Source organism: Chelon labrosus, assembly GCF_963514085.1.
Source record: "Chelon labrosus genome assembly, chromosome: 5".
In the NCBI taxonomy this organism is placed as follows: domain Eukaryota; kingdom Metazoa; phylum Chordata; class Actinopteri; order Mugiliformes; family Mugilidae; genus Chelon; species Chelon labrosus.
The window spans coordinates 4,133,501-4,205,589 of record NC_140341.1 but is presented as its reverse complement, the minus strand read 5'-3'; the positions used below and the strand labels follow the sequence as shown (position 1 = coordinate 4,205,589).

The following is a 72,089-nucleotide window of genomic DNA, read 5'->3' as shown; positions in this document are numbered from 1 at the left end:
TGGACATGCCGCTCTGCCTACTGAGCCACGGCTGCAATCAGCTGCCCCCTTGATCCAGACGGCACGGTTTCATAATGAGGAGATGAAATCATAGTAAACAAGACGGAGAGGTCTGAGCATGCCCAAGCATACACACAGACGGTTCCAGGAAGTAGCAGGGACCTGTTAGAAGAGCCGGTGTTCATTGGTGTGCAGCCTCTTCATCGTCTCTCCTTCATCATTATTCCAGAGAGGACACCTGCAGGAGCACCACCTCCTCTTCTCTCTCAATAAATGCACACACACACTCTCACACACACACACACACTGTTGTTTCTCTGTGTGTGATGGAGTCCTCTCGTGACCGTGTGTGTTCCCTGAAGCCTGATTCATTTCCAGGGATGTCATTACCAGGAGTAAACAAACCTGATTCACCCTCCACTCCTTTTCTCTTGTACTGTAGGAGACTGTTATCTTCATGAGAGCCCAGATGAGACATCAACCCATACTCATATCTGCAATAACTAAAATTATTTTCAGTAAATCCTGTCTATATTTATAAAGTTTAAGCAGTGCTGCGTTTCTGGTGCATTTTACCCATAAGTCCTCTGGTTTGCTGAGAGACTTTTATAAATTATGACGTAATATCTTGATATTTTTCTAAAATATATTTTCCAGAAGTCGCCGCCTGGATTTAATGAAGCAAATAGGTAGGAGCCTCCTATTGGATAATTACTGCATGGGTGATTATCTTTCAGCTGGTAACAAGTTATTTAACCCCAACTGATGCAATGAGTAGCTTCTCATGTCTTAAACAACCAAAGACGCATCCTGTGGTCGTGGAAAAGATGTTAGTCTGTTTGAGAAGGGTCAAATCATTGGAATGCATCAAGGTGAGAAAACATCTAAGGAGATTGTAGAAACTACTGAAACTGGGTTAAGAACTGTCCAACGTGTTATTAAAAACTGGAAGGATAGTGGAGAACCATCGTCTTCCAGAAAGAAATGTGGTTGGAAAAAAATCCTGATTGATCGTGATTGGTGATCACTTAAACATTTGGTGAAATCAAATGGAAGAAAACCAACAGTAGAACTCAGGGCTATGTTTAATAGTGAAAGTAAGAGCATCTCCACACGTACAATGTGAAGGGAACTCGAGGGATTGGGACTGAACAGCTGTGTAGCCTTAAGAAAACCACTAATCAGTGAGGCTAACTGGACAAAAAAGGCTTCAGTTTGCTAGGGAGCATAAAGATTGGACTCTGGAGCAATGGAAGAAGGTCATGTGGTCTGATGAGTCCAGATTTACCCTGTTCCAGAGCGATGGGGGCATCAGGGTAAGAAGAGAGGCAGATGAAGGGATGCACCCATCATGCCTAGTGTCTACTGTACAAGCCTGTGGGGGCAGTGCTATGATCTGGGGTTGCTGCAGTTGCTCAGGTCTAGGTTCAGCAACATTATGTGTCCAAAGAATGAGGTCAGCTGACTACCTGAATATACTGAATGACCAGGTTATTCCATCAATGGATTTTTTTCTTCCCTGATGTTCACGGGCATATTCCAAGATGACAATGTCAGGATTCATGGGGCTCAGATTGTGAAAGAGTGGTTCAGGAGCATGAGATGTTCACACATGGATTGGCCACCACAGAGTCCAGACCTTAACCCCATTGAGAATCTTTGGGATGTGCTGGAGAAGGCTTTGTGCAGTGGTCAGACTCTCCCATCATCAATACAAGATCTTGGTGAAAAATGAATGCAACACTGAGGTTTTATTTAAGTAGTTTGATATTTTGTTGTTCTTTTTTTGACCGGTTTGATTATTTATACATCACTTGACATTTTAAAAGTTTCCTTTCTTTGATTCTTTTATTTAATTCTATATATTGTTTTGGTCATTTGCTTCTTTTTGGATACCTGGGAGACTCTTTTTGTATTTTACTGATATTTTCTGAAACATAACTAACTGGTTGTTTTCTAACAAGGCTGCCGCAACAAGACTAAATCCCTCGTGTTCACATGAAGCTGCCTGAGGCGCCAACTGGATTCTCCAAGGACTGGACTAAAGCTCTCTGAGCCTCTTTCTGTTCTCTCTGCACAGGATTCCTTCTGCATTTTGTTCTCATTACTATAGGTCAACCTGTCCCATTCAGAAAGCTTCAGATAGCAGTTTGTTGTTTTCTGTTTTTGTGGTGAATGCTGCAGGATCACTGTTGTTTTAGACAGACGGTGAAATATTTGTTCCCTTTCCTCCTCCTTCTTCTGTCAGTTTAGACTAAATGCTGAGCCAAATTCAGCTAAGATGAGCTAAATGCTAATGTGGATTATTTATTAGATATGCTAACATTAGCGTGTTGGCAGAGGGCCGCTGTGATGGTGAGTGATTTGCACGAAGAGGAGCCAGAAAAGCATCAGGACCAAGTATTTCAAACCATGATTTATTCACACTTTCGTGCATGTTTTCCAGGAGCGGCCTCATGTTCCATGTGGGAGTTTTCCCATCTGTAGATGTTGGTTTATCTTTTAGTGAAGTTGCATCGGCCGTCTTCTGCAGACCGGATACAGTTTCTGTGAAGCTTTATGTAAAAACGTGATGCTCCCGTTTCTGTTGTGCGTCATTTATAGGAACCTGAGGGCGTGAAACTTTCACACGTGAAGCTCAAAGTGTGTCGCAGAGGGTGAACGTTTCCAAATGTCACACTGTGCAGCTGCTTCAAATCTCCCACAGTGAAATGTCACTTTGCAAATAAAAGTCTAGCCAGGAACTTCTGAATGAATAATGGGGAAGGGTGGAATGAATCTTCTGAATCTCTTTCAGAAAGATGAAGATGAATCGGCGTCTGCGGAGAAACCGGTTAAATTGGGACGTCTGATCAGATGCCGTCTGAGCCCTTCTTGTCTAATCGTCTAGACGCCGCATCCAGACAATCCCAATCACTCCGAACTTTGACGTGTTTTTATTTTTTTCCAGTTTTGAAAGAACAGCTCCGAGAAGCTGGAGCACGGCGGCCGCGAGCGATGGCTGATGCAACCGAGGTCTGCGGCTGTGAAATCCTGCTAAATGATCGCATTCAAAACTCTGCTGCTGAAACACGTCAGGAAATGTTGTCCCTAATCTTTCCCAGAATGCACCGAGAAGGGAAAAAAAGTAAAGCAAAGTAACGGGATGAAGTCAGCTGCCTCTGTCGGGACTAAAACGAGACGGATGGGTTCAGTTTAAAGAACATATTTGATGAGCTGCAGCGTTTGATGCTTACGTCTTCTTGCAGTTTTAAAGCCTCCAAGACATAAACAGGAAACTTTTATTTTTTATTTTTTTGCATGAAAGCAGAAACGTGGTGCAGACCTAGATGTTGTTTTCCAGCCTCAGCTGAATGGAAACATCTCTGAGCCGCCTGCAGGAGGCCGTCGATGGAGGTCCGCAGTGAGATAGCTCCGTCTTAATGGCTCCTTCTACCTGCTTCGCGGAGATAAAAGCATCACTCTCGGTGTCATGTCCACCTCCAGCAGCGAGTGCTGAGGTGTAATGGAGGCTGACAGGACTAGACCACCTCCCCTGAACAGAGCATTCTGAAAAAACAAAAAGAAGAAGAGGCTGGATTCTACTTTCATGCTTCACATTTCAACTCAAGTGCTTTTGTTAGAAGTGGAAGGTTGTTGTTTTTATCCATGGTTCTGTCTGAGATAGTTTGTCCATAAAGATGCAAAACTACCGTATCTAGTGGGTCATAAGAGCCCCGTTAGAAGCATAAATATCAACCTCATGGTGGCACAGGAAGTCTGGGATCAAGATGTATCTTCTGGGGACAATTATAATTAAAAAAAAAAGGTGCTGAAACTGAATAGTATTTTCTTTTTTCTTATTACTGAAGGAATCCTGGTTGTAAGTGATGAAGGCATTGTTCTTGTTCCGATGTCATGGTGTCAGTTAGGGTTAGGGTTAGGATTTGCTACTGTCAACCTCGTGGTGGCGCTGTCAGAAAACAGTGGATTGCCCGCTGTGGGTCGGGGTGGAGGTCCTGCCTCAGATCGACGAGTTCAAGTATCTCGGGATCTTGTTCACGAGTGAGGGTAGGACGGAGCGGGGACAGCATCTGCAGTGATGTGGACGCTTAACTGGTCCGTTGTGGTAAAGAGAGAGCTAAGCCGAAAAGCGAAGGTCTGTCTTTACCGATCGATCTACGTTCCAACCCTCACCTATGGTCATGAACTTTGAGTAGTGACCAAAAGAACGAAATCGTGAATACAAGCGGCCGAAATGAGTTTACTTCGCAGGGTGGCTGGGCTCAGCCTTAGAGATAGGGTAAGGAGCTTGGACATACGGGAGGAGCTCAGAGTAGAACTGAGGTGGCTAGGGCATCAGGTAAGGATGCCTCCCCGAAGCCTCCCGGGAGAGGTGTTTCCACTGGAAGGAGACCTCAGGGCCGACCCAGGACATGATGGAGGGATTATATCTCTCGTCTGGCCTGGGAACCGCTGGGGATTCCTCTGAAGGAGCTGGTCGAAGTGGCTGGGGAGAGGGCTGTCTGGACTTCCCTGCTGAGGCTGCTGCCCCCCGCGACCTGGACCCGGATAAGCAGGAGAAGACAAGACAAATTGTTATGCCAGTCAAGTAATTAGCTTCAGACATGTTACTGGATGATTGGAAACTTTGACCTGCAGTCAAGGCTACATGGAGGAGTCACCAAGGTTGTTGGAATTTATCCTCAGTAGTCGATGAATGAAGGTTCTGTGTTTGAATCCCTCGGCCTCCCACTGTCCAGAGACATGGTGGTTAGGTTCATTGGTGATTCTAAATTGACCGTAGGTGTGAGTGTCTCTCTGTGTTAGCCCTGAGATAGACTGGAGACCTGTCCAGGGTGGACCCCGCCTCTCGCCTGATGACGGCTGGGATAGGCTCCAGCTGAATGAATGAATGAATGAATGAATGAATGAATGGTCTATGAATGTCTGAATAAAACATAATGGCAGTCCATCCTATAGTTTTTGAGATATTTTGGTGTGGGCCATGGTGGAGGACCAACAGACCAAAAATCCAATGAAACCGAAAGTCCTTTCTGACCCTGATTTAGCTTGCGGCCCGCCATAGGGCTCACAACCATGAAGGTTGGAAAGGTAGAAGTTAAATGTGACATTTAATCAGGAAATTTGGTTTACTACTTTCAAAGTAGAGCAACAAACATCATACTGAAGATGCTGGCTGCTTTTAGGGATATGTTGGCTTTCTGACTGGGATACATCGTCAACAGTCACCTTGTCTTTCACAATGTTTGAGATTCAACATTTTAAATTATTTTTCTTCCTTAGTGAATGCTTTGCGTCGGTAGCGTATAGTCATAAAAAGAAGATAAAGAAGCCTGTTTCATTGGCTGAGTGTCCGACCCGAGGGTCAGGTTTTACTACACAACAGCATCTTCTTTGGCCCAGTTCAGACCATCAACATCCGTCCCGGGCAATTTGATCACAGAGTGCGTCTCCAGACAGCTTTTAAGATCCGATCTCAGATTCATGCTCCGTATGTAAACACCAACATAGCAGAATATTGTAACAGCTGCTGCCTCTACTAGATCTCTCCTGTTGTTTCAGAACCAAGAATAAAGATACAGTGTATTTCCAGGTGATTGAGGAACTACACTTAACTTATAATTGTATAAGGTGCTGCATCAAGTTATCTCAGCTGCTTTAAATGTGTCCAGGACACATTTCCAGCTTGTGAAGACAGATCTCAAAAATTAGCGTGACAATTTTATGATCGTCAGAACGAAACTGTGAGCCTCAGTGAACTCACCTGCCTCTTTAAAATAGTCCTACACAGGCTGCACGGTAATTAAAGCAAAAAACCCCACAGTGATGAAGAAACTGCCGCAGACAAGTAATTATCATCAATCAGCCGAAAAAAAAGACGTCTCGTAACTTATATTTTTATCTCGACAGCACACGCTTGTCTCCTTAGTTAATTTTTAACGGCGAGAGGCGACCGACAGTGAGCCGGTTTGTCTAGGGAAGGGATCTTTGTTCTGAGTTTTTCGTCTGTGATAAGAGCACAATGTATTGGGGGGGAGACAAATAAGTTTTCTCTGAGCTTTAGAAGAAGATCAAATCTGAGCCTTTTCTTTGAAAACAGACGCTTTTGAGAGCGGTGTGGAGAAGTACATTAGCAGCTTGATCAGCTAATCTAAGAGCTGAGACTTATCACAGAGATCTCTTAAGCTTAGAGGAGCTGCAGATTCAGCTGGGACCGGTTGCAGTAGATAGAGAAACTTCTCGGTTAGTGTTCATTTGTAGATTTTAACTCTTTATGGAGCGAGGAACCATATCTGGTAACTTGAGCACACATTTTAAATTGCGTCCCGGTGCCTCTCAGCGAGGTTTAGAAGCATGTGGTTTTCACTCAGCCAATCAGAGAAGGCCAAGGAAACATTTTCAGGTCAAATGTGGTCTGCAAGGTCCACCTTTGCTTGAACGCTGAACATAACTGCTTTATTGGGTACCATGAAGAAGAAGTGTCCTATTGTTGTCTAACGTGATAAGCAGTATTAGTATTTCAGTGAGTGTCCCTCAAAGGACAAAGGGTTAAAACAAATTTACTACAGAAAACAAAAAATTCCAGAGAAGAGTAAAATCTCTGTGTTGCCGTTTATGAACTTGTCTGACAGACATCTGCATTACCCACCACAGGGATCCATTCATCACCCGGGCCAGGAAGGAAACCCCCCCCCCCCCCCCCTCCTTTGGAGTCGGATCCAGTCGAGCGGTTTAAAGGATGCGTCGCGGCCGTCACCGAGTCGAGCGACTGCTTCAGTTTTCCGTGATGGTTTTTGCCCGCGGCGGTGGAAACCCGGGGAGCTCTGTTCATTCATTGACGCCTCCTGACGCTAACGAGAAACACAAATTACAAGCTGCAAAGGTCTGCAGGGAGGCAGGGACGTCCCGTATGTTCAGTGAGATGGAGAATACATGATTTTACATTGGCAGATTTGTCAGATCTTATTGGGAATTTATATTTATTTTTTTGCTCGAAGGGAGCTCAGCACAGGAGCCTGACTTCAAGTGGCAAGTCTCGAAAAATTTCATTTAAATACAAGAGACCATGGACCACTTGAGAGATTAAATGAAAGTCCTTGCACCGATCAGCCACAACATTATGACCGGAGAAGTGAATTACATTGACCATCTTGTGACAGTTCAATGTTCTGCTGGGAAACTTCTGGACCTGGCATTCATTGGTGTGGATGTTACTTAGACATGTAGCACCCACCTAGACCAGACCAGGCACCCCCACCCCATAGCAATGACACTCCTTGATGGCAGCAGACATCCCCAGCAGGATGCAGCCAAAAAAACGCTTTAGGAACAACTAAAAAAACATTAAGAACATCTCAAGGTGTTGACCTGGCCTCCAAATTCACTAGATCCCAAACTGATCAAGTATCTGTGGGATGATCCACAGAGGCCCCTCCCCTCAAAGGCCCCCCCACTAACAACATTCTGTTGCCAGACACCACAGGACACCCTCAGAAGGCCCATGTCCATTCTCTGATGGATCACCACAAGGGAGACCTGCATAATATTACGAAGGTGGTCATAATGTTATGCCTGATCTGTGTGTATATATATATACACTATATTACCAAAAGTATTCGCTCACCTGCCTTTACTCATTCTATGAACTGAAGTGCCATCCCATTCCTAACTCATAGAATTCAATATGATGTCGGTCCACCTTTTGCAGCTATTACAGCTTCAACTCTTCTGGGAAGACTGTCCACAAGGTTGAGGAGAGTGTTTATAGGAATTTTTGACCATTCTTCCAAAAGCGCATTGGTGAGGTCACACACTGATGTTGGTCGAGAAGGCCTGGCTCTCAGTCTCCGCTCTAATTCATCCCAAAGGTGTTCTATCGGGTTCAGGTCAGGACTCTGTACAGGCCAGTCAAGTTCATCCACACCAGACTCTGTCATCCACGTCTTTATGGACCTTGCTTTGTGCACTGGTGCACAGTCATGTTGGAAGAGGAAGGGGCCCGCTCCAAACTGTTCCCACAAGGTTGGGAGCATGGAATTGTCCAAAATGTTTTGGTATCCTGAAGCATTCAATGTTCCTTTCACTGGAACTAAGGGGCCAAGCCCAGCTCCTGAAAAACAACCCCATACCATAATTCCTCCTCCACCAAATTTCACAGTTGGCACAATGCAATCTGAAATGTACCGTTCTCCTGGCAACCTCCAAACCCAGACTCGTCCATCAGATTGCCAGATGGTAAAGCGTGATTCATCACTCCAGAGAACGCGTCTCCACTGCTCTAGAGGCCAGTGGCGGCGTGCTTTACACCATTGCATCCGACGCCTTGCATTGCACTTGGTGATGTGTGGCTTGGCTGCAGCTGCTCGGCCATGGAAACCCATTCCATGAAGCTCTCTGCGTACTGTACTTGGGCTAATCTGAAGGTCACATGAAGTTTGTAGCTCTGTAGCAATTGACTGTGCAGAAAGTCGGCGACCTCTTTGCACTATGCGCTTCAGCATCCGCTGACCCCTCTCCGTCACTTTACGTGGCCTACCACTTCGTGGCTGAGTTGCTGTTTTTCCCAAACGCTTCCATTTTGTTATAATAGAGCTGACAGTTGACTGTGGAATATTTAGGAGCGAGGAAATTTCACGACTGGATTTGTTGCACAAGTGGCATCCTATGACAGTTCCACGCTGGAATTCACTGAGCTCCTAAGAGCGGCCCATTCTTTCACAAATGTCTTGTTTCACAGTCTGCATGCCTGAGTGCTTGAATTTATACACCTGGGGCCAGGCCAAGTGATTAGAACACCTGATTCTGATCATTTGAATGGGTGAGCGAATACTTTTGGTAATATAGTGTATATATATATATATATATAAAATTTGGGAAAGCTTCTCCTTTATTACCTCATAAAAAAGTGCATAAATATTGAAGTGGGACCATGAGAGACGTCTGCTATCTGGATGTAGTGTTGTTGTCCATTATTCTCCAGGAAGCTGCTGCAGTCTGAGCTAAAGTGTGACTCATGAACATATTTTCTCTTTGCTGACAATCATTTGTCTTGATGTCTTTCAATCATTATCTCCCTCTTTTCACACCCACACACAGACGAAAAAAAAAAAAAAAAAAAGAAAAACAATCGTGCGGGGGTTGCCATGGAAATTTGCATGCTGTGCACTGGAGGTTGCCATGGCGCCAGTGTTTACGAGGAGCGAGGTTGTTTTGATGGCGCAGCGTTCGCTCTGCTCTTCCTCCAGCGGCTCGGGCCGTTGTGAATGCGGCGTTTGGATGAGGAAGAGGAGGAGGACGTGGGCGAGACACTAAGTCAAAGGGAAGAAGGGCGTCGTGATGATCCCATGACTGAGAGGAAGCGTGACTGACGAGTGGAGGACTCGGGGTCGAGGTCAAGGAAGGAGATGTGTGCACGTGGAGGGAAATAGGACATCTCATTTCTATTCCTTCCTCTTAAATCAGTCCATGCATTGAAAGCCTGAAAACTAAAATAATGTCAGAGGAGGCTGCAGAAGAGACAAACGCACTACTCATCTGAATCCTGCACCACTGTCAGAGCCGGCGGGACATTACTTCTACATGATGGCATCAAAGGACTCCTCTCTGCTCGGTGTAACTCTTAGACTTTGGAAGATTTTACTCCATTTCCTCCTTAGCTCAGCCTCTTCCTCCTGCAGTAAGGAAATCAGTTTTTAAAAAAAATAAATAAATAAATAAATAAAAAGACTGAATCACCGTAGGGAGAAATGCGTTTGATTTAAGGAGTCTCATTGTGAAATGCTCAGTTCTGTTGCTCTCTGGAGATTTATAAAAAAAAAAAAAAAAAAAAAAAGCAGGAGTTTCTTTAACCTGGTCTCCAGTGCAACGCTGATGAAATGTCCTTATCTGAGGTAAACCCGTCCTCCTTGAAACCGAGCAGGCTTTAAGCCGACAACGTTTCCTAGGAGACAAACGGCTAACGTCACTCAGCTTTTTTATGTTGTGGCAAAGAGAGAAATATATAGATGGGAAGAAAGGAAACCTTCACAGAGCTGCTGCTGCTGCTGCTGCTGCAGACGCTTGGCCTCTGACACAGAGGTGTCTGCACTACAAAGTCATATATATTCATATATATCGTGACTGTTGTGTTGGCCCTTTGCTTCCTATTTTTCTGGGCTGTTGAGAACAAGGTTGTGAAGGTAAAACAGGAAAGGTCCAAACCTCTCGTCTCGGTCTAGAGCCTCCGTGCAGAACATGCAGCTAATCAATGCTCTCCAGCTCTGTGAACTCTTTCTCTCTTTCTTTCTATAGACTTCCTATTCACAGACTTAATTATGATGCCGATGTCCCTCAATTAAAATTCTGAAGGCATAAATCTGCCTCACAAAGACACCTCGACTGTCCTTCCACACCCTGCTGAACGCGTGCACAGCTGCAGCTGCAGACACGAGAATATGATGAATCGATGACGGCTGGCTGGTTTGTAGTATAGGCATCGCTATGGCAACGTTTGCATCAGCAACGTGTCTTCAACGTGATTGAAATCATTCTGATCAGAGATTACGGTTTACCTCTTTACATGAACAATGATCTTATGGGATATATATACGTGTTTACATGACCCAAACCATCGATCATTGTATCAGGACAGGGAAATACAAACAGAAGAAGAAGCTTTTTTCGCAACTTTAGTGACAACTCTGAAGATTCAACGGAAGAAGATGCTTCCACGTTTTTAGAATCTTTTAATATTGTTTTGCAGATGCATAGACTGTATGTAAATATGGACAATGCATCCCCACTTCCTTGCATTGGCTAAACTTTTGGTGTCAAAGAACTAGCTAAAACTTATCAGAACCGTCATCCACCATTCCACAGTCCCTCCAGCACAACTTGGATTACTATATTTTGACTCATTTCTACCTTCCAGGGACGTCTCCGTGTTAATGAATCACTCTGAGAGGTAATATCATTTTAATTTACGTCTTAATCTTCCTCATAAATGAGCAGAGGTGTGTTACAGTTTCACGAAAAAACAACCCAGTTCCCAGTTTCATCTCAGGCTTAACATGTTTTCCATTCCAGAGATATGAAGAGGAGTTTTCTGCACATGTGTGTCATGTCAACACGGAGCTCCATCCATCAGATCTCTGAATGTGTCAGCGTTACTCTCCTTATCTCCCCACCAGCCCTCATACCTGAGTGGTTAGTGCACACACACACACACACACACACACACACAGAGAGAGAGAGAGAGAGGGTTTAGAGAGAGGAGAGGAGGAGGAGGATTTGGTTCACGGGAGGGGGCTGACGGGTGCCGAGTAAACAGAGAGCCTCGGCCTCCGTGCCAGGTTTCGATCTCGCTCACCTTTTCTCATCGGAGAGCTGCTCAGAGAACAAACAGGCTTCTGTTCTGCTCACGTCAGCAGAGACAAACTCCTGCAGCAGCAGCAGCAACAACCACGCTGCTAGAAAGAGGCTCAGCTCTCAGCATTCACCAAACTGAAACCACCAGAAGACCAGGATTAAAGCAGGCGAAGTAAACGGAAAAGACATGAATAATACATGTGACTTTCATCTGGATGCGAGCATTCCTGGACAACAAACATTTCTGGTGGTGCACAAAGATCTTTGACTGAGAAGACATCACAAGAGCTGCTGAGAGGCTTCAAAAAAGAAAAACATCTGAGACTTGAAATACTGGTTGTTTTTCCTTCTGATTTTTACAATAGAATTACTTTAAAATAATTTTTTTAAGTGGCAACTTGTTTAATTTTATTGTCTTGAAACCCAAAACACATAAAATAAAATAAGTTCTGACTCCAGAACTCCACAAACAATTTTCTTCAAAGATTTTTTATGTGTCAGTGATATTCTGGGGCTTTGAAAGAATGAATGAATCTTTTAATACTGTTTTTAATATTTAGAGCATAGACTGTATATAAATATGGACACCGTGCCCCCACTTCCTTGCATTGGCTAAACTGAAGCTAGTTTTCCAGGGCAGCGCCATCTTGCGAGTTCGGATCCAGAGTCTGATCAGTACGGTCCCAGAGTGGAGCCACGTGGACCCATGATATTGATGCCCCGCCCACACTTCCTTTAGACCCACTCGCGTTTCCGTTTAATTAATACTACGCTCTGCTCTACCTCCACCAGTTACAAGGAAATGTTGGATTATACACTGTACTAATTTATTTTTTCCAACTCTCATGATCCTACGGACCTCTTTACGGAGCGGTTAGCATGGCAATTCATAGTCACCATGATGTTACATCCTGTTTCTATAGCATCCAGTAACTAAAACTTATCAGAAAAATACACTTGAATATTAACTACCTGAAATGACATAAACCATCCTTGAAAAAAAAAAATAAAATGTTTGGCGGGTATTTTAGTGTTTTAATTTGGCCCAAGTCCCATCTGCAAACATGGAGGGGGTGGAGCTTATGCATTCAGACACCAGGGGGAGCTCTACTTGCTTTGGCTTCACTTTTGAGGAGCTGTTCCATCTTTATACTGTCTATGGTTTAAATCTCAAAATATGCGTGGAGTCTCCAAACCGACACTTGCACACAGCAGTGCAGCGACCAGACTGCTCATATTATTATATTACGAAATTTGGGGACATTTCCCAGCCCCTCTCTTGGGGCAGGGTCTTAAATATTGTCGACTACTACCACCGTGTTGAATCACTTCCTCTCTGGTCGATGTTAAAGAACAACTCACACAACAAGACTAAAAAAACAGCTTCTTCCACCAAGCTGTAAATGAGCATAGCTTGATCAACAGTCTTCTTAACTTGTGTACCTTTAAAACAGTTTATGCTGATTTAAGTATTGCTGCTGTTTTATATATTTGCATCCTTTTATATTGTAATTTATATGTCTAAATAGTTTCATACTTTTGTCTAACGCTCAGTATAATGACAATAAAGTTCCTCTCGATTTTGATCTTGATATACAGAATGGACATTGTCGAGAAATGTGTAATTTGGCGAACATTAAACTTTACAAACATGAAATCTGTTCCATTTGTTTAGCTATATTCTGCACATATTTCACATTAAAAAAAAAAAAAAAATTGACAGTAAAAATCAAGGGGAATCTAGAGCACCTGTCTGAAAGACACAAGCTTCTTCTACAGCCCAGTTTAAATTTCTCTTATTTTTTTGATTATGATTTTTGAATTTAACATGTCTTGTAAGATGATTCTAGCAATTTTCATTAATATTAAAAATAAACTTTGAGCCTGTGTTTTGATTATTAGGATAATAAGAGACCCCTTTTCCATTAAGAGAAATATGTATCCAGTCCTATTGGTAGACAGGTTTAGTATTAATACTACAGTATTAGTAGAAAAATGATATTTCGCTGAGTAGAAGAAGATCTGTGCCAAGCTGTAGTGCAACGTGTTTGTATGGACAGTAAACCCTGACTGGAGCCTTCTCACGTCATATGCTGGTATTTTATCAGTGCAGCCTTAAATGCAAACTGTCACATTTGTTCCTAAGTTCCTGTTGAGGCCGATTATACTCGACAGCTTCATAATTTCTTTAGGCACGTAGAGATCATCCACGACTCCACAGCTGTTGGCAACAATTTTTCTGATTGATCATTTATTTAAAAATGTCAAAAGCTCACTGGCGGCAGCTTCTCACGTGTAAATATTTTACGGTTTCTTGTTTTTCTGTGATAGTACGCTAAACATTTTGGGTTTTTGATGAAAAATCTGTGTAAATAAAGCAATCTGAATACGATGACTTGGGCTTCAGGATAAAAGAAAGGGCCCATTTCACTTTTCTAACACTTTTATACAGAATTAAGAAAATAATCATCAAACCTAATGACTATTGGTTACAACATCGAAGTTTGAAGTGTCAGTATCTTAAAAAAAAAAAAGAAGGTAACAGATGGTGGTCTTTTACTTTGCCTTATATAAAGATTCTTACAGTCAAGATAAAAACTGAAGCAGTGGTTTTGTTTGTGTTAACTTTAACGTACACAGAATTTACTAGACATTAAAGCTGGATTTGTTGCATTTAGGCCACCAGGGGGCAGCATTTTGACCATATGATCTCCTAGTTTTGTTCTGGCTAGTGAGTCAGCTAATGTTTGTTATAGATAATGGATTAATCTTTTAGGTCCATAAAAATTATTGTATTTTACTTTGCCTCATATAGAGATTCACCAGTCACAGCAACATTAACAGGTTTAAAGTAGTCTCAAATGAGAACGGATGTTGTTTTTCTTTGTGACGATAGTCTCTTCAACACTGTTCACACATGTTATATTTCAGCTAATATAAAAGGGATTTATCCTCTGGGAAGCGGCAGTTTTGCTCAGTAAATGTGATAGAAATCTTCAGTTGACGTTTTTCTTGTGTAATAGATATTGGCTGATGGTGGCGCTAGAGAGAAGAGTCAAGATAAAAGTCGATATTTAACCCAAATACTCAGAAGTGAGGCTTTGTGGTTAAATAAATAAATAAATTGGATTGCTAACACACTTGTGTTAGCTTTAACTGTAAACCAAACATTAAAGCTGCATTTATTGAATTTTAAGCCACCAGGGGGCAGCGTTCTGACATTATGACCTTTTCGTTTTCAAATTTTTGGGTTCCTTTTATAAAAATGACAGATGCCTTTTATTTTGCCTCACATGAAGTTTTGCCAGTCACGCCGGATTGTTGCCTAAACCCGTTAAAGTCACTCCCATATCACGACAGGTTTTATTAGCAGCAGAAAATGAAAGCCAAACTTTGTTCCCGGTTTTAGAAACACAACAAAAATGGATCCATTAAGTCTCGGGCTGAGCAGTTCATTCAGACGTTGACCTTTTCTTGGCACTGTTGATAGCTGCCACACTGAAATGATAGAAAAATGAGTCACATTACAAGAGGCCCCTCTTCAGCTGGCACAGATGTCAAAGCCTTGGCCGCGGTCTCGGCTGCAGCTAAACTGACATTTGGCTGCTGCTGTTGACAGAACCAACCATCACTCTTCGCGGAAAAACAAAAACCCTGGGATCCTGGTGTCAGAGACGGCCAGCTTTCACTCTGTCGCCTCTTTGTTTACGTTCAGCTGGGAAGAAAATTATGGAACAAAAGTGACAAAAATAAAATGCAAATATGTTTCTGAAGGCTGGGAGATAAACTCAGCTGAGAAATGTCAAGTGTGCCAAGAATCAATTAGTTTCCAGTAAGCTGTCTTGTTGTGTCAGAGGCATTTCATGCTGTCTGAACTGAGTATTTCTATGTGCAATAGAAAGCCAAAAGTATACAGACAAACAAAGACATGTCTTTGTGGTTTTGCATGTCTTTTTACTTGGGTTGGGTCTTTTTGGTTGTTTTGTGTCTCCTTGTGGTTCCTCTGCATGTTTTTGCATTGTTTTGTGTCTCTTTATAATCGTATTGCATCTATTTGAGGTCATTCAAGGGGTCTCTGTGATTGTTTGGCATCTCTTTGTGATCATTCAAAGATTCTGCACGTGGCCATCCATGTTTAGTGTCTCTTTGCGGATGTTTTGAGTTTTCTCTGCAGTTTCGGTGACACTTTTTGTAGTCATTTAGCAACCATTTGTGGTTGTTTTGGGTCTGCGCTGTCATTTCTTTGCATCTCTTGTTGTTTTGTGTTTTGCGTTTTGTTTCCTTTTGTGGTTGTTTTGTGTCTCATTGCAGTCGTTTTGAGTCCGTTCCATGTTTTGCAACTTTCTGTGGTGTTGTTTTGTGTGTGTTCCTTGGCAATTTGCATCTATTTGTTGTCGCTTCGCATCTCTTACTTTTCTGGATTTGTATCTGTTCGCTTTGGGTGTCCTTCTAATTGTTTTGCAAGTGTTTTCTGACAACATGGGTCAGTTTGGGGTGGTTGTTTTCCGTCTCTTTGTGGTCGTCCTGCCTCAGTTTGTGTATGTTGTGTCTCATTGTCGACATTTTGCAGCTCACTGCTGCGGTTTTGATGCAGGGTTTGCACCTCTTTGTGGTTGTTTTGGAGCTTTTTGTAGTCATTGCATCTCTTTGTCATAGTTCTTCATACCATTGTGTTTGATTTCCACCACTTTGTAGACGTTTTGTCTCTTTTTTCATTTCATTGTGATGTTTTTGCAAGTTTTTTTCAAATAGTTTTGCGTCTATTTGCATAAAAATAATAATAATCTTTGTAATGTTCTGCAAAGTGGCGTACAAATGAAGTTCTTAACAGCAACATAAATCTGCAAAAACAGACAAAATAAAGTTAATAAAACCAAAACACACAAAAATACAGTTCTCAATTAAAACGCTGATCAAGTTTTAGGTAGTGATTCTAAAAGAGATCACAGTCAGCTGACCCTGATTTCCACTGGCGGATTATTCCACAGTCGTGGGGCCCTGCCTGCAAATGCCCTGTCACACTGCCCTGTTTTCAGGCGGGGCCCCTGGGACAGACAGAAGACCTCTGCCCGGGGATAACATTTTGCATCTAATTGTCATCGTTTTGTGTCTGCGTTTCGCTTCTGTTATTACTCTGTATCCATTTCTGCTTGTTTTATGTCTCTTTGGGACCATTTAGCATCTCTTTGCGGCTGTTTTGCAGCTTTTTGTACCCGTTCTCTCTCTTCGCCAATGTTCTGCCTCTACTTTCCAAAAAGAAAAGTCGCCTCGGAGAGAAGCTCTGGCACAAGGGCCGTGACAGTGTCCCTGTCAGGAGGTTGGTGCTATGTTTTTCTGAAATTAAGGTTACGTCCACGGCATAAACCTGTCTTTTCTTGACCTTTCTGACAGCTTTATCTCTGTTGTGTGGGTTTCAGGCTGTTGTATACGTGTCCTTTGAGAAGTTTCATTTCAGTCTTGATCCTGTTTGCTGGGATCTGATTCATTAACAACATTCCCACATTCCCAACTCATCCCCAGCATATTTAACAAGTAGAGACGTTTTTCCAATGTTATCTCAGTAAAACAGTGAGAAGCAAAAAATAGAAAATTTTAAAAAGGAAAAGCTGGAATGCCTGATATCAGGGAGACTAAGGTTTGCAGACGATGGCCTCTCTGCATTTCTGGAGACCTTTAATTCCCTGCTTCACCCTCGGTCACTACAGACGGCCACATTTAGCAGCAGCAGCTTTACAGAAATGGAAACGTATCCTTCAGTGAGCAGGGGCAGACAGACTTTATCCTCCTTATAAAAAAAAAAGTACAGTATGTGCAAGAACCGGTAGGATTACTGATTTTAACATTTCCATTCTGATGTGACACCTGCAGGCATTTATGAGGCTTTAACTGTAATCCACTCCTTCACACACAGCATCACTTGCGAGTACATTTTTCATCCTTCAGCCTAATAAGCGTCCCGATGAAAGCGAACACGGCGGACCCGACAATGAAAAGTCAACATGTTGAACGAGCGGCCCCCGTGTCCCCTCTTTGTGCAGATTATCCCTGGATTTTGGAGCCAAGTGGCCTTCTGTGAGCCCCGTCGCCCTGGGGGAGCTCATTACCGGCACTCCAGGCCGGGATTTGAAGCCTGTCAGACCGGGCTCGGCTGTAATTAATTCCACTCCTTTTGGCTCTTTTTTTCTCCTCCATTAATCTGTGTATTTAATTAAGGTCTGTTTGCTGTAACGCCACAGAGAGCGAGAGGCAGGGGAGAAAAAAAATAAATTAGCTTCAAAGTTGGAGAAATCCTTTCAGTTATCTGAGCAAAGAGGAAGATGTGTTCATGTTTACTCTCTTAGGACGTAGCATCTCTGTAGCCTAGCGTAGCCAGACACAAATTTTATCAGAACCAGAGTCTGGATTTCATTAGGGGGCGTGTTTCAACTACGCAACCAATCAGAGCGCAGGTGGCAAGTAACGTAGTACAAATACTTCATTACTGTACTTAAGTAGATTTTTCAGGTATCTGTATTACTTGAGTATTTCTTTTTCTGACGACTTTTTACTTTTACTCCCTACATTTGTACACAAATATCTGTACTTTCTGCTCCTTACATTTGAAAAACAGGTTCGTTACTTTTTTAACCTCCATGGATGACAAGACGTAAAAGATGTGACATGATCGGACATGACTAGATCATCGGACTAGAGAGGGAAAGTCTACGATGCGCTTCCTGTGTTGTTCTTCTACTGTTTTGAACAGGCAGCTTGTTGAGTTCAGTTTGAGCTCTGCTGCCACCTAGTGACTGGAGGCTGTTTATTGTTCAAGCATCAATAAAGACACTAATACTGAAAGTCCACCTGACCTCACTATTTGAGAACTACTGGTCTAATGTGGAAACAAAACAAAACAAATTCATGTATGGTGTGGTTTCTGTTGCTATCATTAGCTTTTTGAGGATTTTTTGGAAGCTAGTTTACAACGTTAGCAATGCTATGGGAACACACCGTTTTGATAGTTTATAGCTAACACTAGCTAGCGGTTAGGGTTACATTTCAGAGCCTGTACTTTCTTACTTTTACTTGAGTAAAGGAGTTGAATCAGTACTTTTACCAGAGTATTGTTTTACACAAGTATCCATACTTTTACTTAAGTACAGAATGTGAATACTTTTGCCACCTCTGAATCAGAGCCATTTAGCTGTCAACTAATCCAACTCCACGTCGCTCACGTGATGTGTACGATTAGTGTTTCTCCTCTGTCCAGCACCACGTAAAGCCCCGCCCCCAAACGATCTGATTGGCCCTGATTGGCCCGGCGGATCCCAACGGTGAGACTCCAGACCAGATTTCTAGTCGCTGTCAAGATATTGTGTTTTATCACCTCAGCTGCGTTTCCTGTTTGGTTTTCCTGTTTCTGTTCTCAAAGTTTATTCTTTGTTTGTTTCTAAAAAGTAAAAACCTTTCAACTCTGACCTTTTGTCTAGCATCTGCACGTAAACAACATTCTATCAATGTGCTAGCATGCTACAAGATGTACTGTAGCTGGTGTTAAGGCGCAAACTCCACACACAAAGACCCCATTCTGCCTTGATTAGAACCCAGAACCTTCTTTTTATGCAACTCACATTTTAAATTGTCATTTTATTGTTTTTGTATTTTACTCTGCTCTCTCGCTTATCTTTGGCAATTAAAGAGCTCTCTTGCTCTTTAATTGCCAAAGTTAAAGCCGTATTTTGAGCCCCAGCCTGTCACCCAGGGATGCTGCTGCTCTCGTCTTACATCTTTGTTTATCTCCTTGGACTCGCTAGCCTCCACGTCCAGGGCTCTGCGTGACACCTTCATATATCAGCGCACCTCTACGCTCTTACGTCCTCCAGGAGGACTCTCAGGTTATTGGATCAGGGCTGCCTCCTGTCTGTTGGTTTTCAATCCAGACTATAAACTAAAAGGTGACTGTCGGTCTTAAAATGATGGAACAGGGTGAATCTGGACTCATCAGACCACATGACCTTCTTCCATTGCTCCAGAGTCCAATCTTTATGCTACCTAGCAAATTGAAGCCTTTTATTCCAGTTAGCCTCACTGATTAGTGGTAGAAGAAGAATTAGTAGAAGGCTACACAGCTGTTCAGTCCCAATCCCTTGAGTTCCCTTCACATTGTACGTGTGGAAATGTTCTTACTTTCACTATTAAACATAGCCCTGAGTTCTACTGTTGTTTTTCTTCCATCTGATTTCACCAAACGTTTAAGTGATCACCGATCACCATCAATCAGAGGAAGAAATGTGGTCGGAAAAAAATCCTAAGACGATGGTTCTCCACTATCCTTCCAGTTTTTAATAATGCGTTGGACAGTTCTTAACCCAGTTTTAGTAGTTTCTTCAATCTCCTTAGTCTGTTTGAGAAGGGTCAAATCATTGGCATGCATCAAGCAGAGAAAACATCTAACATCTTTTCCACGACCACAGGATGTGTCTTTAGACATGGTTGTTTAAGTAATGAGAAGCTACTCATTGCATCAGTTGGGGTTAAATAACTTGTTGCCAGCTGAAAGATAATCACCCATGCAGTAATTATCCAATAGGAGGCTCAGACCTATTTGCTTAGTTAAATCCAGGTGGTGACTTTTGTTTTGGTCAGGCAGACACACACTTTTCTCTTCCTCTATGGCAGCCCCAGTCTCTGATGTATTTGTGCGGGCCACAGAGGTTAACATCAGTTTCTCCAAAAGTTAATTAACTGGTGGTGTTTGAAAAGGTTATAGAAACAAAGTCAAAGAAAAAGGCAGACTTTGATTCTATCTGATCCCAGAGAAAACTTCGGAAACAAGCTGTTGTGTTTTCAAATGACTCGGTAAGGACCTCTGCTAAATTGAGGCTAAAAGCTCAGATGTATTTTGATTGCAGGACTCTTGATTCCACGTATTAGCCCCCACACATGAGATGTATGTATGTTTTTCTGTGAATGTAGTTGGCTGTATCAGTGCAGCTCAGGCAGTCTTCATCCCTTCATCTCTCCTTTAATCAGCTGACTGGGGCCGTTTTCTAGCCTTTCTGTTCACATTCCTCCCGTCACGTCTTCGCTGGTTTTAAAACACGTTCTTCTCCGCTGCTATCAGACATCGTTCTCCAGTCATTTCATTCAGAACCATCGGAGCTGATTCCTCTTCGCCTCTAAAGCTCCAGGCGTCTCGTCCTCTCACCACCACCATCGTCACTATCGGGGGGTTTGCTCCTGTTCTAAGCCAAGCCTTATCTACACCCCCCTCAGGTATTTGATGACATCACAGATGGGTCTAATCACCAAAGACTTTATCAGTTCATTGTGCGCATCATGGAATTAATCTGTTCACTCAGACTGAAGTCTTTCCTGATTTAACCTTTTAAAACCGAATGTTGCAGACGGTTCGTTTGCACACTTTTTATTGCCGTAACTACGTCACGGTTTGAGCTATCTGAAAAATTCCAACGGTTTTTGAAAACAGAAACATCGTGCTTTACAGCCACTATAGTGTCATTATGGTAATTTCACATGCACCGCTCCCTGAAAGGTTATCACACTCTGATAACATGGATTATGTTGTAAATAACTGCAGGATATTTAAAGCTCCACATAATCTGTCTTACTCACTGGACATTTTCTGACTTTTTTAAGGTCAATATAAGCAAAAAAAGTCCAGGCGTGCATTTTGAGGGTTAGATGTAAAAGGGTTAACCCCTTGACAACGTACTGCTTCCGCTCAGACTGCAGCCAAAATAACGCATGTAATACTCCAATGTCGGTTTTTACACACTCAATACATACCTAAGAACCTTTTGCAAGCACTAGTTTCTCGTAGCATCAGTCGGAGTTCAAAGCACAAACACAAATAATTAATTTCTTTATATAATTGTAAATCAAATCAGGCGTCGAGGGGTTAATTAGTACACTGTTAAATCTAAAGCTGTAGAAGCTGTAAAAACCTATGGTACAAGACAGCATTCCCTCATTACAGTAAAATACCAGAGTTTGTCGTGAATTCTGGGCTGATCACAAATCACCCAACTGCCTTTCAAACACCTTTGATTTCTGGGAGTCTTTGGTTTATTTTAAAACAGGATATTTTAGGATTTCACACTCTTAAGCTCCCAGATTTCCTCGCTAACCTTGTGACGTGACTGCAAATGTCGATTTTCATAAGTGTCCTTGAGCAAGACACTGAACGCCCAGTTGCTCCCAGTGCGATGCGTCCGTGAATGTAACGCGCTTTGAGTACCAATAGGTAGAAAAGCGCCATTTACCATTTATGAAATAAATATAAGGAAGCACTGCTTATGCATGGTCCAGTTATCTTTTCGACCTGAGGAGAGCATCCCTGCACTGATGTGATTCATAAAGTTTGCTGTCAGTACTTTGGTGTAGTACTACAGGATGGTTTATATACTGCATTACAGTACAATTACAGTAGATCTCTGAGTCACAATACAGTAACTTACTATAAAATCTTTTACAGTGTATCTTAAAATAGTTAACATGATTCTACATCACTGGAAGGTACAAATGTTCTTTAGTCAGTTTGTGTGAGTTTGGAGAAACTGATCTTGTTATGGGACCCGAGGAGAGCCGTGCTTTTGGGGAATATCTCAAAAAGTTCAACTCAGTTCAATTTAAGGCTGTTTCCTTCCTTCTGTTTTTTTGAGGTTGTTGAAGTTTGATGCTTTAAACTAAAACCCCCCAAAAGACGGGGGGGACGGCGTGAAGATAAGCAGCCAGCCTGCTGGAGGTCAGCGTCAACATTTAGAAACGCTGCAGCATCCTTCTTTCTCTCTTATCGCCCTCATTTCTTCCGACCTTGCTGCTTTTACCCAGAAGACGACCCCAAGTCTCCTCCTCTCTCTCTCTCTCTTTCTAAGCTGATGTATTTTCGGGCTGTTTTCCACAAACAGAGCGCTGATAACGCCCGAAACACGACGGCCTGTCGCTCCGGCCCTCTGATAAGAAGCCGTGCTCTGTGTCGGCAGCAGGTACGCTCTCACAAAGAAGTGTGTACAAATATTTACATTTTATTTAGAGTCTTTTCCACAAAAAAGTATGCAGTCACAGAAAAAAAAAATTAAAAAAAAAGTTTTCAGACTCACCACTGGCTGTGTTACTATCACATTATACAGTATGCAGCACTGAGACGAATCCTAACCAGAAGCTTTGACAGACAGTGTCGTTACAACAGTGGTCTCAACATTGTACATCTGTGAGGAGCTCTATTCCTTTTTGGCAAGCTTTGGTACAAAGTACTTATATTTTTTTATAGGAATACAGACAGAAGACAGGAAAGGAATGAGACGTTATGTTAGGGGTGTCAAACATATGGCCCTAGGGCCAATACCAGCCCACCAGAGGGTCTAACCTGGCCTGCAGCATGGATTTGCAAAGTGTGAAAATGAAATGCAAACTTTTTCTAATGTAGTTATAGTTCTTTCCACTAAAACAAAGGAAAAACCTTACTGATCCGGCCCGCTTCAGATCAAGTTGGGCTGTATGTGGCCCCTGAACTACAACGACTTTGACACCCCTGCGTTATTTGGAGGGTTTGGCTGAAAGTTCTCCAAAGAGTTGCTATCTCTAATCAATGGGTTAGTCTATGACGGGACAATCCAAACTCACGGTCACCTTACTCACTCGTTCAACTCAGTGGACTGAGTCTAGAGTGGTGGACAAACGGGAAGAGACGAGCCATGATGTGGAGACAAGAGGACCCAGGCTGTTTCTTAATATGCGTTATTGTCAGTACTTGTGATCTTTTGAAACATCTTAACTCCCTGACCAAGTACAGTCCAGAGTCAAAGTATGCATCTGATCAATTACAGGGCAGGGTTCTTGCCCAGCCCATTTTATTGAGGACGCATCTAGGACAGCCAGGTAGCCCAGAATGCATCTCACAAGCACTACTGAATTACCAGAAAAATGTCGTCCATCTGCACTTTAGAGTAAAAGTTGTCAAGTCCGAAGTTCGCGTACTGGTCTCAACATGTGAGGGGACAACCAACGCTAATGTGTGACATGTTTAATTGACGTATGATGCAAAGACAGAGTTCCCCAAACCTTTACTGCGAGGAAACACGGCCCAAAGTCACCATGCTGATGGCGGGCTTCGAACATATTGGGTGAACCCAGATAGAGAGTGGTGATGGAAATTTGGAGTGGGAAATATAGGAGAGGGTTACCGAGGGTGAACCAAAGCCTGGAATGCGTACAGTAAGTCCTAGGTTTGTGTCCTTGGTATTGATTTGTTGCCCGTGCTAAACTAGTCTCAACATGTCAAGTGACGACCTTAAAGGGTTGGAACGCTAACGACTACTGTAGACCAAGGGCGTTTATTAATATACATTCTTGTCTTGTCTGGACTTGTGAAACGTCATGAGTTGCTGCTCAAGTACTGTTCTGTCAAAATCTGAACAAACACCTCGACGTGTTCTTGCCCCCCGAGGTAACTTGTGTGGTGTGGACTTGATGAAGTCAGTAAAATGCATTCTGGGATACCTCGCTCTAGCAAGTACACCGCTGTTCCAAATACCAGACTGACAGTCCTGCGTCCTCCAGAGTCCGTACTTCAGGACTAAACTTGTAAAGTCCGAACTCCTGATGAACGTCGGCTACAAAGACACTGGCAACGACTGAATGTGGACTTTAGAATCTGCAGCTGCTGATGAAGAAGAGTGAGTAAGAAAACCTTGAGCTGAAAATAAAAAAGGTCCAATTTTCGGAAATGACGAGAATGAGTGTTTGAAAGAATTAATCAGCTTAAATCTACTAATTCTGCTGATTAATAAAATGATTAACGGCTTTAGCGCTAATGGGGAGCTTGATCGAAACACGGCGTGCATGATTAATTAATTACTCTGACATCAATGTATTTGGATGTGTGAAATGAGATGGACTTCTCTGAGACGGACGCTACAGACAAAGAGGAAACGTTTCTTTGATGAATAAATAAATAGAACAAATTCGACGAGGCTACGGGAACAAGGACACGTCGACATCTGACCGCTTTAGACGTCTACAAATGTCTTTTTCGTGTAAAAGTGTCTTTCTTGGCATTCGATCCACAGTTCTTAACCAAAGTGTTGCTGTAAAAATTGCTGTGCCATAATAAGGAGTACAAAAATACATAACTGTGCAAGACGGGAGCTATTAAAAGAGTCTCTGTGAATACTGCCAGCTCCGTACAGCACTGTGTGGCGGGGGCGGTCTGGTGATGTTCCCCCTGGGCACGAAAGAGCTGAAGGCAACGCCGCAGGAACAAAAACAACAACATACGACAGACAGCAGTAGTGGCATTCAGAGTGAGCATACGGCTGATGTGCAGCATTTTCAAAGTCCGTAACTTCCGGCGGGAGTGACGCGGAGCTCAGATGGCGTAGTCGTCCTGAGCGGCGGGGCTGAAGGCCGAGCTCCGCAGGGCGTCCAGGCAGTTGACCAGGATGAGCGTGCCGGTCAGGTGCTTCCAGCGTTTGGTGATGGGGTTCTTCATCTTGTCCAGGCCCATGTGCAGCTCCTGGATCACGTCCCTGTAGCTGTCGCCGATCTGAGCGGCCCACGTGACCAGGAAGTCGTACGCCGGCTTCCACATGGCCTGGAGACACGAGAGAGAGAGAGAGAAAAAAAAACGGACGATGCATGATCTGCTGACAGCTCGGCTTTTCTTTCTGAAGTCTGGCACCAAGGAAATCAAAGTGCTACGTAAGTGATGGACACACATCAAGAAGTGACAACCTCAGAGTCTCCCGTGACTGCTGCTGCTGCTGCTGTTGTAGGTGTTACTGACATATTCTAGTGAGTTTTCAGTTTGTGCAATAAAATCCTGAGATAAAAAAAAACATAAAAATAGATGAGGTGGAAACATTTCTGCACCGATAGAAGCAAAATGCCACGAAGTGTAATGGAAACCGCGTCCAAGAGAAAAACAGGAGAATAAATTTAGTGCGTGACCTCAGCCTCTGCTCCGCTGGAGATGCAGAAAATAGATGAAAACATCAGATCGGCGCGGAGCAGAAAACGCACAAACATGTCATTTCCATCGTGTTTTTCTACATTGTCATTAACTCGTCCTCGTTGCGACATGATCTCGTTTTGTCCTTTTCTTCGGCAGTGTGGTTGTAAAAAACAATAGCTGGAGGAAACAGGCGTTAATTAGCTTTTATTGTTTTGCTTTTGAAACTTAAATCATTGGATTATTTTGGTAGCCTTGGATAAATTGTCATGTCTAGCTTTCTGTTCAATATTTCAGTAAATCTCTGCCCAACACAATTAGAACTGAGGTAAATTAGGTTTCGTTTTTTTTATTTTAGGTGTTTAATTGCTCGTGCAAAATCCTTTCTCGAAGGCAGCACACGTCGCTACCTTGTGTTGGAACATATAAACCACAACCATTGCTTTCTGCGTAAGATCCTACACCAACAATGAGAAGATGTTCGTATAACTGAGCATGATTCCAGCAGCTAAACTCTGGTTTATATGGACAAAGACAAACAAGTTACACTGTGTTGCTGTGTCTTGTTTCTGACTATGGAGAGACAGGAATCTGTTGCTACGATTTGATTTTAGTTGCTAAAAGTAGGGATGTCCAAATCACGTATTTCTGCCCCCGATTCAACACCGATCTTTTAATATTGAGAATCATCTGATCTGAGTCCCGATCCGATGTTAAACGCCCTAGAGTTGGTCTCCTGTAGCTTCCTAAAGTCTGTCCTTGTCTTCCTTGTCTTCTCCTAGAGTTGGTCTCCTGTAGCTTCCTAAAGTCTGTCCTTGTCTTCCTTGTCTTCTCCTAGAGTCGACTGGATTCAGTCCAATAAATCTTTCAGTCAAAGTTAATGTAGTGTGGAGAGGGTAGCTGGTACCTTGTGTTCTCTACTCCAGAAATGTTCTGGTCATCCAACGCTGCCATAAACTCCCTAACCCTCTCTGGAAGATGTTTCTCCTTGACGCCGTCTCCAGGAAACTTTTCTCTTCTCTTAAACGCAGCATTCAGCATTGGTTGTTGTTTGGCATTTTTCTTGCTATTAAATCAAGTTGGTAGTTCTGAATCACCTGCTACCACCTCACCAAACATCCATGTCGCAGAATTTAGTTCTTCTAAAAAGTTCTTCCACACAGCAGACATGTTTAGTCACTTTAGTCATTTTGGTTCTTCAAAAATTTGACACCTTTGACGATAGCCAACCACCATTAAAACAGAAGAAGACTCTTTGACTCTGGCAGGACGTGGTTTTGGTTTATGGCAGACTTAAAATAAATATCTACAAAAGATCAGGCTTAGGTTAAAGCGAACATGAAGTGATCAATTTAAAAATATCCAGATTGATCCCGATAAGGATCTCCTGATATCGGTCAGGACATCCCTAGCTATTAGGATCAGTGTGAATGTAAAATTCCTCTCTCCATCAGTCCAAACGCTCAAACACTAAAATAATACCGAAAATGATAAATGTGAAGACAACAGACGTACCTCTGTGTCCACCACTCCCTTCCTGTCCCGGTGTGGCGCCTCGTAAGCGTCCATCTGCTGTCGCGACACCTTGACGAGCCTCTCGGCCAGCTCCCTCCAGCGCCCGGCCACCTCCACTGCGGTGGTCAGGAGGACAAAGTCCATGACCAGTCTGGCCACGAGACCCTGACAGTCCATCTTCAACAGAGCCTGCAGATGAAGGACAGAAGAGCACAGACAGACAGAAGTAAATAAAAGATTAGTTAAAAAGTATGGTCTAAAGTGATGGACGGAGGAAGAGATTAAAATCTGGAGGCCTGGAAAAAGAAAACTCTGAAGAGAGAGGGCCGATGGTGAATTTTTAATAAGGAGCCTGGTGAAGATGAAAACTGAGCAGAGGTCGGCGAAGTTTGAACTCAAACCCACACATTTCAAAGAGACTAATAATAAATGTGCTACAGGTTTCATTCCTCTGACTTGATCCGCTGATATTTTCCACAGCCTGCCTCCCCAATCCCCCTGCAAATCTCAGCTTTGTGCATTTTTCAGATGCTTTCTGCTGGAAATTCTAAGAACCTCCAGCAGCAGATTTATGTCACATCTGAAAAGAGAGGAGAAAAAAAAAAAAAAAAAAAAAACTGCTGATCAGCACCGATAGATGTAGTAGGACACTTAGGATCTGAACAGACAGGGACACACAACAAGATGCAACTCGTGTGTGTCCGACTGAACAACATCTCCATCCTCGGGCCTCGCTGCAAACAAAGCAAAAGAAAGAAGAAGAAAAACGCTTCCTGCCAAAGTGGCTCCTGTTTGTTTGGCTCTAACTGGTCTGGACTGGGGGCCGGCCCCTCCCGTCGGCCCCTTGCAACCTCTGTGTCCGTCTCAATTCTGCCCGGAGAGCTGGTGATTGTGGGAAAACAAAGCTCAGTGGAGACTCTGTTGGTACAGAGGAGAGAGAACCTGCAGCGCCTCTGGAGGAGGATTTGCAAATACAAACACGGAGCATGCAAATACGAGTCCGCGCTGATACGCATGCATCCCATTCACACGTACGCACAGCTGCAAACACACGTGGGTATCTGTGTGCTTGTGAGGACCACACTGCATTCCACAGCCACTAATACTAGTAGTAATAATCTATATTAGCTCAAGTCAAGTTTGTCAAACCAAAATAAAGCAAATTAAAAGACGTTATCCTTTTTCTGCAACGCGTTTGCACAAGAACACTTTGGATTAATGTAATTCTGCCACGGTTTGTGGTTCCTGGAAGCTGAGACGTTGCGCTTTGCAGGCGTCATTACAGTAATTTCACTCGTGCCTCTCCTGAAAGGTTATTACACTCTTATAACATGCAGTAAAGTATAAATAACTGTCAGATATTTATAGTTCCAGGTATTATGAGGGGGGAAAAAAATGGGCAAAAATACTTACTCACGGGACATTTTCTGACCTTTTTATAGTCAAAACAAGCAAAATAAGTCCAGTCAGACACTTTGAGGCGTAGGATTAAACCAGAAATGCAACTGCAAACTCTCCTCATGCAGGTTATTCAAGAGTCTTGGAAAAACATTTAAATCCTGGACTTCAGTGGAAACATAACGCTGGGTTCTGACAGGAGTTCTGACAGAAGTGTCATGGTTTTGTCATGTTCTGTCACGTTTTCTGTCACGTCTTCCGTTCTTGGTTTTCTGTCATGTCTTTCGTCATGTCTTTTCACAGTCACGGTTTCTGTTTATTGTATTTTGTTAAGTTCCTGGTTTTTCAAAGTCAGTCTTGTCACGGGTTTAGTTTCTTGGGTTTTCTGTTTATTGTATTTTGTTAAGTCTTGGTATTTTTTCATAGTCATGGTTTAGTGTTTAGGTTTTCTGTTTCCTGTTTTATTTTGTTAAGTTCTGAATTTCCTGTTTTGTTACTCCATGTTTTCTTTTGATTTGATCATTGGTTTCACCTTGTGTTAATTCTTGATTTGCCTCACCTGTGTCTTGTCACCCCTGCTCCTCGTGTGTGTATATATAGCCCTGCCTTCCCCTTTGTCCCTGTCGCGTCATACTACTCGTTGACCATGTTTCATGTTACTGTTTGCCATGCGTTTCATGTTAAGTGTTTCATGCCAAGTTCATGTCATAGATTTTCATGTAGTTCATGCTTCATGTCACGCCGTGTTTTTTTGGATTTCCTGCAACCTTAGCGGCGCCTTTTGGTTTTGTAAGTTTTGCCTTTTTGTTAATTAAAAAAAAAAAACTTCTTTTCGCCTACTCCTGCCTCCTTCAAGTCCTGCGTCTGGGTCCGTACTCCATTCCCCGCTACCCCTTTGTGACAAGAAATAGACCTAAATGAAGCAGTGGTTTTGGTCTTTTTTTTTTTTACGTGCGCTGCCAATGCATCAGGCAAGAAAACGCAGTATAAATTATATAAATGGTTATCATATTATTCAATATGCATCCAATGCTTTTTGACTCTCCTGCTAGGGTTTGCCACCATGATTAATACGAACGCTCCAGAAGTCATGTACATACATGTGCAGCTGTCATCCTCTGCTCAAACCAGAACTCACATTTCCACCTTATGTCTGAGGTGCAGCATAACCCTCACAACTACAGACCGGACCACCATCCTTAACTATAGCTGTAGTTAACCCTGAGACCGAGTCTGAACCCTCAGACAGACAACCCAGATCAAACCTCTCTGTGAATGACTTTCCAAAGACTCATCTTCCAAAAATCTGCTCATTTCACTCTGTCAACATGTGGTCAATTTGAATGACGTCTAACTTTCTCAATACGTCCTCACCAAATATTCTCACTGTCTACAACTTCTCTCACACACACACTCTGGGATGCAGCCTTTTGCCTCAGACTCAACGGAGCGAAGGTGATTTTAAAGCTCCACCCGGGCCTCCGTTCCATGTGCAGGAATGTGTGGAACGACAGGATATGAAAAGGTGGGGGGAGGGGCTGAGGAATGCAGATGCCACGCTACAATCCGAGACGCGACCGGAGGATGAGTTATCAGCGGCTGTGGGCCAATCAGACGGAGCTCTGAACGCTGAGACGCTTAAACTCTGGAGCTGGAGTGGCTGCTGAGCCGTCACAGGACGTTTGTTTGCTTTGAGGCTTTCTGGGAGACGAGCACCTGTTTCCTCACTGGATAACGACAGGAAATCCCTTCCAAAGTAAAGGCGATGCCTTCCTGCCACAGCCACTTTAAGTGTAGGGGTAATGGTGTTATAATTTGTTTACAGAGTACACACACACACACACACACACTCTGCTGGACCAAAACAGAATTTGCAAAGCGTGAAAATGACACAAGACATTAAAGGCTCTTTTAGGGTACTACGGAACATAGACGCCGTAACCTACGTACTTAGTCTACGCTGGTGCAAACCATTTATACTTATGCACACGTCAGTCTGGCTAACGCTGTAAAAACACCAACCAAAAACTAGTCTGCGCTGTGTCTTTTTGCCAGTCGCGTTAATATTTCCTCCATGAGTTCCATCTTTATTGATCCAAAACGGTTAGCTCGCAGATGCAAAATCAATTTCGAAAATTGGGGAGAGAAGCAGCTGGAAATACTAAAGCGGAAACACGCTGCTACCAAGTGGACCAATCAAAGCTCTTGTGTGATTGGTGCAAACATGACGCAGAAGTCTAATCCACCTATAAAAGTATCTGCGGTTCCTGCTTTGTCCACTAGGGGCCACACTAATTTAGTACGAGTAGCGGACATAACACACTGAGACCCAGAACTAAACAGCAGAGGGCAGCAATGCACCAAAATTGCACTTCATAAAATGTTTTTTTTAAAAGGGTAGTTAATTTTCATAATGCACTTCTTTGCATTAGAACAAATGGGGAAAAAACTGAGCGTTATTTAAAAAAAGTTATTATATTACTGATCTGACCCACTTTAAATTAAACTGAGCTGTATGTGGCCCCTTAACTAAATGGAGTTTAACACCTAAATAAATATTAACATGTCATGCGTCTTGGTCAACAACTTTAGTAAGTTTCATCTTATAAACAAGGAGACAATGAGCTCAGTTTAACACAAATGTTTCTAACTTGCTTGACCTTGAAATGATACAATAATCTATTATTTCCGAGACTATGAAGAGAAAGTCACACAGAAGGCAGGAGATGACGGTATAATGTGTATTTAATTTCCAGTGTTTGTTCTATATTCTCGCAAACTCTCCCATGTCAGGGAGAGTCGCTTTGGAGGTGTGTATTGTACTGTTGACACTAGTATTCACCCATGTCAGTGACTCTTCAGCCACTTCATGTTGAATTGAGATGTTTCTTCAGATTCGTAGCCGTCATGAACATTATCTACCGTCCCACATTCATTCTGCTGCAAGACGACGAGTCCAAACATCCAGTCAGTCAAAAACAACCATCTACAGGCACAAGAAGAACAGGAAGTCCTGCAACAGGTCATGCTGAGATCAGGACTATGGAAGCCACATGAGTTTAAACTTTAGAAATGTCTTTACTTTGCTCTTGATTAACTTAGGCCGGGCATACACTGTAAGATATTTTAAATCCTTTGATTCAGCTCCATCTCAAACTGCACGACTAGATCGCCGAGTTCAAAAGTTCACAGCCTACGAATCATGTTCTCACACTATACGGCCTGATGCTCTGATGCGACTTGACTGCTCACACTGTATGTCCATATACCACACATCGGACTTTTGTATCCGGAACTGCAACGGCAAGAAGAAGTAGAAGAAGAAGAGGAACCCGGAAGTGGGAGACGCGCATCGAAGCTGTTTTGACGTAACTTCGGCGATCGCGCATGCTCTGTGCGAGAGGTTGAGGCAAATCGGCTCGTGGCACTGCTTCTACTGTGCGATACCTTCACGAGGAGCGACCAGGATTTCAAACAAGTTAGATTTTCTTGCGAGCACACGATTTGTGATCGGGAGGTCGTCGTGAGGTGTTAAACCCTCCTCGTTACCCCACGTATACTGCACGAAGCGCGATTGAGACGAAATTCGGCCCGATTCGAAAAATAGTCGCGCGAGTGGCAAATCGTCTCAAAATGAGCCGACAATCGCACAGTGTATGCCCGGCTTTACACCTAACCCCCAATCTTAAAACAGGAAGTGGACCAGAGGACGTCCATTTGATAAATATCAAAGTGTTAGAAACCATGAAGTCTTTCCTGTGACTCAGGGAGGCCAGGGTGACTTGAGGTCATGAAGTCTCAACTTCAGGATTGCGTGAAGCTCCACTTTGGTCTTTTTCTGGCCGGTCTTCTGGCTGTCGTACATTTTTGATGGAGTGCTGTAAAGTATTAATCACTGAAAGCGGTGCCCTGAGAGTCTGAGTCCGTTTCTCTAAACTAATAACTGCTCTGCAGCAGACCGAGCAGGGAACACGGTCATTAGTGCAAATTAAACTGCTTCCACGCACCGTCACGACACTCCTCAATGCAGGAGGAATTAACTGCTATGCTGTGGTTTTTTTTTTTCCTCAAAATGTCAGCTGGTCTATGTATTACGGGGTTCTATGTGTTCGTTAAATGCCACAGAGTTTGTTTCACCAGCTCAGCAATCAGTGCTCTGAAGCCCTGCTGCTCCCCCCGGCTGCATAAATCATCTGCTTGTCACAACCAGAAAGAAAAAAAAAAAAATTCCTGCAGACATATTCTCAGAGATAACGTTGATGTGGAAACGAACCGAGTGGGTGGTTCAATCATGTTTGTTGTAACACACACACACACACTGTTCCAGTGCATTCACATTCACAGGAAAACATCAACACTGAACCCCCGGTCCGACCGGCAGCCAGGCTTTTGATAAATTACTTGTTTCTTCCTTCGCCCCGTTTCTGTTTCCCCCCCGCTCAGCTACAGAACTGACACTCAATCTCTCCACCTCAATCTCCTCTTTTATTACGTTTCTATCCCATCTTTATTTTCCGTCTGACTCCCTCCACCTCTCTCATTTCCAGCCTATTCGCTCCGTCTTAGTTGCGCCGCGGCTTCGCAATTTCGTTCCTTTTCCGGCGTTGCGTTTCTGCGAGCAGCGACGAACGTCAACCTCAAAAACCAGACCGGGAGATTAAAAGGTCGTGGCTGCTGGGCTTTGACCCGACATATGTGGAAAAAAAAAAAAAACAAACAAAAAAAAACACACAACTCTCCTCGCTCCTCGTGAGCTGGCTCTGAAATGACTCACAAACGGGGCCCAATCTCCTGAGAGTGAGCGATCTGTTGTTCAGTCAATTATTCCAAAAGCAGAAACCCGCCACACCCAGCTACTGAAGAAGGGGAGGAGGGGAGGAAGTGAAGAAAAAAAAAAAGAGGAAGGAGGCCAGGAATGGTGGAAAAAGAAAAGAGTTTATCTGTGTACAAAAATGGCAAAGCAGAGAGCCGGTCGCGTATAACGGGCCTCTCAAGTTTTCCAGAAATAGGATGTTATTATTATTATTCCCAGGCTCCATCTGCCACACTGATCTCACTGCAAATAATTTAGGAGGGTTGGACGCTCTGCTGCAGAGCTCAGTGAGAGCTTTGAAATGAAAATCCCCTTTTAGCACAGAGATACAGCCAAGGTTCCCCCTCTGTGGTCTCACGGCTCAGGACTTCATGGAATCTGCTCTGGTGTCTGTCTGTGTTACAGCAGGAGGAGGAGGTGGAGGAGGGTGGGGGTTCTCCGGCGTTTCTGTAACCACAGTTCAAAAGCGACAAGCACACAGTGATTTCTTCTTATTTTGATTTATATTAGCGCTCAGCCTGGTATAGCAGGACTCAATTCTCATCAGAACTGGAGTCAGGTAATACTCTGTTGGGATCTCACTATGGTGTTTCAACCGATACCAAGAAAAAAATATATACCTCTGCAACAACTGGATAGTCCTACAACCAACCAGAGCCATTATGTTAACAAATTCAACCCAGATAATCTGTATGACTACTGACGCTTCTCGCCATCATCACATAAAGCCCCGCCCCAAATGACTTGATTGCAAGTCAGACTGGTTTTCAGGCTAGTTAGCACGGTGACAGACCACAAAGCTAACTTTGAATTTCCTGGTTTTCCATTTAAAAACTGAGCTTAATGTTTTGACTTTGCAGTTACGGGATCATAATGATCTAAAACATCTGGCCGACAAATTACTAAATTAGTTGACGAACACAAAAATTTTTAAAGGGTTAAGCTTGCCGTCACATCCTCCGCGAGAAGCGAGAAATTTGTTCTTGTTCTCGAGGTGAGCAAAAACAAGAACAAAGTTCGTTCTGGCCATGTCATTTATACTTCACGAGAAACTCGAGCGCCAAACTCCGGGGGCGTCCTCATAGGGCCCTCCCACTGCAGCATACGTCGCACACGCTAAGCATTGTGGGCGATATTATTTTCAGATGTCGGCGTCCATCAGATCACGCTGTTCATTCAGCATGCACCCACCTCTACCCAGGACAGATTAGCAGTCACAGTGCAAATATTAGCATCTGGGAGCTAACAGAGTGGCTGCTAGCATTTCCACTTTTCTGCATTAACCACACCCACTTCCAATTTCTGACCAATCACAGAATAGCTGTCGGATACCACACGAGAAAAAAAGTTCTGTCCGGTTGATGTGTCAAGAACGAGCTGCAAGAACTCCCAAATGAGGGCTGCGAGAACAAAATGAAGTCACTGTGACCAAGCAAGAAATTAGAAGAAATAGAAAGACTTTTACTGATGTTTACTGACATCCTCTGTACTGTAGAATGGTCTATTAAGTTAAACTAGAAAATAAATCAGCAGAAAAACAGAACACGCAAAGACGCTTAATGCAAAATAAAGGGATGTCACTTTGGCCAAGTATGAACATAAATAAGGAACTTCAACCATGGATTTAACGGGGTTCAGACTAGTGACCCAACAGCCCTGAGTCAGATGATATCAGAAGGATTTAGGGAACATTGTGTGACATTCAGGATAAACAGTCACCGGCCTCTTCATTTAGTGCGCTAGTGGAAACAAATGCATTCTGATATAACGGTCCTGCACTGAAGCTTATCCTCAAAAGTTATGGTGTTCAGCATTAGTTTAAAATAAGTGAGAGCTGCCATTTTTTATTTTTTTTTGCCGGTTGTGGTTTTTAATCCGGTCACATGGTTCACGCGTGATCTACAAGAATACAAGCAAGATAAGAAAGGCCTTTATGAAGCTCCAGGGGATGACATTTAGTTTATATTTATTTTTAATATTCAATATTAAAAGATCAGTATCAGATCCTAGTTTCAACATCAACTGAACATTCAGTCATGAAGTGAAGATTTAGTGCAGGGCTCTTATGTATGAATGCTTAGCTTTCACCAGTGTACCTTATAGAAGTTTCAGGCGTTTTCTCTTTGTTCCAAATGCTGCGATTCTGTATGTGCTCTGGGTTTTAGTCGCCTGTGAGCTAAATAACTCTCAACAAACCTGTTTCTGCACTTAACTCAGCCATTACACAAGTTACTACTGTGATATCTCCTCTCATCTGCAGGACCTTTAAAACCCACGCTATCTTAAGGAAACAAGTAACAGAGCATTTTCAGGATTTTGGTTTGCTACCAATGTTGTGAATCGAGTAAAAGATGATTCTGTCAGTTGCATCATTTATATTTCTCGGTCTGCAAATGAGGATGAAAACAACACTTCATTGCATCAGTTTACGGATGAGAAAAACACAAAGGTTCTGTATCTGTAGAAAAACATCAAAAAGATTTAAAGATATTACGATAAAACTGAAGTTTAAATGTGAATCTGCAGTTGTGACGGCTGGTCTGTGCCGACCGTTTTGTCTGGACCGCAGAGAGCAGATAGAGAGACGATGTGGGTTACTTCTGGTTTTGCATTTTTAATTTCTGTGCAAGTCCCTAAAGAAACCTGCAGCAGCTTGAAAGGGGAGAGAGTAAGTCGGAGGGAACCCGTTGAGGCTTGTCCAGAGTTTCTTAATCACGCCACAGTTTGGAACGAACGTGTGTCGAAATCGCGTAGTTTCTTTAAAAGAAAATCAGAGAAACAGCCCTCACGTCACATCTCATCCCAGACAAGGAAAACATCCACAGATCAAGTTTAAACCTGCAGTTTGTGGCAGCTCATAAAGCAGATAAAGTAAAGAGCTGCAAGGTTGCAAAGTGGAGCTGGATAGATAAAGTATTGGGGGAGTTTTTCTAATGTTGAAATCTCCTCAGTGACACAGTAATTCATGGTCATTCTTGTTTTTTTTTTTGCAGAAAAACAAAACACAAGCATTTACTTAAACACACCTTAAAAACAAAAATCAGAGAGATTACATTTAAAGTGGAAAACATTCTCAAACATCAACCTTCAGCTAGACAAACCAACCCATGTGCTCGCTCTCTTCCAGTTCCTTTTATACCCTTTCACCTGGTCTCTGTGACCAATCAGGGAGGTTCTCTGGAGTTAATGCACCTTGAAGCCAGGTGACATCAATTACGTTTGGAACAGAACGTGAGTCAGCTGTGTCAGTTACTCAAATGCACCCTTTACCAAAGGCATAATCAAGACACACGTGCCCGTGCAAACAGCATATAGAGAAGCTAACAAACAAGAAAACATTCCTCTCTACAGAACAGCGCAGCAGAAAATCCAACAAAACAATTTTAAAAGACTTCATTCAAAAGATAAGATAAACTTCGATCCCATAAGCGAGACAAATGGCTTCATGACAGTTTCTCTTTCCAGTATTTTAATATTACTGTTTGATGGATTTCTCGCGCCGATTCTCAGCCACCATAAACGTTATCTACCATCCCGCATTCACTCTGCTGCTGGAGGAAGACAAGTCCAAACATCCAGTCAGTCAAAAAGAAGCATCTACAGGCACAAGAAGAACAGGAAGTCCTGCAACAGATCATGCTGAGATCAGGACTATTGAAACCGCATGCATTCAAAACTTTAGAATCGCTCTACAAGCGTCGTTGGTCGTCTCAAATGATGGACACGAAACTAAAACTTGTAAAGAGTTCTCTAGTTTATAGAATGGATTCTTTTGCCAGCACATTCCTGCAGTGTGTGCATCGAAGTGCCTATTTTTTATTATTAGTTTGTGCATTTTCTTTAATTTAATTCCTCCTGGAATTAGAGAAATCGAGCCTGTTTAATAAATTAAACTGTAACGAGTAGAAAAGCCTCGCTGCCGTTTGTTTCCAATTACACACCAATTCAGATTTTGAAGCAAGTCACTGATCCACAGTTTTGTACATCTGTTCAATAAATTGCATATTTTAAAATGTCCATTACTGAAACTGCAAGTCCGGGTTTAGTTTTATTATCAACTGAAAATGTTGCATTGAAAGTGGTTGATGAGAGACTTGTTCTGCATTGATATTGATGTTTCTGTGCAGCTTTTACAGAACATAAAATTATGTTTTGATATGTTTTCCAATGCAAGCGCCAGCGTGATAAAAAGTTTTTCCCAGTTTAATTGTTTTACAAGTCTCTGGCTAATAATAAATACTAATTACAGTTAATGTATCTGCCTGCAGTGCAGCTACACTCTACAACAAACCACAGTGTGTTATGTAAGAGAATCCACCTGCCGTCTGCGATTGGTCGTCTGTGCAGAAGGGGGTCTGGGTCAAGGAGGATTCTGGGAAGGACAATGAGGTCGGAGGGGGCTGCAGGCGCCTGCGGGTCCACAACTGGAGCTTCTGTTTAGATTCTGAACAATGAGGCAGGAAACATCTGCAGGCCCGAGATCCAACAGACACAACCTGGATGCATTCCCTCATCCGCTCACAACAACAAAACCTCTTCACAGACAAACACACATGTGACAGGTCTGCATGTCCACACTGTTAAATATATGACAGAAGCTCCAGTCACATGTAGTATTACCTGAATACATCTGTCAATGTCTCATTGAAAGCACAAATACTGTATACACCATGGCTCTTACAGCTTAGCCACGCAGCGTTACAGCTGCACCACTCTCCCCTTCTGCTCAGCTTTTCACTGTTGTTGTTGTTTTTACACAATTAGTGGGGGAGCCAGCGACCCATCAGGTAGTTGGCACAGCCTCACATGATGATGAATCTCAACAAGCGTTCCTGAGCTTCCCACTGAAACCTCAGGCCTGTTCCTGCCTGCAAACCTCAAGCAACAAGAAACGACCTCCAGTACCGTACGTCATTCTGCAAACGAGACACTCACACGTCATCTTTTTTAACATTCTTCAGCTACGCTTTGAACTGAAAACCTTAAAATGCGACATCAAAGCCTGGTAATCTCAAATCAAATCTGTCTTTTCAGGACAATGGAACTGCTCCTGAACTGTTAATGCTTAACGGCCGTGAGACCTGGGCAACCTGCTCCGCCTCCTGAGCCACAGTTGGAGCTTCTGCTCAACAATTAAAGATTAACTATCATGCCCACAAAATCATCTGATGGTAAGCTATTAAGAGTCCTGTCGGTAGGGGAAAGAAGATCTTGGGTTCATTAATATTCAAACACTCTTCATCCTGAGCCAGAGTTCTGTCCGTTAGAATTAGCTGCAGCCAATGCATTCTCTGTCTTATAAAGTAATTGTTAATATTTTAAAATTAAGAGCAAGGGTGACGTCCTCATATGTAGTTTTATCCGATCAGCAGCACAAAGCCCAGAGATATACAATTTACTGCAACACTTCACATTTGAGAAGAAGAAAATACAGAATATTTGGCAGCTTTTATGTCAGAACATCATCGCTGTTGCAGACGAACTTTTTGTCAATAAATTAATCGACTAATTCTTGCGGCGCTAATTAAAATAAGCCAACTCTGAAAAATGGCTACGGCTAATCAGCTTTAAGTGTGGGCATTAAAAGTCAACAACTGTTAGTGGAAAGGGAAAAAGGACAATATGAGTCGGCTAATGACCAAAATTAATCTGACGTATCGTCTGAGGAGCAGGAACGTGCTGTGTTTACATGACGTCGTAATAGCTTGTCTGTCGCTTGACTCACTTTCAAACAAAAACCTGAATCCTTCTCTAGTTTCATGTTCTCTGATGTGAATGAGGATGACCTTGGACTCAGGGGAAAGTTCAAGTTCATTGTTCAATCAATCAATCAGTGGAAATTACTGCTGAGGCACTAGTTTGAATAATAAGGCCGCTTCATATGGATCTCTTTTGTTTAACAAAGTTCAGTTTGTCAGTGTGCAGTGCCGGGAGACGCAAAAATTCACACTTCTCTTGTTTGTCTTTTCCAGTATTTAAAATAAGCGCATAATATATCCATAATGCAACTTTCATAAAGGAAGTTTTTTATGCAGGACTGTTGTGTTGTACAGGTTGTCGCTAATGAGTTGGTGTCTATCTTGTTTCAAAGCACTTACCAGCCTGAGAAGCAGCTAAATAGAGAAGAGGCAGGACTGAAAAATCTATACTTAGGATATACAGTTTACTCCATGTGTGCACACACAGCACTAATGTTCCCTCCCTCCACTAACAGTCAGACCCGACCAGAATGGGTCCAGACGTTGGAACACAAAGGCGGCTCTTTGGTGACTACCACAGAGCTTTTGATTTGGTTCTCTTTCTTCTAAAAATAGACTCCTGTTCATGCCCAGTGAGATACTGGTAAATCATTGGATTGTCCTCTTTGACAGAAATGCTTTATCTTCTAGAGAGGATGATTCAGCTTCATTTTGAAGCCGGCACGTGAAACAAAATCCACTTTTCTTTTCCGAGGCACAAGTACGAGATGTTTGCACAAACGGCATATCGTGTTGGTTAAACAGAAAGAGTTCATGGTTTCAGATTTGCTGGATCGCCGCGTGCTTTGATTTTTTCCCCACAGTAACCAGACGTTTAGTAAGTGTAATCCAGACAGAAATGACATAAAAACAGGCCTACATTCAAACTCCCCAAGAGGGCATATTTTCAGTCGCCACCTTTTATTATGTTCTTTTCCATACTGCCGTTTCTCTGTCTATAAAGGGCTCTAACTAGTGTTTACAACCTTCTGCAAATTACAGTGTTTCTGCCTTGTGTTACTTCAGCTGTAGCACGTTGGTGACCTCTGACAGAGGCTGCCAGGAGGATAATATACAGACGGAGATACAAAGTGGGGAAACAGTGGTTAAAGGCAGACGGGAACATTGCTCTCTAAAAAGTGTAGGATTTCAAACAAGCGCGGACACATAAAATAAAATCATAAAAATAGAAAAATGCTAAGTTTTACAGCGCACAGAGCTATAAGCCTAAAACAGACTCTGGATATGAAATGAGCGCTCGTCTTGTTTGAGCATCTCAGGACGAAACTTGCTGCCTGAGGCTGAAAATCCACATGTCCATGACAGAAGATGCACAAGCGAGTGCCAGAGAGAGCTGGTTTGCACGTTTACAGTGAAAACAGCTCAGCATTCTCAGAAAGGCTGAATGCAGTGAAAAGAGAAAAGCCGGAGGCAGGCATGAGCGGGCCTCATCGTCTGCTGCGGACACATCTGTTCGCTTCAGGGTAGGAGGCACGGGTGAAATTCCAGCTAATGTCAAACATGCCTCAAAACCCAAAACATTCCAATTATAGAAAAGGAATTTGTGTTGACAAGCACCTGTGGCTCTGTATTAAAGATGTTCGGTATTAAATAATGATAGTGGTAAGCTAAATCTGCTGGTGGTAACATTTCTGAAATGAATACGAGAGTATCCATCTACTTCATTGAGCTGTTTCACTGCTTGGTTTCTTCTGCCCTCTGGTCTGATTCATACGTCCATAAAGATAGAAAATTATTGGAGTAGCCTGAGCAATCAATTGGATTTATAGGCTCGGCATACTGTATTCACACTGCACATTCTGTAAGTCAAGCAGCAGACACGAGTATTTGGACAAAGCACTTTGCTCTCCACTGCTCCTCAGGTCCCGATTAGACCTGGGTGCCTACACAGCAGTTATCGACTGCACTCCCGGCATAAAAAAAAGCAGAATGGACCACAGCCCAAAGCCTAAAGCCTGAAGGAGCTGTGGGAGGATAAAGCAGGAAAGAAACAAATGCGCTATGAGAGAGAAATATCCAACCGGGAGGATACAAACAGAAACATATGGCTGTTTATTTGGACACACAAAGCACCAAACAAACGAAGAATGAAAAGTTAAAACAGGAAAGCAACAATTGGCGCGTTTCAAATCAACTGCCTGGAAAAAACGCTAAGTCATTGCAACAGAGGAGGATGCCAAGGCTGTAACTTACCGTCAGGAGTTCTTTCTGGAAGGACTTTCTCTCTTTGCTCTCTGTATTGTTGCAGTCCTCCTTCAGCCTCTCCAGCACGGATGCCACCCTCTCCGGCTCGCTGTCCAGCTCTGCGCGGCAGAAGTGCGTCAAGGGCAAGTTGACGTATCCAAGCGCGTCCGCGAACGCCCGCCAGTTGCCGATGTTTTCCATCAGTATAGTTCTTACAGAGGCATAGATGTACGTGAGGAACTTGCAGGGCTTCAGTATCTGCTCCAGCAACAGTGAAGTCGTAAGGTCGGGCCCGCTGAAGTAGATGGGCTTAACCTTCCCAACCACGAGCACATTCTTAGCGTGAACAAGTCCCATTCTGCCCTGGTAATATCCAATGTACCATTCCTTTGTCCACAACTGGCCCTTCAGCTTGATCTTCTCCTCACTCAACAGAGCCACAAAGTCGCCTTTTTTATACTCAAGCAAGTACTGATTTTTTGTTTGTCGGATGACAGTTTTGATCAATTTTCCAAACTTCAGGTTGTTTATTCTCCTGTCCTGGAAAACGGGGTATTTGGTGGCAATGGCGAGAGGAGACAAGACTATCTTGCCCACTTCCTTCTTCTTCAGGAATCGCCGCTGCACAGATGACTTTTGGCCTGTTTTGGGTGGTGGTGTTGGTGTCTGAACGCAAAACTGAGCCAGTATACAATCTTGGTCATCTTTGACCTGGATTCTCAACGTGAAATCTGAAACATCGTCTGTGTTGCGCGAGGCAATGATGTAGACGAGCCTGCTGACTTTGCCTAGTTTAACCTGGAAGCCCCGAACCACTCTGGCCTGATCACTGGCCTTTACCTCGTAGTTGGCCATATTGGAGTAAACTCCAACACGCAGATCTTGCGGTCTGGACAGCACAAACTGGTGTTTACCCCAGAGCTGCAGCGCAACTGGCGGCGCAGACTGTGCCTGTTTGCCAACCTCACTCACCAGTAGCGTCTTTGGGGCACATTCGTGGCCAAACATAGCCACAACTGTCTTGAAGGACGGGTGAATATGTTTAGGGCCGTACACTCCTAAGGTGATTTTTTTGACCACATGCTCCCAAACTGTGGAGTCTGGAGATAAGGACTGGGCCTGAGCCACGACGCACACATACATGCAGGGCTCAAGGTTATCCAGGCAAACCTGGACTGTGTCCCCGTACATGTACGCCTGAGGAATGGGAGTGTAAGGTCCTTCTTTACAATCACTCCGGACACACAAGACTTCAGTCGTCTGCCTGCTCTCCATTTTTACTACAACAGACACTTTCATCTCCAGGGTAACGGTGGTTTTGGTTTCCATGTTGCTGAGTTTAATCTCCACCACAGGACTGACGGTGGTGCAGCGGTCGTTGTTGAGCTCCAACGGTGGGTCTAGGAGAGCTTTAAGTGAGATCTGTTGTGTGTCCCCTGGGACCACGTGGCCCTCGGGTATGTGGATGCTGATGTTGGTATCCGGGAGTTGGACAGCACCTCCTGAGCTGTCCAACCGACAGACAATATTTGTCTCGACCGGCTGCGTTTGGCCCCAGCCTGGGTTTTGACCCAGTGAATCTAAATCATGGCAAGATCTGGCCAACTTGCGGTGGGTGAGCCATGCTGTCCGGAAATCCTCCCTGCTCTGGAACTGTTCTGGTGCGGGTGCTTTAAGACCCCCAAAGAAACCACTGGAGGTCTGAGGGGCATCGGACTGAGCCTGCAGGATAGAAAGTTCAGACAGACTGTAGGAACGTTTGCTTCTAAAAAAAGGGTTGTCCCTGCGCAATGTTTGCCCCATACCTACAGTGGGACTAAGAGGATTCAAATTAAAAATACCACTGCCAAAACCATTGATGTCAGAAGTGCTGCTGGTGGAGTTGGGCACTGACGGAGTGAGTGTATCAAATAGAAGGAGGTCGACTGATTTTTCGTTACTGTTCTGGTCGAGTGAGCTCTGAGGACCCCCGTTTAGGAAAGGGTTTGTAGCGGTATGGTTTGTTGCAAAAGGATTTCCGTTCTGGAAGGTGGTTGGTTTCAGAATCACTCCTGCCCACTCTCCTAGAAGGTCCATTTCTTTGGCTGCCTCCTCGTTACAGTCTCCCACAGTGTCGATCATCCCGCTGTCGCTGAAGGACGAATCTCTGTAGTTGATGGGCTCCACGTAAGCTGCAGGGATGTAACCCATCTCTGTGTTGTTGTGGGCGTACCACCACTCCCCTCCCGAAGAGTCCAGGACGTATAGGCGGTCCCCTTTGGAAAACTTTAGGGTGGTGAAGCTGGATGGGCAGTAGTCCTTGATTGCAACAACTTCCCGGGCAGTACCAAAGGAGGCAGTCGCATCCAGTCGTAAGGCACTGGGAGAAGGCACTGGAAAAGAAAGAATATTGTCAGTTAGATGTAAATAATTACCCTTCTTCTTGGCTGAATCAAAACAGTTTCCTGGTGTTTTACATTACTGTCACTAGAGAGGACCGCAATATGATTAAGACATGTATTGGGTTAGGGCATTGGGTCTATCTATGCAATGTTAATAAGACTTCTGCTTAAAAGGATGTCATCTCCATGGATATACTCTATCTTTACCTATCCAGTGCAGCAATGGGTTGTCACTACCAGATGCTTCAACTAAGTAGAGCACAGACATCGACTCGGTCTGTTTCGGCACAGACAAGAAAGGCTGCTCACTAATTCATGCTCCCGTGTTTCTGGCAGGGATAAACTGCACAAAACAGAATCTGCTTACTGTTCAGTTTCATCTGTGTAACTAGATGTAGCCCATTAGCAGATGTGCCGAGACCCTCCTGGGAATTTGCTTCAGTTAACGTTATCCAACCACCGTGAACACATGTACACTGATTATTCATGTAGTTTACATCTCTCTTCTACTATATCTTTTACATTTTTGTGCACCTTGTCTACAATGCAGATGTATAAACTGACATTTATAACCGCTACCATCCGATTTTGATGTAAATGTTACACCAAGCCGCACCACGCTGTCAAAACATAAAATACACGAAATATCCTGATTTTATTGCCACAAGCCGATTGAGGAAACAAGTTTTCAGGGACCTTTAGGAACTACAGTCTCTTTGTTCCTGTTGAACGCATTCCGGTTTGAGCGGCTTACCTTTGACATCAGTGAGGCTGGCTTCGGACACCCCATCGCTGAGGTCGATAAGCGTCCCCTCGGACTTGCAGCGAGGGAGAGAAGTGTTGTTGTTGTTGGTGGCTCTGATTCGATGGGCGGCCATTTTTTGGACCCGTCACCAAGCGCACCAGTGGGTGTGTTCAGGCTACTATGTCCTTTTAGCAAGTGGCAAAGTCGGACGTCAACAGCCTCCCATGATCTCTGCAAGACACAGAAAATACTTCATGCAGCTTCCTTTGAGAAACATCATAATCTGTTTATTAAATGTGTTTTCTTTCTAATGCTTCGTGCTGCAAGTGGGATTTTCAACCCAGTTTGCTTTTCCCTTTTTTAATGCGCTCCAAAACAACATAAACTAGCCTATAAACACCAGTGTTTACAGGCACATCCACTATAAACATCAGCATAAATTAAGATTAAAGCCTTCTGAATAACTTTGTTTCTCCAGCATCCCCTCGGGGGTTACGATCTCTACAGAATTGGACTAGCAGGAGAATTAGAAAATCATTAAACGGAATAGCGAATTAAACAGTTGTTTTGGCTGTGTGGCTTTTACGAATACAGATGTCTGATTAATCTTCACAGATATCAGTTTATTTATTCAGGCAAATTTACCCCTAGCTGATAAATAATTTCTGTAATGATTATCACACTGGTAGATTGAGTGGAAAATCAATAGTAGCAGTCTGTGAAGTATTGGAGTTTTTCAAAATATGCGCCGAAATAAGCTATGATGAAGGGAATCATTATCAGCGTCTCTTCAAGACTGATGTTAACCAGTTAAAGGTCCAGACTGGTGATGTTGTATATTTTCTTGACAGTCAATATCAAACGAACAGACGAAAGCAAATCTAAATCTAAAGTTCATCAAACTGAGATTAACATTTGTTAAGGCGATGTTTTCAGTGGTGGATTAGTCCGCATTTGGTGTTCCCCCCCCCCCGGGCACCTCCAAGGCATGAAAATTCTTAAAAATAATTGATTTCCGCTTCCTCAAAAGAGGCCTTTTCTCGCCTGTAGTCACGAGTTAAAACATGTTTTACCGCGATCTGATTTGTGCAAAAACTGGCTGCTAAATCCAGACTTTTTACCTTGTATAAAATAAATCTATGGGACTTAAATTAGTCCTTCAATCAATCGATCCATCCATCATCAATGTACACGTTTGTGACACGTTTAATGAGTTAGGAGTCATTAATATTAGATTTATCAAACCAACCATAGCAAAGTCCCCAAAACTTTGCAATGGAAATAAATTATCTTGACCATGAGACATAAGAAGCAGCAAATACTCAAAATTTAGGAGCTGGAACCGTCAACTGTTCGGATTGGTTGGTGTTGGACACTTCATGTCAAGTTTTGGATGATATCCAGGTCCCTCACAGTTGCATAAATGGATATTCAAACCACCGCAGACAATGTTAACACACGGCTCAACAAATGCGAGCAATAGATGTGGGTCAGTGGAACACAGCAGCTTGAGAGATACCAGGCTTTTTACTTTGATCCATAATTCATAACAGCGTGAGCTCGTGGGTGACACTGTTCGCGGGGAGTAAGAGGCTGAAGATAGTTTACTACTGACACATTTCTACAGCAGCCAGGCATTCAGCTCTGCCAGCAAATTCCAACACTGCTCTCCTTTATTCTATCTATTGATAATTTATAATCTGATACCTGCTGATGAAGTTTTAATCAATGTAGTAAGAGATACTGACATTGGAGAATGCTCCTGGTTTGGGCTGACATTCTCAATTGATGTGTCCTACTGAATTTGGCAATCCCTTCCTCATTGGTCGTCTCATGATCTCGATATTTGTGGTTTTTGGAGACACTGTCATGAAATGTAGTATAGACATTTATGTTCTCCCTTTCCCTGCAGAATATCTTAGTTAAGACTGTTCCACTATCAGATGACCATCTTTGGCTAGGAAACAATCTATTTAAAGACAGATCATAACATTACGGATGATCATTCTTGTTTCAAAGCTTTTACTGACTTTACTGAATCTTCTGAGCACCACATTGTCACAAACTTCTTCTGTGATACCAGTGCACACTAAAAACAGCCACATGTTGTTAAGCACAAACGATCCAAATCATTACGGCCGCTACCAGTTGAAAGTAAATATCTTGTCTCAATGATGCATGTCGAGTTCTGGGATACATTACGAGGCAGATTTCTTCAATGTGCTCAAGACATGGGCCGGTTTAAAGACTTGAGAAACTCCAACAGCAGCACCAATAGAAAATTACTGTGGAAAAACAAGTGGGTTGGAGCATCTCTAGTCTCGTCTAGGGTCCAAATTTCAATTTACAACACAAAAGATCTGCTGTTTTCAGGCAACATTATGTGAAGTCCAAGTCTTGGCAAGTCAGGCTAACCCTAACCCTAACCCTAAGGCCCAACAGCTTCCAGACAGGGGTGATCATAATGTTCTGGCTTACGTACTTAAAACACCTGCATAATAATGACATCAGCCAGATGTCTTTGATCAAACTCTGGAATCTCATGTGGTCACTACATGAACACGCAGAGTCATGTAGTGAATGACCGAAAAAGAGAACAATGTGACGCTGGAGTTACAGTCAGTGAAGTTGTTCCTGCTGCTGCAAATAAAACATTCACACCAAAGCTGACTGAGGTAGAAAAGAGCACTGAGGCTGAAACTGGCATCCGCTCTGCTTTGTGTTCTGCATATAATCGTTTGATTTCAGCTCCAAAACAAGAAGTCATCCGTGGTACGACTTCCCCCTGTCTCGTGTTGACATTTAGGCCTTCGGGGGAATTATTGCGTTACGCTTTTAAAACAGTTAACAGCCCATTTACTGAAGCTGAATTATTATTTTGGTATATAAAAGCTGCGGCATCAGCTACTTCACAGTATATGACTCTCTATAAACCCACATGCAAAGTGGCCGAGCCTCTTTAGACGGGACAGAACAAACCCCCATTGTCTGATATCAGCGTATGATGAATCTGCATCCACTTATAGGCTGGCAGAGAAATATACGGTGCAGCAATGTGCAGAGGTAGAAGCTTCACGGGTTGGACATGCATGTGTAATTACGTTTTTGAAGTTGAACAAGAAAGTTTGTTTTTGCACGTGTAGAGGTATATGACTCAGACATTAACTAAAACACAACTTTTTGTTAAACACCTGAGCATAACCAGTATATGACACACTTAACATGTTTACGTATTTAAAGGGGAACTACTGTTTTTTACAACCTGGACCTTGTTTCTGGCATAAAATATGTTCGTTTGCTCACCCATATAACTTTGGTGTAATTTGTATTCCTTCGGGAGATAATTAGATCAGCATATATCCATGTAGTGGAAGTGACTGGGGCACCGAAACGCAGCGTCCATCTCTAGGCACTCAGTATCTGACATCTTCCAGGTCAGATAACAGCTAACTCCGGACTCAGCGGGGAATAGCACTAGCGTACGATAACAAAATATTGGTGAAATCAAGGAGTTTCGCGGCAGATAATACGTTATTTAGAGGCTGCGTTTAATGCTCTGTCTCATTTATCAGCCCCAGCAAGCAACAGTTTTTTTTTTTTTTAAGAGAAAAAGCATCAACTGGTGTCTTGAGGAAAAGCTAGATGGTGGAGACCAAAAACAGAGGTTAAAAAAAATGCAGTTGTAAAAAAAAAAAAAAAAAAAAAAAAATGCTGTTTTCAGTCAGTTAACAAACCTTTTTAGTACTGAATTAAACCTTTACTCACACTTTGATATTCTGGATGTAATGAAGGGAGGTTATTCTTTAAGATCATAGCTTAATGAAGATTATTCCTCATGCATATTCAATTTAAAAGGTCTTTGCGCAGGTTGTCAGCATGTGCAATGATTTTAAATAAATTTCTCTGCTTTTCTCTACAGAACCAACAGACGCAACATACATGTCTGAATGTATTTATTTTTTCCTGGGTAAAGTAAGAGGGGCCTTTGGGTCCTTTGCATGAGCCTCTTTAGTTTTTCCACAGTCTAGGCCAAAAACCTCTGGTGAGACAAGAATCTGAGAAGAGCAGAAAGTGGCGGGAGCGTCAGATATTTTTCAGTTCTACTATTTCAGCTGAATTTTTGCTTGGAAAGACTCATCTACTTTTCATTTTCTTTCACAATAACCTCCTAATGTCCTTTACTTTTTATATTCCTACTGTGTCTGCGGTTTTTCCACCTCAAATAAAACACCATTAACTCCTCTAGCTTTCATAAAATGTGCTGTACGAACAGTTTGATAAAAAGAATCCACAGCTGGCTGCTTTGATCAAAAATCAGCAGTATCACGTTCAATAATCCTTGTTAATCTGACCCCTCAAGCGATTCTGCCACTGTGAACTCAGTCCTGATGTTTTATCAAGCTCTGCAAGACAGCGTGGCGTCTGGATCGCATCTCTTTGAAGCGGGGGGAGGCAAGGGGATGTGCAGGGGTGAGGTGAGGTCAAATGTAAACTCTGGGTGGTCTACAGCGGCAGCAGATCTCCAAACCTCAGCCTGACCAGCCTGCACCGTTTAACTCAGAACAATGGTGGGTGTAGTTCTCCTGGCACGTAAATCTGAGAGAGCACAACAACAAGAAAACTCTGTCATGCAAATCACCACATGTTGCCTGGTAATAAGGCGCTTGGAGAGGCAATAATGAGGATCAGCCAGCCTCTGGTAGCGGGCGTGTCAAAAACTCTCCCTCTAGGCTCTGATAATAACATTTCTTCAGAGTTTAACTGCTCGGCCGTTAGCCCAGTCTTTCATAACGTGTGGAGTGAACAGTTGGCGCAATTTCATGTGTCTCTGAAGACGGTTGTGTCAAGAAGAAAATCGACTGATGCTGGCACTTTCCACAGAACCACAGATGCAAGATAACTGAAGATAATCTCAGCAACTATTAGTATGATGTCTTTCTGTTATATAAGATTGTATGTAATGAACTAGAGTCTGATTATTTCTGACAGACAGCTATGTCCTCTGTAAATCACCCCCATTATCCTACAATTTGTCTGGCCCTCTTGCCAAGGTGCCACTAATGAGCTCCATTACACGTCAACCTACAAATAAAACAACCGTTCACCACCCCATCATACCTATTTAGAAAGTATTTCAATAGTATCTGCGAATAACATAACGGAAATTGGTACAAATGAATGATTTGGCATCAAATGAAATGGAAATGAGTTGCTATGTTTGGAATCAAAAACCCAAATTGTACTTCAACCAAAAAATAAGTAAGTTGTAGTGTTGTGTAGTGGAGCTGAAAAAAGATCCAACTATGCTACAAGTATATACGTGACTAGAATGGACGAGCAAGACTACTAAAGCTGGACACCTTGATTTAACACCATAGACTGTATATAAATATGGACAATGCGTCCCCACTTCCTTGCGTTGCTGATGCTGATGCTATTTACCCGAGGATACGAGCGACGCCATATCGCCAGCTTGGAGTCAGAGTCTGCTCAATGGAGTCACACAGAACTGCTTTATTGATGACCCCGCCCACATTCCCTTGCGTTTTCATTTAATCAATACTGCGCTCTGCTCTACCTCCACCAGTTTGAAGGAAATGTTGGATTATACACTGTACTTATTTATTTATTTATTTCCCAACTCTCACAGTCCTACAGGACCGCTTTCTGGAGCGGTCAGCATAGCAACTGGTAATCATCATGATGTCACAACCTGTTTCTATGGCGTCTTATAATTAACTGACAGTTGAGTATACATCAGGATTATATCAACAACTTAAAATGACAGAAACTATCCTTAAAAAAAAATATTTATCATGTATTTTAGTGTTTTAGTTTGGACCAAAACCCGCCCACTAGCATGGAAGGGGTGGAGCTTATGACCTATACTGCAGCCAGCCACCAGGGGGAGCTCTACCTGCTTTGGCTATGTGAAGGACCTACTCCCTGTCCAGACAATTCATTATATAAATACTGTATGAGTTCCAGTGCAAATCACTCCAAAAGTCACCAGTACACACCAGAAAGTTTTAACAGTTCAAACTGTTCAGCTGTTGGCGTTAGCAAGATGGTGCATGCCTTTAAATTACCTCACCAGTTTTAAAATAAAACCTTTTACTCCTGCCGTCAAATATGCACTTGATGACAAATTACTAATATTAGTCAAATTATCTTCAGCCAACTTCCAAGTTTTGATCAGTGTATAAGTCCATGAGAGGCAAGACAGTTCACATTAGAGAAGGACAAAACTTGCAGGGCACTTGGGTAGATTTAAATAAATAACACACTCATTGCAGAAAATAAATTAAGGCAGGCACATTAGCTTAGGGACTAGTGGAGTCCAATACGCAGCCCACACCCTTCTCAACTCATACTTAAGGGACTCTAGGGAAATTCTGTCACTAACAACAACATCAATACACCAGTATTACCGTGGAGGACGCGGAAGTGCCACAAACCTATTTTAAGATGTATTAAGACTGAGACTCCTGGAGCTCACGTGGCAATGAAAAAGCAATTCCCAGCTTGGCATATGCTCCAAACACCTTCCAATGTCAATTTCTGTCAACGGATAGCTTGTAAAATACAAGAAGGGTAATAATACACAGTGTGAAATTATTATTGTATTCAATTTTTTTTATGCACGCATGCAACGCGGCAAGAGACCATGAAATGTTAATGAAATTCGGCGAGTTGTTGTCATGATAGGAGAAAAATAAAACCTTGGTGATAAGAAGTGGGCGGGTAGCAGGTTGAACTAATCTCAACTTCGAGGCAAAGACCAAGCGGAGCAATTAATAGAGTTGATTGATATATGGCACCAATGGAGAGTTCCCCAAACGTTTACCACAAGGAAACATCACCCACAACTCTGGTTCCTACTACCGTGCTGATAGCGGCTGTTGGAGCATCGTGTAAACCTGGATATTATATAGAGCAATCGTGGCAACATGAGCTAGCTTTGTCCATACACTAGCAATATTTTTTGTGCAACAAGCGGATCACATATGTGAATGGGTCTAAAGGGTTGGTTTTCACCTTATTTCTCACCCTAGTGAAAAATCCTGAAACAAGGAATTTGAAAAACTGCATTGATGTATCTGTGAATGTTGTCAGTCACCCAGGCAATGGTGTATCCAGATAAAACAAGGTGAAAGAAGGGCAACTGGATTCATCCAAGAAGCTTTTTCCATTTCTAAAGTAGTGACGCAAGTTTTTGATGGAAAACACCCACAGATGTTTGTATCTATCTATCTACTTGTATAAAACATCTTCAAGAAACCCAACAAGTCCAGCTGCCCTGGTTGCAGCTGTTTTTTTTGGACTGCACTGAAGTTTTTGTGCCTCGTGTCCGTCAAGAATGAGAATGTAACAACAATGGTGCTTTAATTTAAATGAGAAAGACCTGAAGTTGTTTTAATCTGCTTTCTGTCCTTTTGGTGACGGTGGTGCTTTAAAGTTAATAAATAAGTATAACGTTTATTTTAAACTCCAAATGTTTCCAGTGTCAAAGGTTAAGGCCACTGCGACCCCAGTTCCCCGCCTTGTGAACTTGATATCTCAGGAACGTCTTGAAGGAATTTCACTCCGTCTGGCACAAACTTTCACTTGGACTACTTCTTTGGGTGGTCAAAGGTCTTCAACCCCGCCTTATCAACTCTTCATATTTCCATGACCACTAATGGTCCAAAAAAGACTCATTATCCCTTTAACTACTGTTTGCCTTCTGGCTTTAAAACTCAAGCACATAAACGACACATCTACAGGGACAGAAGCAATAATCTCTAAATTATTTACACAGGACATTTAACAGGCTCCAGATCGTTCAATAAACTCCGGTGCGGTGCACGGCGAGCCGCGAGGAGATAATTTGGTCGCGTTTGCTGCCTTTCTCTGTTTAATGGTACAAATCCACTGACTGGTCCAGTTAAAGCTCAGCCAGCCTCAGGCATCGTCGGCTTGTCTGTCCTTCAAACTGTCTGTAGCAGAAGGAAGAGGAGGAGGAGGAAGAGGGAGGCCCTGCTGTGTTACCTGCTCCTCCAGTCTAATAGGATTCTCCTAATGCAAACCAAAGCTATGAATATAAAATCATAATCGTGTCTGTCATTCTCTAGCCTCTGCTCTCGTTCCCCGTCTGGGCTGTGAGGTGATAACTGTCAGTGGGGCACCAGTAGCAGCAGTGAGTTGACCCTGCTGAGGCACCACACAGCGATTTCCACACTTGGATTCACTAGAGCAGCCGTGGGAGAGCGACTCAGCTTTTTGAAAAAAAAGACACTTGGCCTTTCCTTCACGCTCCCCGCAGAGGAAGTTCTCTACGAGGCTGTCATCCGTGCCACTCCTTTTATTCAGCAGTGCATTTCCTGTGGGGTGGATGTCCCCGAGGAAAAGGCTGGTGCCAAATGGTTTTTATTGCAGATTCATGGGGAAAAGACAAAGTGTCTTTAAACAGCTGATAGGGCACAGCAGCCGCTTTCCTTCATCTAAGAAACCCCAGTTTCTTATAGTTTATAAATAATGCCTTCTCACTATGGGCCTGGGTTATGAAGTACATCTTCAGTTTTAGTTTTTCTTTCCTGACTAAGACTTTAAAGGTGTTTAAACCGATGGCAAAGGACCAAAAGGTTATTAAAACAACTTATTTAAGCGGCGAGCTACAGGTAGTGAGTTAGGTTTGGGTTTTTCTTAGTAAACTCATGGATCCTGCAAAAAACCTGAACATTGCCTTAAGGAAATTTTACATTTAAATCTGCTCACTGGAACAGACTCAGCCAACAATGGCATAAAATTACAACTAAAATCCACCTGAAAGTTCTAACAAGTGTCAATTGTCAGTTTCGGTTGTTTCTTAAAGTAACGTGGCTGTTTGCCGGCGCTTCTTAGCCAAAAGCACCTGACAAGTACATGACTGGAGTCTACTGCCCCGTTTGTTTTGGGTCACAGTCGAAGACTTCCTGATTAAAGCAGTAAATTAAAGAAAAAAGAAAAAAAAAGAGAGAACTGACTTTGGCAACTTGTTAATTAAACACAGTGTTATGCTGAGCTAAATGCTAACAAGCCAACCAATAACAATCCAGACTGTGACAAGATGCTTTACAGAGGACCAAGCCTGAAACCCAAAGAGCATGAACTAATGGTGCTTTCACACTTGGTGCAACAAAAACAACAACTTGGTCAACTTTCCCAGCGACATTTTTGCCGAGTTGCGGTTGGAGTGTCATTCAAATGCTTGGGCACGTTATTGACGCGTCACCGTACCAGTAAAGCGACAAAAAAAAGTTAAGTTGCGTGTTTCGCCCGACACATAGCGCCAAGTGTTATTCCGTCAGCTTGTGGCTTCATATCACTGTCTTCCATTGAAAGTGTATTGTAGCTCGTCGCTCTCACAGCCAGTATATACCCAACGCTGGCAAGAAAAACTTGATTTTAACAGGAGGAAACCTTAAATTGAACCCAGCTCATAAAGTGAGAAAGTACAGATGCATCATTCAAGTGTTCCCATTTTTAGATGAAACGTTTTTATTGTGTATTTGAACATAACCTAAAGTATTTTCCAGTATCAGATAACATCATTAAATACTGTACTTTCAGTGTTTCGTACCCGTGATTAGATAGTTTTGCTTTGGATCAGATGTTGCGTCTTAAATCAGGCACTGCTTTCATACTTGTGCTGACGTTAAAAGCAGAGTACACTGTGTGTATCTGCAGAGACGCAGTGGATCAGCATTAAATGAAGCCATTAACTGTACAAGGTCAAAGACATGACAGCGAAGCAATAAAAGCATCCAAATAACTGGCTCTGTATTAGCCCTCGGCGCTGGCCTGGGAGTTTAAAGACGACTGCTCCTAAGCAGGAAGTGGCTGAGGAGGAAATGCCTTTGTGATGAGAGGCGGCCAGATCTCTGCTGACTCTCCCTGCCTGCTACATTTCCTTCAAAGCGCCGCCTTCGATACGTTGTTCTTATCTGCTCAAGGATGCTTCAAACTCAACAACAAAGATTTAAAAGCTCCAACAAAAGCCGCCACGTATATAGGGTGAACCGCAGCGACATTCAGAGCTTAATATCAGGATGTTTTCTGATTTCAAAATGATAACGACAAAGCGATTTCTTGCAGAGTTACACTGATCCCAGCGCTGCATCACACTCAAGCCAACTAACACGAGTCGCCTGGGTTCGTTTCCAGCAGCCGATGAATGCTGGCTGCCAAACAGGCTCAAAGACCTCGAATTAGCTGCTGCATTTGTGACATAATCAGAGAAACCCAGATGCCGTGTTCTCACTCAGCAGCGCAGCGAGAGATGTAAGAATACAAACAGTGTCATACTGAGTCAACACTGCTGAGGCCTCGAGTGTTCGGGAACAAAGCTCCAGTATATCATGTCCCGCTGAGAGGCGGAGCCACGCTGCAGAGTACACACAACTGTGCATCGAGAGAGTCACGCTTCACCGTCACAACTACACCTACAAAATGTTTAACAGCGGGGTGGCAGCTAAATAGTCCATTAGAGTCATCTGTAACTCCTTTGACACATTTATATTGCGCGTGTTGTTGAAAAATTTAAAATACTGGAACATTTTGCAGTTCAAGAAATAAAATTGGGGTCCTGAAAGAAAAATCAGTGAAGCTTAAGGGTCAATTTCGGATAAAGTGCTGAGTGAAGTTGTTAAAGTGTTTGAGGAGTCTTACGTGACAGCTGAAATACCAGGGTCAAGGTTTTACCACTGAAATCAGTTGAAATGTTCTGCATTTGGGTGTTGAATCATCATGTTGGGCTACAGCAAGAGTCGCTGACACATGCTGGGCCAAAGCAAGGAGGACGAAAAGTTAAAAATGTAATCAATACTTAAATAAATACTGTTAACTTGCTGGTTTTCACGCTCGTTATTAGATATTCTTGGTTTGAGTCACAGGTTGCGTTAAATCAGGCGCTACATTCCTACTTGTGTGTATCTGCACAGTGACGCAGTGGATCAGCATTAATGAAGCCATTAACTATACAAGGTCAAAGACACGACAACGAAGCAATAAAAGCATCCAAATAACTGGCTCTGTATTAGCCCTCAGCGCTGGCCGGGCCTCTGCTGGGACTTTAAAAAGACGACTGCTCCAATCGCTATGTTGGGCTACAGCAAGAGTCGCTGACACGTGTTGGGACAACGTAAGGAGAACAAACTTAAATATGAGTAACTGCAAAGAGAGAGTCAGGCATAAGACAAAGAAACAATAGAGAAGAGTGCTCAAACCCTTGCCATATATAGTCTCATATGCTCAACGCAACAAGGCGCATCTGAGGCTAGCAAGCAGTCAGAGTAGCTAGCTATGTCGTTAGCATGTTGGTTGGCGATCGTTTCAGTCTTTGAAGGAAAGTCTGTAAATAAAGGTGAACACAAATGTTTCTTTAACTAACAACACTGCTAGTAGTGCATTTCTAGAAACTTGACTGGTTGAAGCACAGTGGTTTGGCCACAAGCACATAGGTTGAATATTGGTAGAATGGATTGTTGTTAGCTGTGATCTTCCAGTCTCACTGGAATCCAGTTGCGTGGTAATCACACTACATCTCCGATTTGGAAATGGTTTCAATTTTCTACGGTTTGAAAAGGTAACATCCCACGAAGTCTACAGACAGCCAAAACTGCTAGCAAAAGCATTGGCAACCAAACTCGCCAACAAGCCCAGCAGCAGTCACTCTGCCTCCACTTTCCTCTGACATGAACCAGAGTAGTAGATCTTTGACACTTCTACTGTAAGTTTTTTCCTAATTTGCTGTATATATTTTATTTATTATAATGTGACACGGAAAAATAAATACCACTGCGAGCACCAGTGCAGGATGACTAAAAAGTGATCCAAAATTAAGTGACAGTTCAAAACAACATTAACTTTAATTAGACTTCAGTCTGAAAACTTAAACCCTGAACTTTAATTTAAATGTTTCTCTGGGGCGTTTTCAATGTAAACAAACACACAGCAACACCAAAACTCACCGTGAGGTATTCTCAATGTGTGTGTGATAATTACCCATGCCAACTGCTATGGGATAAATACTGTAATATTATAGCTAATGATATGGCCCAGAGCCTCTACTGACACTGAGAATAGCTTGTTTTATCCCAAAAAAAAGTTTACTATCAGTTTCCACAACAAGAGCAATTTCAAGAAGTAGAGAACCCCAGTGCCTACAGCTAGTTCTACTAAAGCTGACAAAAAGGTCAAACGATCACACCTTAGAGCTGCAAAGGACAGCTACCACCTAGAACCAATATTAAGACAGAAGAAGGACATTTTTTACAAGCCTATTCTAAAAAGAGCAAAGGAAAGAAAGCATGGGTGTAAAGGAGAGAGAGCAGATAAGATGACTGTGCCTGTAACAATAAATAAACCACCAGTACAGGCTCCATTACATTTACACACTATCATTCAAGCATCAGACGCCAGACAGAAGTAAAAACATGATCCCTGCTTCCTGGCGGGTGAATATTAGTCTCGTCTGATTTGCCTACTCTGGAAAGAGGGATAAGATAAGGTATTTTTATCCTAAATTAGTATCGAAAACACAGTAGTTCCAGGAACTATTCCACCAACAAAAGGTTAAATGTGTAAAAAAAAATAATCATTTCATCTGACGTGCCTGCACAGAGACTTCCTGATTCACGTGCTCTTTCTCATGAAACATATTCAAATCTCACTTTTCTCTCTGGAAACTCCTTCTCGTCCGAGGACCGCGCGGCGTGAGGTCCACCTGCATGATCTGAGATGAACCGACAAACATGCCGGCCAAGTATTTTCAGTTCAGTTTGTTTTAGCAGGACACAGTCAGTGTTTGTTGAATTACAGACTCTCCCCAGAGACGACCAGAGGCAGTAAACCGTGCATGTTAAAAACTTTTAGGCTGCAAACACCTCAGGCTCCGTCAGTGACGGGTCCATTTATTTAAGTACATATTTACTCATGGTAGATACACTGCATTTCTGCAGCCAGACATGTCTCCTGCATGATTATTCGTCAGAGCGGCAGCAGCTGCAATCATCATTCATTCTTTTACTTAACAACATAAACACACCAAGGTGGAGACGGGCTGCAGGGATAAAGTGAGGAGGAATGTGAGGAATGCAGAGCTCCAAATGAAATCATCCATTATTCAAGCGAAAGAGGAGTGAAAAAAAAAAATAAGGAGGGTGGGGTGGGGTGGGGGCGGGGGGCGTATCATTCTTCTGACGACAAAGGGGGGAGGTTGGAGATCATGTTGAGCTGTCATTCTGGGGCTTTATCAGAAAATTCATTGGGCTGCTTTCAGTGTTGCCAGTCTTGTCACGAACCCGAAAACAATGGCATCGCACACACCCCCTGCCACAACACATACACACTTCACTCGTTTGCTTTGTCCGACAAGACTGAAGCCGTGTGACGCACCACGGTTTATCCCGCTTACGTGTTTGATTCCTACTATATCCTGTTTAATGGCCTGCAAACATCCCCCATGTCCACTGATACGCGACTCACAAAATGCTTTGTTGGCTTTTTCCATGCTGCTACTGTGGGAAATGATATTTTGTTTGGTTGATGAGAAGAGATGCCAGATATCAGCCTGTTGAAGACTAGTCAGCACAGAGATGTCAAATACATGAGTCATTTATAAACACTGCATCCGTTATATAGTTTGAAACCAAGTTTTATTTTCAAGCTGAGTAGCTGATATCATAGTAGGGCTGGGTACTGGTTTCCTGAACTGATTCAATTGTGATTCACAGAGCTCCTGATTCGATTTATTTAGAGATATATCACTTTTCAAACTGTTTGACTTAGTTGTGAAAGAGATTTTCACAAAATTAATGTCACTGGTTCCAGACATATGTGGTATTTCTGCAGTATTTTCCTTCTAGTTTAACATCTTGCATATGTCTTTGTTTCTGTGCAGCTCTTCTCCGTCGTCTGACTGTTCAGTTCAAGTATTTGAATTTCAGGAAATAACAGAAAAATGGAGCTTTAGCAGTGAGCATGGCATCTGGTGTTTATCGCTGTTTTGTGATTTATGTACCAATGTTCTGTTGGGCCGACTATCTAGGCTATGTGTAGACACAACATTTATGTACATTCACTAGAAAATGATGTCTCATGCTCCCTGAACCACTCTTTCACAATCTGAGACCCATGAATCCTGACATTGTCCTCTTGGAATATGCCTGTGAACATCAGGGAAGAAAAACTCCATTGATGGAATAACCTGGTCATTCAGTATATTCAGGTAGTCAGCTGACCTCATTCTTTGGACACATAATGTTGCTGAACCAAGACCTGAGCAACTGCAGCAACCCCAGATCATAGCACTGCCCCCACAGGCTTGTACAGGCATGATGGGTGCATCACTTCATCTGCCTCTCTTCTTACCCTGATGGTTCTCCACTATCCTTCCAGTTTTTAATAATGCGTTGGACAGTTCTTAACCCAGTTTTAGTAGTTTCTACAATCTCCTTAGATGTTTTCTCTGCTTGATGCATGCCAATGATTTGACCCTTCTCAAACAGACTAAACTAACATCTTTTCCACGACCACTGGATGTGTCTTTAGACATGGTTGTTTAAGAAATGAGAAGCTACTCATTGCATCAGTTGGGGTTAAATAACTTGTTGCCAGCTGAAAGATAATCACCCATGCAGTAATTATCCAATAGGAGGCTCCTACCTATTTGACTAGTTAAATCCAGGTGGTAACTTTTATTTTGGCCAGGCAGTATATAATGAGGAGGCACTGTTGGATGTGCGCTCTTTTAAAGACGCATACTGTAAACTGCTTGGTTGTATAATTATTGCCACAATAGTAGCCTGTGTGGCAGAGATAGACAGAGGTGTCGAGCTACTGAACACTGCTGCGCACGTCTTTCTTTTCAGATCAGGTAAACTTCTTGGTTATATAATTAAAAGGGTCAGGGTAACGTGTGATCACACTGCAAATCCCTGGAGTGTTTTGATATGTTTCTAGGAAGGAGGGGAAACAAACCCAGTTTCATAACAGGTGTGAAAGCACCCTTAAACAAGTCGGTGGGATCTTTATCGATCAAATTATTCAGGTATTTAACAAATATCAGGAAGCCGCCGACTTCCTTCATATTTCTTGGCCAAGTCAAGGCAACAACAGTTCCTCCTTCTCCATGCACCTCACATATTTGTGCCAGGAACAACCGCACTTTCGTCAGAACCCAACCAAAAGACAACAACAAATGCTATCATGCTGAAAAAACTGCTGCGGTTATGAACGCCAAACACAAATGCAGGAAGAGGGATGTTTACAGCAGGTCATGAAGCATGATACGGAAAATGCAAATAACCCTGATAAACGCTGCGTTTGCTTCCTGGGAGCAGGTAGCCATGACTCGCTGGTGGTACTGAATGCTCACATGACGTTCCAGCTGATTCCTAACCAGAAGGAAGGGGGAGGTTGGTAGGGAAAGACTCAGATGACTCACCCCTGGAATAATGGCTGGCTTCAGTCTCTGACAAGTAAAGCTGCCGAGGGTGGCCCTGGACCAAGGGTGGGACGGGGTGAGGGGGTGTGGTGGGAGATCGAGAACCAGCTGCCTGTCTGGTGCCAACAACAGCCATGCCCTCGCTGTCATAACTCATGCTGTAATCAGCTGGAACTGAGCTTCAGCGACACCGGGACACGCACGTTCACCCCTGGAGGGGAGGAGGTGAGGGGAGGGGGCGAGGGGGTGCGTTTATCTGCAATCACATGCATTCATTCACACAAAGAAATCCATTCAAGTCCAGCTGAAACACAAGATCAGGCCCTGGGTGATGGAAGGATGAAGTTATGCTTAGAGAGTGATAAAAGGTCTAGAAACTGTTTTCCACAAACAGACTTCAGCCACGTCAACATCAGTCACGCTCATGCTAATCTAATCTTCACCATAATCCACCATGGCACTGCTGCTAGTGTGTTTAGTGTGTGGTTATTACAAATATCTGAGTATAGGGACGACGGTCCACTCACAAATGGAGATAGGAGCTAATAATCTTAGCAGATAAAGTGGAAACAACCAGTCCTAGGGGAAACTAAATGTACCTACCACCTCTCAAGCTCACCAGATAACAAAGAAAATGTATAAACTAGCAACGGTTTAAAACTAATTTTAGAGTTTGAGCTAATATTTGATGTCAAGAACAAACTTTCATGCTGCACCAGACTTCCCAATCAAATTTGAATTTATTTTCATACTGTCAACGAATGAAAGGAAATCAGACTCAGTAATGTAAAACACTGTGCGCAGGAACATGGCGCTGTGGTCCTTCTTAGTATTCTGAGCAAACACTATTAAAGTCAGTGTAGGTTTCAAATGTGTTTTATACGTTTTGTTAAGTAGAAATGCATATGTAGCGGTTTTTAATTAAAATATGCACCAATTTTATTTGAAACGGGTCCAGACAGACAACAGGTGTGCGTGGAGAGCAAACAATGTACACACAATTCATTAAAATGTGTGAAACGTTTTTTGTTTTTGTTTTTTTTAATATTGTTGATTAACTTTATGGTTCATTAGGTACCCGAGTGAACACATTCTAATATAACAGTCATGCAGTAAATCTTAGCCTCATGAGGGTTCTAATATTCAGCGTGTGTTTAAATTATCTGAGAGAGCTGTTGATTCAACTGTGTTTTCATATTAAAGGCTGTGGTTTGTAGTACCATAGAACTGTTCCACTATTTTATCAAACCCATTTTGGTCAGTGGGCTAGGCTAAATAACGTGGCTTTTCCTAGTTTCCTAGATAAAGATAGCTCTTCCTAACTTCCTAGTCTCCCAGCTAAAAGTAGCTCTTCCTAACTTCCTAGTCTCCCAGCTAAAAGTAGCTCTTCTTAGCTTCCTAGCTGATTGTAGCTCTTTCTAGCTTCCTAACTAATAGTAGCTCTTCCTAGCTGCCCAGTGAATAATAGCTCGTCCTAGGTTCTTAGCCCCCTAGGCAAAAAACCTCTTCCAAGCTGATAGCAACTCTCCCTTGGTTCCCAGCAAATAGTAGCTCTTCCAAGCATCCAAACTCATACTATTCCTTCCTAGCTTCTTAGCTTACAGTAGCTCTTCCTAGCATCCTAGCTAATAGTAGCCCTTTTTAACTCCATAGCTCCTACTAGCTTTCTAGCATTCTAGCTAACAGTAGCTCCTCGTAGCTTCTTAGCTTCCTAGCTGATTGCTAGTTAAAATAAGCTCTTCCGAGCTCATAGTATCCCTTCCTAAATTCCTAGCTAACAGTAGTGCTTCCTAGCTTCTTAGTTTAGTAACTCTTCCTAGCATCCTAGCTAATAGTAGCTCTTCTTAACTTCCTAGCTCCTCCTAGCTTTCTAGCTAATAGTAGGTCCTCGCCTCATAGCTACTCAGAGGAAATGGCTATTTCCTTATTGGTTGTGGTCTGTGTGATGCATTCAAGGGCAGAATTTTAGTCCCGATACAGTCAACATGATTCTGCCTGGTTGTCCAACAAATCCTTCCAACAATTGTATTTATTTATTTATTTTGCAAGAGAAAGTCATAGACATAGTGGAGTTTCATTTATTTAAAAGAAAAGTTATCCGACTTTTTGCACGCAGAAGTAATTTCTTTCCTCCGTATCGGCTGAAACACACCCCATAATGAAATCCAAATGGAATCTCATATTGTGATAAGAATTATTTATGGCTACACCAGACTATCAACTTCTCTGATGGTTTACATAAGCTGTCAGTGTGATGAATAACTGACGTTCATAAAGTAAATGTCAACAAATTAGCGTGATTTAAAAAAAAAATAATAATAATAATAATAAAAACTCACACTGGATTGTGGAGGTTAAAAAATATGTAAGAAAAAAAAAATAATGTATAAAAAGAAAGAAACAAACAAATGATGCCTGTTTATGGCTCCTGAAGGTCACAGGGGCCACAATACTGGAAACTGTAGCTTATTATAAAACCAATGAAGGCTGATGGTGCCACTTGGAATCAGTGTTGAGTTTGATGCCATGGCAACCAGAGTCCCCCTACAGCCCCACTCCAGCTAACGGCATTAGCATACAGAGGGACCATCAGGTTGTAACAGCGCTGCAGCTCAACATCTGACATTTATTACGCCTCCGGCTGCCTTCTAAATGTGGATTTAAACTTTAACAAATGTTTCGGAAATAGTTTTGACAGTAATAATAATAAATAAATAAAGCGACAGAGCAAAAACAACCGTTACAGTAGTTTTTTTTCCAGCAGGTACGGTTCAGTTACACCCACAGACACTGGAAGGCTCCAACAAACAGGCAAAATAAGACCAATAAAAGCAAACTAGTAAAGTCTGGATGCATTGTGTGATCGATTAGGTAAACTAGTGCCGATTAACCGTCTTTTTTTATTTCCAGCACTGGAATAAAAGCACCGCTGGAGCGGATTTCCCCCCTCAGTGAAAAGTTGCAGCTTGCAAAAAAGAAAAAAGAAACTGTCGCTTCCAGATGGAGAAATAAAATCCCCCCTAAAAAATAAAACCAAGAGAATGAAGAGGAGGATGAAGACGAGGAGGAAGATGGCAGCTTACCTGGCGGAGAATAAGTCTTATTTTGTCCCATGAAGGAGAAGAAAAAAAAGCGATAAGAGCCGAGCAGGCGCCGATTCCGTCGAGCTCTCTCTCCCGGTGGCGGCGCTTGGATGAGTGTGTGTGTGTGTGTGAGAGAGAGAGAGAGAGCGGATCCACCGAGAGCTCCTGGAGGAAAGCAGCCGAGCTCCGTCTGATGTCACCGGGACAGGGAGGGGCCTCCCCGGGACACATTTCCATAGGGACGTGATGTCACTTCTACTGGTTCAGAGGAGACTTCAGCTGCAACAATGACCTCTGCAGATACCAGGAGCACATTTAAAATACTTCTGTCTGTCTTAATGACAGAATTAAACTATTTAATATCCATTAAAAATAATAATTTAACATGTGCATGGACAAAACTGCATTGCAATTAGTTTTTGTTCAATATTCAAAATGAGCTAAAAAAAAAAAAAAAAAAAAAGAAAATATGTGAAACCCCAAATTTAATATTAACCTTTATGTATAACCTCTATTTATTTATTTATTTATTTTATATTAAATTATATTTGTGTGATATCCTGTCTACTTTATTTCTGTCCTAATGATTAAACTATTTTAATATTAATAAAAAATAAAAATAAAAATATGTGCACAGAGAAGACTGCATTAAAATTAGTTGGTGTTCAAGGATTAAAATTTGCAAAATAAAATAAATATGTGAAAGCCCAATTTAATATTTACCTTCATGCATAACATCTGTTTATTTATTTTATATTTATATATATATATATATATATTATATATTATGTGTTATAATAACTGATCAGAATCTGTATTTCTACAGTGTAGTATGGTGCTGTTTGAATATTTAAAAAAAAAAAAAATAAGCAAACATAATAAAACATAACTTCTTCATTCGTATCTTCATCTCATAACTAAAGTATGTAATATAAAGAAATAACTCTCTGCATCAAAACTGCATCAACATTAGTTTTATGATCACTTCTTATCTATTTAAACTTTGAAGATTTTTTTTTAAATATGTAAAACCCCCAGTGTAGTATGCTGCTAGCTGTTTGAATACTTAACAGTCAATAAAACATTAAAAATGCTCCACAGATCAGAAAAAAACAACATAATAAAACATAACTTTAACATCGGCATGTACGTTATATTTTTGTGTGTGCTTAATATTTAAATTCATTTCTCATCCAGGTGTATTTCTGTGCTCACAAATAAGCACTAACCCCTAAATGAATCCCCAATATACCCTTTATATGTGCATTCATATATAGAATTTTAGTGTTTTTAATGATATCATTTTATATCATGATAAATTAACTGAATTTTCTCATTTGGCTACAACAAAAACAAACTCAAACTATTGTTTTGTGAACACAAATGTCAGCCATGTTCTCATTGATTAAGCCGTGAGGGGCCAAAGGTCACACCAACACCTTGAGGCTTTATTCTAATTATTATTAGTGCATTGCTTTATAAACCTGCCTTCTCCACAAGAAAAAACTGGCAATGTGTGAGACACGGTGCAAGTTTCTGCAACCAAAGAGTGGTGTCCTCTTTAGCATTGCCTTCATCCACATCTAGTTGGCTCATTAGGCCAGTCACAACAGTTGTGGAACCTGAAACACAATATCGCCAACGTTATAGTTCTGCGTTAAGTTGACGCAGAAGCTACGGCGACAGCGCAGAGTCTTCGCAGACCCTAGCGCCGTAGTCTGACGTGCACCTCCCCAGAAATGTAGACCTCAAGAGCTGTGATTGGTCCGCTTGGTAGTAGCATGTTCACATGTTAGTATTTCCGGCTGCTTCTCCATCTGCGCAATTGATTGTTTTGGATCAGTAAAGATGGAACACATCGAGGATAACTGAGGAGGTTCGGAGATACGAACATTTATGTGACTTGTGTTCAGCGAAATTTCTGCAAAATTTTGGCAAAAGTTTTAGTCGTCATTGTTGAAAGTGACACAGGAAGTAGAAAACGAGCGCGCAAGTATAAATGGCTAGCACCGGCGTAGGCTACGTGCGTAAGTTACGGCGTCTAGGTCCCGAAGTATCTTAAATGAGCCTTTAGCGGTAGCAGTGTTTCCTGTCTCTGGTCTGAGGGTTTTGTTTCCAGAATGTGAAAAGCAACAGCAACATCTCTTCTTCTCTTTCGCCTTTGACCGTAAGCTGCAACTCACAGCGGCTCCAGTGCAAACCAGAAACATGCGCACACATCAGAGAACCACAGACAGCAGGACACGACCAGAGAGACGCTTCAGTGGCGCTGTAATGATTTATGCAAAACTAGTTTTTACAATGTCTTAGCGACTGCATCTAAGACACGGTGTTGTGAAGGGGTCAAAGTCAAGTCAACGTTTATGGGGATATTCGTTTTCTATCGGGGGACACGATGGACAACGGTAGACATGTCCTCTCGTTAATTTTTAAAGTCTGACATTAAGAACAGGTTGCAAGACATGATGATGAGGTTCAAGTGTCTGACAGAATAATTTATGATCTGCAGTGGAAAGTACATAAACAGAAAAACAATCTTTTATGGGATCTCCAGAGGTTTCAGCCTTGCTCAGGACGACTGCAGCTGCAGTTCTTAAGGCAAATGTGCACAAACAATAAACACGAATGACTGATTTGCTTATGTGCCGGAACCACACGCCTCTCAATCCGCGTGATGAACAGCAAGCTGGGGACTCTGGAATTGATCGACTGTTCCGGAATATATCAGAGCTCATACCTGGCGCCGCGTCCTGACAGATTAACAGGCCGCCTAAACACGCCTAGGAAGCCAGATTACATTACGCCCGCGCGGCAGATATACGCTGCATAATCACTCACGACGCCTTACAAATTGTTTTATGCGTCATAGACTTAGAAGTAAGCACGCTTCAATCTCCACAAACCCAGAGAAGCAGCTGTGCTGACAGTGAGCAGCCAGAATAAAAAAAGTCTTCATTTAAATTCAGAGGAAGACTTCTCCTTGAAAATAAAAAATGCGCTGGCTTTTCTGATATACACAGAGCTGTGCACAAGTTTAAGACCTCTTACATGTTTAGGTTCTTATCCATCACCAACGCCATCATGGAGGCATCTTTAAATTTATGCAGCGAGTCAACGAACCCAAACTAAAAGATGGTCTGACCCGTACATTTATTTATGTGAAACGTTTTTAAGCAATGCATAAGTAATGGTGTGGATGCTCACACACAAACATTTTTGAATTAACTGGGAATTAGTCTGGTCTTGCCAAGATGGCGACGGCCGGAGACACCGCACTGAACTTCAAAAAAGCTCTGCAGGAAGTGTGGGCTTTAAATTAACTGTTGTTGCCTCAAAGTAACCACAGGTTGGACTCGGGATACGAGATGTGTCGCCATCCTTGCATTATCTGCAAATAACTACTTGTGCAAAGACTCAATAACTGAGTTTGTACATCAAAAAAATCTGCTCCTAACAAAAGAAGATACGTTCTCAGTCATCCAGGTCATGGTTTGCCCAAAACACTCGATGAAAGAAGGGGAACTTGACTTGTAGAGTTTCTTGAACATCCAAGTTGCTTCTTCGGTTCTAAAAGACTGGTAGGGAGTTGAGGTTTAAATAGGACCCGTGACCAGGGTCTGTTATCGACCAACGTGTCTCTATCCCTCTGTGGTTAATTCAGGCTATTTCTTCTGCTCCATTCTCTTCACAGCCGCCGCTTTCCCATGCTTTAAAAATCAATTCATTCTCAATTTCGGCCTCACTTCTCCTTCAGTTTACTTGCGATCTCTGAACCAGTGCACTTCTGTCCGTGTGGATTTCAGATCGTCTGCTGTACAGCTCTCCTCCTCCTCCTCCTCCTCCTCCTCCTCCAGCTCCATGTCATCGTGGCTGTCTAGGGGGAACGGAATTCTCCATCAGCCCTTCTCCTCCTCCATTACCACCAGCGTCTGCATTCATCTGGGACTCCGCTGTGTAATGTGGCTTCTCTAACTGCCAAAATATTTATTCCCAAGCTCTTGTTACACTTGATAGCACTTGCAGTAACAACTTGCCTGCAAGGGGCTCTGATTCTACGGTTTATACGAGCAGCAGGTGATCAATGGAGCTTAAATGGCAAATCCAAATCAGTTTTTGGTAATATGCTGTTGACATGTTAGTGTTAGTGTTTCCCTGGAAAGGTGTCACATTAAACGTAAACCAGAAACACCATTTCTTGGACCATTTGCATGTGGCATACTATCCCTATGTGCAACCTGTTTGGACAGAGGTGTCATACAAGTAAATAAAATGAAGATTACTCCAAAAGTCCCAGTTCAAGATCGGTCAGCAGTGCTAAGGTGTGTTTCCAGAAGCCACTAGCCAGTGTTCAGAAGGTCCTCCCCCAGACTGAAATGACTGCATCGACCATGAGCTGCATCCCAATGTGGCTCTGATGCAAACCAACACTATATCCATCTTTATAAACTGTCTGCGTACACTCCACTGCAGCACAAATTCAAGAAGGGTTTTAGTGGCTGAGGCTGTGACAGTTGTTGGCCTCTTTGTGGGCACTGCTAATAAAATTAGAGAAAGATAAAGTAATACCCGTGTAATCTTTCTACAGGAAAATATTCAAGTGTGAAGTTTCTGAATCAGAGTACGAACACACTCCCACTACGAGCAAACTAACCAGCGGTTTAGCCCCGTAAGCATAAGAAACGCACAACTCGGCTCCCGGGCCCGCAGGGGTAGTCGGTTCCAGCTGTTCCTGTAAAAGAAATGCTGGAAGTAGCCAAACAAAGGAAGGAACACCAACCCCTTAGCAGCTATTGACATGTGACAAACACTTTGTTTGCCTGAACTTCCCACCGGAGCTGAATTAGATCACAGTTTGCAAGAAGGTGACTTGTGTCAAACGAGCCTTCGGCTTTTTGACAAACGTTACCACGTAGGTCAGTGTTTGACCAGGAAGTGAAGACGGGGAAGATGGATGTATAAGTGTTTATCGTGGACCTCTGCGTCCCAAATCAACATCCTGTCTTATTATTAAGGAAAAGGCAGAGAGAGTTAAACTCTCAATACATGAAAATAGACAAAACAAGTAGAGTACGAAAATGTACTCATCAGTTTGACAACACTTGCTCCTGGAGGTGATCTCAAATTTATTCTGGTGAACCGGCAACTGGTGAATTTAAACGAAAACAAGAAAAACCACCAAGTAATTGAAATAAAACAAACAGCTATCAACACCCTAGCATTCTCAACATATCAAAATCTTGATTGAAATATCCTGCTGGGAAACTTTTGGACCTGGCATTCATTGGTGTGGATGTTACTTAGACATGTAGCACCCACCTAGACCAGACCAGACCACCCCCCACCCCATAGCAATGACACTCCTTGATGGCAGCAGCCATCCCCAGCAGGATGGGTAAGGGTTATGGTTAGGGTTAGGGTTAGGGTTACACACAAAAACGCTTTAGGAACAACTCAAAAAAACATGAAGAACAGCACAAGGTGTTGACCTGGCCTCCAAATTCACTAGATCCCAAACTGATTAAGTATCTGTGGGATGATTCACAGAGGCCCCTCCCCTCAAAGGCCCCCCACTAACAACATTCTGTTGATCAGACACCACAGGACACCCTCAGAAGGCCCATGTCCATTCTCTGATGAGCCAGTCACCACAAGGGAGACCTGCACTATATTAAGAAGGTGGTCATAATGTTAGCCTGATCGGTTTATATATGTTTTTTAGCGTCCATGCCCAATCATTCTGATCAGGTTAAAGAACTATTGACCATGAATGCCATCTTGCACTTTTTTTTACCTGGAAGTATTTGAACATTTATTTTTAAATGTTCTGCAAATAAATCCTTTATCTGTGATGTTTCTCTTCTATATTCCTATGTCCCTTCCAGAGCGCTTAGCTCTTTTGTCAGAGTCCGTTCAGGAACATGACTCTGCCTCCGGCTCATTGATTCTTCACCTGTCAAACTGTTTCCAGCACATCGACTACAGCACAGTACTGTTAGGGAGACTCACGTTACAATGCATGTACTCTGAACAGACTTTTGTTTAACAGCAGCAAAATCAGCATGACATCCCATGTCAGAAAACAGGAAATTTCCAAAAAATAAAAACATCTGCATATAGATAGACTTATTTAATTCTCTTAAAGCCCAGTTGGAAGTTCGGAAGAGTAATAAATCGTTATTCTATGGGCTAACTGACTTCTTCCTCCTGTGAAGTTTAGAGACAGACAAACTGCCACAGCTGCAGGACAGACGAGTAAATATTCTGGATCAAAGCGATGACTCCTGCGGGGAAAAACTCTGACTGTAACAACTCTGCGGTTGGGCGGTGTTGGAAACACTTTAACTGAGACAGAACTCCGCTGATGAACTCCTCATCACGGCAGCGAGAGCAGCAGACGGAGAGTTTCCATGAAAGGAAGCGTGCTGAAAACAGCATCAAATATTTAACAAGCCATCCCGGTTGATGTGAAAAGGAAGTGTAAACACATACTTCTAGACTACCGATAGCTCCCAGCTTGCTAAACAGCAGGCCAACAGATGGACAGAGAAAAAAAAATCTGTGAATGCCTACTTTTAAATTATACAACCACTGTTGGGCTGAATTAAGCTAATTTCTAATTATAATAATGCATTTTATTTGTGGGCGCCTTTTAAAGCACTCAAGGTCACCTTACAAAAAAATAGCAATGAAAAAAAAACATCATAAAAATAAAAGCAAATTTAAAAGTATATAGAAATGAAATTAAGGGAAAACAGAAAACAGCAGTTTTAAAAAGTGTGCACTTGGGAAGTTGAGCAACTCATTGCTCTGAAACCCAGTCTGGGTAATGTGTAATGAGATGGATGGCCGAGGAGGATCTGAGAGTTCAGGAGGGTGGCTATAACTGGTTATATGATGGCGCTTGGTTATGAAGTCTTGTACTCGGTTCAGAACTTTACAAGAATCCAGTGTAGCTGCTGAAGAACTGGAGTGATGTGGTCCATGGAGGGGGTTAGGGTTGATGATGACAGTTCACGAAGTAACTTGGAAGGCAGACGAAAAAGCAGAATGACAGAATCTGTCAAGGATGACACCCTGACACCTGAAATACAGTGGAAGTTATTTAATGACACACTGTCCACTTTGGTTAAAGTGTAAATAACGAAGAATAGGGGATCCAGAACGGTGCCTTGAGGGACTCCTCTGGTAAAGGATGAAGAGTGAGAGCTATAGTTTTTAAGCTGAACAAACTCCTGCGGTGGGAAAGATATGATTTGAACCAGTCATTACAGGTCCCAGAGATGCCAATGGAGATACCAGTAGAGATACCAATAGAGGCAAGAAATGGTATCAGAGGCTGCACTGCAGTCCAGAGCCAACTGCCACGAGGAGGTAACTTTAGATTTTTTACCAGAGCTGTTTCCTTGCGGTTCAACATAGCTTTTCTCACAACAGACATTTTAAAAATAGTGAGACTGGGTGCATATTACCATATTTTATTTCACATGTGTGGCCATCTCGCAGCTGCAAGATGATGGGCAAAGAGGGAACTGCTTCACACACATGGACAGGGCTTTCCAACCTTTTTTCCTGCTTGGAACTTCTGTTGCATGTGTTGTTTGTGTTGACCAGAAAAAAAGCCTCTATTAGCAACTGCCTTCAACCTTTCCCAGTGGACATTTGACTTATTAGAGCAGGTGCAGCACAGGTGTAGGTGGCAATAAAAACAAAAACCAAGGACAAAACCACGTCCTTGGGACTGGAACACACGAGAATGGAAGGGGTAGCGTTATATCAAGAAATGGGAGAAGGCCACAGTTGCAGGACACATACACAAGGATGCAAGGCAATTCAAAAGAAGCAGGAAATCACGGGAAATGAACTGACAGAGGAAGAGGAGACTAATTTGACCAATACAGCTGCATGTTTCCTGCCCAACAGCTGTTCATAAGCAACCAAAAATATTAGATCGGTATTCTGTTGAGTCCTCTAACCTCTCAAATTGGTAACACTGGTCATAAATCCATCACAAAAATGTGAAAAAGGAAACAATCCAGCAAAAAACTGCAGCAGTCAACCACAACTACTCGGATCTGGCTACTATTAAACCATTTGATGACATTGTGTACTCCACTGATAAACAGGAGCACACCAGCACAAATTTTGTTCACCACTTCTTTTTTTTTTTTACCTGCAAAATAATATTCCAAACCGTCCAATTAGAACAAAAAACATGTAAACAAGGAAGCTTTCAAAGTAACACAGGAAGCAACCCAAACTGAATCAATGTCCAAGACTGAATCTCATGGCAATAAAATATGACAGGAAACTTGTGTTCATTTAGTTGTCATCTTGAGTTCCTCTTGAAGTGTTTATCCCTTCAGCTATGACTGATCAGAGTCTCTCTCCAGGTTGCTGCTGCTGTTGTTGCTGTTTGCGGTGAACTGTGTTTCCACTAAACGAGATGAGCGATTCCACCGCGTTTGATTGTCTCTCAAAAGGTCAACGCGCGCACAAGACATCATCATCTCCGCTGTCGGAGTTCGTCGCTCCAGGAGAACGGCCGCAGTGAAATTACAGCCTCAGACTGTTATAGTAATTATGATTACACGTCTTCAAAGGTCTGCTGTTGTAACTGTCTCAGCGCAGCTTCGTTGTAATGCACGAAGGGATGTCGGTGTTCCAGTTTTATGCGGCCTCTAAGAGAAAATGCTCGCAGCACACGTCAAAGATACCGATTATGAACGCACACGTGGCTGACAAGCGGTTGGGAAGGTCAGAGAGAAAGAGCCGGAAGTGCTCAAATAAAAAGGAATGCACATTACATTTAACTGTGAACACAGGTCAAATGTTGATGAAAGGTCTGAAGACGTCTGAGGAGATGGTTTGTAGGAGGATGAACAAAGAGACTTTTCTGTGCTGAGAAACGAGAAAGAAAATATACTTTGGATCAGTCACAAGTGCATTGTGATGCCCGGCTATGAATTGTAAATTCACTATTCCACTTTTGATTTATTGTACTGTATATGTAATACATATGTAACCCTAACCCTAACCCTAGCCCTATACATATTCCTTCTTTATTGGTCATCATATCAGTTCAGGGCTCCACCTGCAGCAGGCGGTCAGAACCATCTACCTCTTGCCTGTTTTTTGTCAGTATCAGATTGTTTATAAGTCAATTGTGATGAATGTTGGTTAGAAAGTTTTGCCTAAAGCCTTGCTAGCATACTAATAGTGTAACTTTAAAGCAAAAAGTGTAACAAAACACAAAAACAAGAAAGCCCAAACTATTTTTTTCCAAAATTAAAGGCATGGAAACTATATAAAAACGTCTCCTTTTCCTTGGATCCACTGCTATTTCCCGAAATCTAACCATTGGGAAGAGCTGCATCAGTGCAGGAATGGAGCAGCTACAACAAATCAAATAACATTTATTGTTGTCAGGTTTGGAGGCAGCCTCCGT

General features: G+C 42.6%; 1 protein-coding gene across 1 annotated transcript; it reads right to left on the bottom strand.

Annotated features, from left to right (window-relative positions):
- Positions 1-22,360: 22,360 nt before the first annotated feature.
- LOC311488415 (SH3 domain-binding protein 4) lies at positions 22,361-62,991 on the bottom strand. The gene is made up of 5 exons (XM_084545090.1): positions 62,645-62,991; positions 44,105-44,326; positions 40,979-43,341; positions 26,816-27,004; positions 22,361-24,943 (listed from the first exon to the last, which is right to left on the bottom strand). The coding sequence occupies exons 2-5, from the start codon at positions 44,226-44,228 to the stop codon at positions 24,719-24,721; spliced, it is 2,901 nt and encodes a 966-aa protein (XP_084401216.1). The 5' UTR covers positions 44,229-44,326; positions 62,645-62,991; the 3' UTR covers positions 22,361-24,718.
- Between the last annotated feature and the right edge of the window lie 9,098 nt (positions 62,992-72,089).

Bases quoted from the DNA above. Each gene is read 5' to 3' on its own strand.
- LOC311488415 (XM_084545090.1), bottom strand. From the start codon at position 44,228: ATGGCCGCCCATCGAATCAGAGCCACCAACAACAACAACACTTCTCTC. The intron at 27,005-40,978 runs GTAAGTTACAGC...CTTCATCTGCAG, and splicing joins TCCAGAAAGAACTCCTGACG to GCTCTGTTGAAGATGGACTG. The intron at 24,944-26,815 runs GTACGTCTGTTG...TCGTGTCTCCAG, and splicing joins AGGGAGTGGTGGACACAGAG to GCCATGTGGAAGCCGGCGTA.